Source organism: Lissotriton helveticus, chromosome 1_1, assembly GCF_964261635.1.
Source record: "Lissotriton helveticus chromosome 1_1, aLisHel1.1, whole genome shotgun sequence".
In the NCBI taxonomy this organism is placed as follows: Eukaryota; Metazoa; Chordata; class Amphibia; order Caudata; family Salamandridae; genus Lissotriton; species Lissotriton helveticus.
In genome coordinates this window covers 89,839,887-89,911,975 of record NC_136057.1, presented here as the reverse complement: position 1 = coordinate 89,911,975, position 72,089 = coordinate 89,839,887, and the positions used below count along the sequence as shown (strand labels likewise).

Below are 72,089 nucleotides of genomic sequence, written 5' to 3'. Positions count from 1 at the left end.
TACATGAAAACTTTAATGCCCGCGATGCGTGTGAATTGGGACAAGTTGTCTGCGTGTAAGCAGAAGAAAGATGAAACGGTGTCAGATTTCTTCACCAGGTTTGAAGAAACGTTTGTCGACCACAGTGGTCAAGATATGAGCACAGAAGGTGGCCAACGGTTGTTCGTTGATAAATTTGTGCATAATTTGCTTCCCGAGTTGTGTAAAAAGTTGAAGGATTCAGAGAGTTCTTGGGCCGTTTCCTCTTCAGCACAAATACTAGCTACTGCACAGTACTACGAAAATAGGGACAAAGATGAGAAAGATAGAGCAGAGAAGAAAACTAAAGAGTTGAAAACGAAGGTTCTGTTACAGCAAGCATATCCGCCACGTGGTGGTCAAAATAGTGGTGGTCAGAATAACTATCCGCAACCTCAACAGTTTCAGAGGAACTCGCAAAGAGTCGAGTATACTCAACCACGTGTCCCTGTAGTTCCCAATCAGTGTTCATATTGTAAGGAAGAGGGTCATTTCAAGTATAGTTGCCCTATTTTGTTACAGCGCGCAAATGGTGTTTCTGGTGCAAGAGGTCGAGGTGTTCAGCAGGCTTCCAGAGGTAGAGGACGTGGAAACGTCCCCCAGAACGCACGTTCCTTTCCGCCTCAATATTCAATGAATAGTTTTGACCAGCAGAATAACGCGTCTGGTAGGACAGCTCAGTACTATGCTGATGATTACTATGCAGAAGATGAGCATATGGAAGGTAATGATTGCTAGGACAGCCATAGACAAAGAGAGGGAGTTGTTTCAGTTCCAGTAGATCAGAGTGGACCTTATGTTGAGGTGATTACATCAGGTGTGTCAGAACCTTTTCTGTTGGATACTGGTGCTACAAAGAGTTCTATTATGCACTCCAAACTCCCTGGCGCACCTTTGTCTGGCGAAATGAATGTTTCCGTAGGTTTTTCTGGCGCCCCGGTTAGAAATCCGATTTCTAACCCTTTGTCTCTTTCTGTTGGTCCTTGTGAATTCGAAGCACCCCTTATTCTAACGACAGGTTGTGGTGAAAACTTGTTGGGATTAGATCTGTTAAAAAGATTGTATGCGACTTTGTACTGTTCTCCTTCTGGAGTACAACTTACACTGGGTAAGAAAGTGATTTCTCCAATGTATTTGTCAAGGGACAAACTTCCAACAGAGTTGTCGTTTCTTCCTGATATTCTTTGGGCTACTGGTCCTAATGATGTGGGTCTTTTGGAAATACCACCATATGTTGTGACATTGAAAGCCAATGTTAAAATGCCACGCATTCCCCAATATAAAATTTCTAGTGAAGGTGAAAAAGCTTTACTAGCGATCATTTATGATCTGATTGAAAAAGATGTAATTGAAGAGACAAGAGGCAACGTTTGCAATAGTCCTGTTCTGCCTGTTTTGAAACGAACTAACCCTTCCCAGCCACCTGTTTACAGATTTGTGATTGATCTTAGAGAGGTGAATAAAATAGTTGTGCCACAATTTCCAGTTGTTCCTGACATCACTGCCCTATTGACTATGATTCCAGCTTCTGCCACCTGGTTTTCGGTGATTGACTTGAAGAATGCTTTCTTCAGCATCCCGATTGCTGAGGAGAGTAGGGATATTTTTGGCTTCAGTTTAGGAGGTTGAAGCTTCCGCTTTAAACGCGCTCCCCAGGGCTACTGTGAAAGCCCATCGATATATAGTCAAGCTTTAAAAACACAGCTTGATACGATTGTTTTACCTGATGGCGCTACCCTCATTCAGTATGTTGATGATTTGCTTGTTGCTGCAGATACTGAGGAAATCTGTAAAGAAGCCACGTTGTCTTTGTTGCGTCATCTGTGTGATTTGCATCAAAAAGTGTCTCTCTCAAAATTGCAATATTGTCGACAAGAAGTGACCTACTTAGGTCATCTCTTATCGAAGGAGGGAAGGAAACTGACCCCAGAAAGAATTCAGGCAATAGCGAAATTGAGTGTGCCAAGAACACAGAGAGAAGTGCGTGCTTTCTTGGGTATTACATCGTACTGTAGACAGTGGATACCAAATTTTTCCTTGCTGGCCAAACCTTTGGTGGCATTAACCTGTAAAGATACACCGAATCCCCTTCCATGGTCTGAAGAGTGTCAGAAAAGCTTTTCTGAATTGCGCACAGCATTATGTTCGGCTCCTGTGTTGGGTACCCCCGACTACAGTAAGCCCTTTACATTGTATGTCCATGAGAAAGAGGGTTGTGCATTATCAGTATTGACACAGTTGTTTGGAGACACGCAGCGTCCGTGTGCGTATTTTTCGTCGACTTTGGATCCGGTAGCTAAAGCATTGCCGAGTTCTTTAAGAGCAACAGCGGCAGCAGCTGTTTCTATTCGACAGTCTGCTGGTTTAGTGATGAATAACACGTTAATTGTGATGGTTCCACATGCAGTGGACACTTTGTTAAACAGAACCAAGACACAGCACTTAACTAGTGCTCGATTGTCAGGTTACGAGTTAACATTGTTAGCGAGCCATGTGCATATAAAAAGATGCAACACACTGAACCCAGCTACATTGTTGCCAATTGTAATAGAGTTAGATACTTCTGAACAGCATGATTGTTTTCTTAGAACAGAAGAAGAAATGAAAGGGAGAATAGACCTCCAGGACACTCCCCTTGTAAAGTGTGATGGTACCTTATGGGTGGATGGTTCATGCTTCAAGCTTCCGAATGGTGATACGACTGCAGCATATGCTGTCACGACTTTGCATACAATTGTTGAAGCTACACGTATCCCACATAATTCAGCTCAAGCAGCAGAATTGATTGCACTTACGAGAGCATGTGTGTTGTCGAAAGGAATGAAAGTGACCATCTATACCGACAGCCAGTATGCTTTTGGTGTGGCTCACAGTTTTGGACGATTGTGGAAAGAACGTGGGTTCCTGACTTCGCATGGAGCAAAGATACAGCATGGTCAGTTGGTGAATGAGCTTCTCGAGTCACTTACTTTGCCGTTGCAAGTTGCGATTGTGAAATGCAGTGCACACAAGAAGGTGACTGATGATGTTGGTCGTGGAAATGCATTTGCTGACGAAATCGCAAAAGAAACAGCGAGGAATGTGATGAGCCGAATGTATGTTGCAGGCCCTGCAAGATGGATTGGTGACGTTGGAATGTGTGAAGACACGATAGAGAGTGTGAAATCGATCCAAGCTGAAGCTACAGAGAAAGAGTTGAGTGTGTGGAGAGAAAGTATGGGTAAAATGGATGCCAATGGTTGCTGGATTGAATTGTCAGAGCATCAGAGATGGTTGTTACCCGATGCGTACGTGCTTGCAGTGGTTACAATGGCCCATGGAATGGCTCACATCAGTGTGAAAGGGATTTGTAAGTTGTTGGCTCCAGTATGGCAAAATGCTGGAATTCCTAAGTGTGCAGAGAATGTGGTCAAGAATTGCATGGTGTGTCTAAAATACAATCCTGGTAGGGGAACCCCAACTCCAGCTGGTCATTTGGCACCTCCTACGTATCCGTTCGAGGTTTTGCAGCTAGATTTCATCCACATGGAGAGGTGCAACAATTTAAAATACGTACTCGTTGTTGTTTGTGCCTTTTCAAGATGGGTGGAAGCCTACCCCCTAAAAGACAACAATGCCTTATCCACAGCTAAAGCCCTTGTGAAAGAGTTCTTCCCTAGATTTGGAATGCCGAGAATGGTCTGGAGTGACAATGGGAGTGAATTTGTGGGTCGTGTGATGAAGAAAGTATGTGAAGGGCTAGGCATCCAGCAGAAATTCCACGCTGCAAATCACCCCCAATCAGCTGGACTAGTAGAATGCTACAATGGCACGTTAAAACTTAAATTGGCCAAAATTCAAGCGAGCTCTGGTCTTAAATGGCCTGACGCTCTGCCCTTAGCACTCCTATCAACCAGAATGACTGTGCATTCGCGAGTGGGACTTAGTCCCTATGAAATAGTTTTCGGCCAAAATATGGGGAGTGCCAAGGCCTACAAAGTTCAGTGAAATCGAATACCCTGTTTTGCTTGACTATTTGTACGAATTGACGGCTAAATTGCGTGTTTTACACCAACAGGTGCATGATACACTGCCTCAGGTCTCTGAAGCTCCACGAAATCAGATCGTTCCTGGATCCTGGGTGCTGGTCAAGAACTTCCAGCGAGCAAAGAACGACCAGCCCAGGTGGACCCGCCCACACCTCGTCCTTCTTTCAACGAGATCAGCTGTTCGAGTGGAAGGAAAGAAGCACTGGATCCATGGTGTACATTGTAAGAGGGTGCCTTTGCCTCTGCCGTACGACCGGTGGGTCCAGGAGGGTGTCGCCGACTCAGAGACTGAAACCGTGCCTCGTTTTCTGCCTTTCAGTGATGCATGTATAAAAGGAACACTTACTGAAAAAGAGAGTGACAATATTTTGCAACCAGCTGTATCACTGTCAATTCGATTGAACACTACTGAGCCTGTAGGGTCGCGGTTGCCCAAAGTCTTTGGGGTGCAGCTGAAGACGTTAGGTCGACAGTTCTGGTTGGTCTAAGGGAGTTGCCCTGGACTGACAGAAGCATTCCTTAGCATAGAACACCCAACCATCGCGAGCAGCATATTAGAGAGGATGGAGTTTTTCGAGGTGGAGAGACCTGCCAAAGAAATGAACTTTAAAAGCAGAATATGTAAAATGATGACCAAGAAAAGCTTTTTGATATTGTGCATTTTCATGTTATTTAGAGTGATGATATTTTTAATAGGATATGTTTTATTCTCTTTTCGAGTGACATTTGTACCCACTACACCGCCTATACCTCCTCATTCTACTGTTTCCCTACACTCTTTTCAACCCCTTCCTGAACATGAATCCACTAGGAGATTAGAGTTTATTAATAACTCCTTCGTTCAGCTTTTGCACCAACACCAACTAGTAATGAACACAACTAACTGTTGGGTGTGTGGTCTTATGCCTCACACAACGGATAAAGGTATCCCTTATCTGGTCCTGCCATTCAGCCACAATGGTTCTGTGTGGGCATACAGAACAATGTTCATCTATGCACATGAAGTCTACCCCCTACGTTCTGTAACAGACAATCCTAAGAATAGTGCTCTAGTTAAGGGTATAGTAGACATGATTAAGGAAGATATTTCCTACGAGACTATCCCGAGAGATGAGACACTAGTATACATAGGATGGAACGTAACCGGATATGGAGCTACTCTGAGTGAGAAACAGCAAGCTAAAAGATCTTCCCCGATTTGGATTGTACCCCATCAGGGTCACCTATGTCTGCAAGGTACTGGCAAGAATCCCAGAGCTCAGTTAGGGAAGAGTATCTGTACTGAAACGTATGTTTTTGCATCTCAGACTTCCCCTTCGTTTTTAGCAGCTAAGGGTACCTATTTCTTCTGCCATGATAGAGCCTATACATGGTTGCCCCCCTGACTTTTCGGGCACATGTTTTGTTTCGTTCCTGTTGCCTCCCACCTACACAGCAGCGGCAGACTACCACAAGACAAGGATAGTTAGAGGTGTCTTGAGTAAAGAAGACACTACAGGACAAGAATTTGGGGACTTCGTAAAGGGTTTTCTGCCGTTCTGGGGACCCATGGCTAACAGCAGGAACATAAGACAATTGACAAGGGTGGTTGAATCCACTGTAGTTGAAACTGCCGGTGCCCTTAGTAATTTGACTGCTGAGCTCCAGTCGGATCGTCTCATGACCCTTCAGAACAGGGTCGCATTAGATGTCATACTTGCAGACCGAGGTGGGGTATGTAAATTGATCCAATCGAGTTGCTGTGTTTTCATTCCAGATAACGCTCCAACAGTGTACCAGGCCATCTCCAAACTACATAAGATTTCCGAATCTATTCATGTGGATAAAGGAGATTGGTCGTTAATGGGATGGTTCTGGGAACTGATATCCGCCTGGGGATGGAAAATTCTGATGGTCATTGGGATGGTCTTAGCCATTCTTTTCCTGTTCTGTCTGTGCGTGCAGTGTGCTCCTGCAATATGTGGCCTCTGTGCTACATCATGTGTAAGGAAGCCTGTATCAAGAGACGAGCTAAGTACTAGGATGATGTTACAGCAACATCTCAATGACTTTAGGAATATAGACCTGGACTCAGATTAGCATGAGGATAGGTTAAATTGCCTATGTAAGGGCCGAAGGAGGGTTTGTGGTTCTGAAAATTCTGGACTCGTGTAATAAACTTTGTCGTAGTATGACGATTTTGGTATCAAAAGACCGAGAATGGCTAGTACACTATGTACAAGCATTTTCGTCATATTCCAGTAACGATTTCACCTCGAAATCGTCATTTTCGTCCTGAACCCTTGGCTTCCATTTTGCGTACGGCAGCCATTTTGTGAGTTGCCCTCACATAGGCTTATAATACAGCTAAATTCAATTCCAAAGGACACGTACACCTTAATTGACTTCTCTCTGACCTGGGCAAGCTGAAACCATTGCCCAGGCCGAACCTGCCCGGCCAGTTCCTTTCCCAGTGGCCGAGCGAGATAGCATCAAGGCACAACATGCTTTAAACCTTTTCATCGCACACACACCCTGCCTAATCTTGCTCACACCTGTCCCTGTTTCTTTCTCTACAACTTGCTTTACGAGGAGGAGGTGCCCGTTTTTATTGGGGGTACACCGATATCTGATGAAAATGTTGGGCCTTGCCGGGTAATTTTTTGTGGGCTGAACAAATTGAAATGTGGGTTTGTCATCATGACTATGCTTTTTCTTTGTAGTGAAAATATGTGAATGGTCTACTGTAAATCTAAGAATGTTTGCCTGAAGCATAATATTTTGTATAAAAAGAGAAGACTGGCTTTGTAAGATTGAGCAGTCTCCTGAGAATATACACACCGTGTTGTTGTACTTCCAGGGCGCCTGTTACTTGGTTGCAGCCAATAAATTCGATCTTTGACTTCACCTAGAAGACTCTGAGTTTCTGTGTCTGAATCAGGAAAGTACTCGAGGTCTTAGGGTGTACCCTGACACCGCTGGGTTACCGGTTCTGAAAAACCCAGTACCTCAGCTCCTCAGGGCATCTGTAACTTGCTAACAATGTTGTCATGTCTCGGGAGTGGGACCCGACGTTGAGAGCTTTGTGCAGTATACGTGTTACAACCAGAGGGTGAGTCTGGCTAGAATGAGCCTCAAAATGCTGGCCCGCCGCATGTTACAGAACAACGTGTTGTCGAAACGCATGCCTTGAAGGCTTTGTGCAGCTCCTGTAGGTCTGCAGCCTTAGACGCTGCACTGTACCATCTTAGAGCAGTACAAGTCTTCAGGGGGCTGTTCCTCGAGTCTCACGACCAGAGGGGCCGCACTAGTTTATTCTTCGTGGCATCTGATGGTGGCGATATCTTGCCAGACTCCGGGGGTGAGGTTCACACTACAATTCAGCTGTAGTGAGCACGCTGGCTCAAGGACGTGTTCGTTTTTCTGGTAATGCCTCCAGGCGAAACAACGCTGTTCTCGCTAGAGAAAAAACGATTACCACATGCTGGTTTGTAAAACATGGAGCACTTCCCTAGAATGCACAAAGGCACTCCCCTGGTCAGAGCGCTGCACTGTAGTCCCATGGTGCACTGTCCTGTAATGCACAAAGTTTTACCTTGGTGCAGAAAGGAGCACTGGCGACATGCTAGCCCTTGTAAAATGGGCTCACCCAGCAGAAGTCTTGGAGAAAAGAGGCAACAAGGTCTTTGATGGCCCTGGGATCTCGAGAGAACAGGGGGCAAGCAAACAAGCCCTTGGACAGCACTTCGGGCACAAAAGGAGGTGGCAGGCAGCAGACCGCACATACAGTTAGGTTGCAAATTGGTAGTCCGTCCTGCAGCCGAGCTGCAGCAGGTCAACACAACAAGGCAGTTAGTTGAAATGGTTGTTGCTCCTGACAGCACAGCAGTCGTCATGGCAATGATCAGTTTGTAGAGCCAACAGTGTCTGGCTACAAGTCCCAAGCAGCGTCTAAAAACATGGGATCAGAGCTCCAGTACATATACAAAAAAATGTCTTTGATGAACGGGTGACTTCAAATGAACCCTCAGAAGTGTGCAACAGTCCCTTGCAGCCCATTCCTGGCTCCAGACGATCACTAGGGGGTAAATCAGCCCTTTGAGTGAGGGCAGGACACAACCTATTCAAATGTAAGTGTGAATCACCTCTCTCCCAGCCCAAGAAGACTATCAGCATGCAGATGAATGCAGATGTATCCCCGTCACACCCAGCCCCGTCCATTGGGAAAGCTTGGTTGTCATGACTCTTCCAAACATGATAGTTGCAGGGGTTTCCTCTGTGGTTGAGTGAGGGGGTCAAACAGTAACCTCAAAGAATAGTGGTCAAACACCTTCGAGGTCGAACTTCCCCAATGTAGAATGCTGAACAGCTTTCTTTGGAGTACGCATGAGGCGTTCTACCAGATCGTTGGCCTGGGGTCAAAGGGGAGTGCTTTTTTGAAGCTTTATATTGAGGTGATTTAGAACGTTTTTGAATTCTCGACGATTAAAAGGTGGGTCGTTGTCAGATTTTAAGATTGCAGGGACAAGTCATGTCGCAAAGATGCCATCTAGGTTTTGAATAACCCTGCTCATGTGTAGTGGATGAAAGGTCTTCTACCAATGGAAATTGGGAGTATTGATCAACAATAACTAGAAGATAATGTCCATTATCCAGAGGGCCATAAAAGAATCAATAGCAATTCTCTCCCAAGCATGATGGGGCAATTCTGTCATAATCAAAGGTTGCTGACTAACTTGAGATGAAAGACAGTTGCATATGTGACAAGTCTTCAATTCTTTTTTGACCCCTTTGTCAAGATACGGAAACTAGACTCGATCACGGAGAGCTCTCTTAGTGGCAACTATTCCTTGATCTCCTTCCTGGGCAAATTCAACTACTTGTTGTCAGAGACTTTGGTGAATAACAATCCGTGTACCTTGCAGAATGAGGCCTGCCTGCGTTACTGAAAGTTCATCTCACATTTCTGAACTTCATATACTCGCTGTCATTAGTGAGAGGTCTAGAAGACTGGTTCCACAACTTTTAATCTTGACATGCCGCAATTTGCTCTAAAGACATGGCAGTTGGTGTACTCGATTTCACAATAAATTGGATGTAATCCTCCACTGTCCACTGCCAAATACCATCAACAATGCTTGGGGATCAGCCACTAATGTGAAGGGCTTTCCATACACAAACACATGGAAATTATTCACAAGCCCAAACCAGTGCCACACTTTCTTTCCCAGGGTGCGAGTAAACACGTTCAGTTTGTGACTGGCTCTTATTGGCATGTACCACGATATGTCTCTAGGCATTTTGCGGTCCCTTGTGCTGTGCAAGACTTGTGCCTAACCCGACAGGGCTAGCATCAACTACAACCTCTGTATGGCGTTTGGGATCAAAATCGGGCATTTCAATGGCGCTCTCAATGGCTTGTTTGATTTTTTGGACGCTCTTCTCACACTCATGTGACCAATAAAAAGACACATACTTTTTGGTTAGTTCTGGTGCAATGACCGTAGCAAAGTCTTGTATGCATCTAGAACAGTAATTGACAGTTCCAAGAAATGACTGTATCATATAAATGCCTTGTAGGGGATTTGCAGTAGACAATGCTTGCACGCTAGCTGGATCAGGTTTCATACCCCCATCACAAAAGACATGGCTGAAGAATGTCAAGCTTTTCTTGTGGAATTCACATTTGTCAGCATTCAGAGTTAAGGCTGCATCATTCAGCAAACGACATACTTGCATGAGTGTTTTGTAATGCTCTTTCTGTGCAGCCCCACAATACCAATATATCACTACAGTTAAATGCATTTACTACATGCTATATGATAAGTCAAATGACGACTTGGAAAAGTTCTGCAGCAGAGGATATACCAAAACTCAATCGCTTGTAGCAAAACAAACCAATATGCGTAGAAAAGGTTGCAAAGTATCTGGATTTTTCTTCAAGTTCCAATTGGTAAGATCCTTTATTTAGGTTGAGTCGAGTGAAGAACTCTGTGCCATTTAATTGAGTTATTATATCAGCAATGTGCGTACTATGAGGCTTCTCTCGCTCATTTGTCTTGTTGGCCTGACGCATGTCAACACTTATGCGTAAAGCTCCTTCCCGGTCTCTTTTAGGCACTGTTACAATGGGAGAAAGCCATGGTGTCGGACCAATGGAGCATTCAATGATGCCATGTATAAGTAAAAAATGAAGTTCCTTTTCAACAGCTTCTTGCAAGTGAAACGCAACTCGTCTATGTTTTTGATGAAAATTCTCATTTATGTGTAACCTTACTTTCATTGTTTGACTTTTCCCGAACCATGAAATAATGAAGGAAATTGACTTACAATTTCACGATGAGCATTCATAGTGTAGTTCACTGATATCAATCCCATATCAGCAGCACTATGGAAACTCAGCAAACACTTGAAGCTGTTCCTTGAAGTACATGAATCGGCGCATTCACCACAGTTTTCTTAAGTTTCATCGTCGCTAAAAAATTTTTATTTGACTTTTGAAGGGCGTTGAGGCAGCCCATGAGTATACTTTAGTCTTTGAATTCATAAATTGTGGTACCGGAGATAATTCGCGATAAATCTCCAGCGGCATAATATTTATCGACGCACAGCTGTCTTCATGTTGAATTGTCTTCATTTTGGATTTTTTCTCACATTCGACTAGCCCTATATGTGCATGCCTTTTTGAAGTAAACATCAATATTGCACAATTGTCATGGTCCCTTTCATTGTAAACATACACGGAGGAATTCTTTCTCGATGATTTAGACATGATTATCAACTTCATTTTGCGTCGATTAGCCTCAATTGGTGTGACCGCTTAGCCTTGTGGGAGTATGTCGAATGTCACTGATGTAGCGTTTGGTCGGCCATTTTGTCTTCACGCTGCAACACACTTACTTTTATCTTCGCGTTGCAAGTCGTCACGAAATGATTCGCTTTACCACAGTCTATGCATATCTATCCAATGGCGGGACATTTACCTTCGTGTGGAAATGACAGTCCGTATCTGTAACACGTTTTGTTCTTCTGTGGAGACAGGACCTTGTGTCCCTCGGCCTTGTACCTTGGCTTACTTTTCGTGCTCATGACCGACGCACTTTGGGCACCTACGGCCTCCATGTCAGTCACTTGGCGATAAGTACGCTTCTCAGCGCAAGCAGCCTTGAGGACTTGATACAAGCTCAGTTTCCATCAGAATTCGTCGTTGAAATGCTTACGACAGACATCCATTGATCACTCTGAGGAGGGTAGCCTCCTCATTATAAATTAATTGAATTTACAGTGCTTTACCAAACATCCAGTCTTTCAACAAACTCATCAATGGTCTTACCTGGTCTCTGGATGAAGATATATCTTTTATAATTCACATTTGGCACTGGCTTAAACTTGACATTAAAGGCCTTTTCGATTTGATCATATGTCTTTTCACCTTCTTGTAAATTCTTTTTCATGGCTTCTTTCCTCCTTCACCGGATATGTTTCTCAAGATACTTTATACTCTTTTTCATCTATTGCATCTATGAACTCTTCAAAAGTCTCTATCCATCCATCTATCGCCAATATTCCGTTTTTTTGCAATATCAAACACAGTTGGCGGTTTTAAGAATGCAGCAGCCGTATATACATTGGAGAACAGTAGTGGTCTCTCAGGCACTCCCTGTGGAACTTGATCAGACAGAGCTTCTCTAGCGCCTCGTGATGTGCTGGCTTCGGGGTCAGCCTTAATGACTTTTGGAGCTTGGATCTCGCCCTGGCTCTCCATCGGAGCACTGTATGTTATTGCTGTCTAAGGAGTTGTTCGGGGCCTCTTAGGCAGCAGCTTTGGTGGTGGGCCGCTTCGTCTGGGGAAACTAGGCAAACCCAACCCGACCCTCTTTCTGGGACTGCTCTCCAGCCTGTTGTGAGACAATGATTTGTTGATGGTTTAGAGAAGGAGATAAATCTTTGTACACTACAAGTACATAAAAGCAGATAACACTGGTCGATTTTGTGCTGAAATGTTTCTTCACAAACACCTGGTTAATCTCTGCTTCATAGCATATGAATTTCAGTGTAATGTGAACTGAACTATTTCTGTGTGCTTTCCTTGTCCACCTTTAGTTTTCTTACTCCACATAGCATAATCGTATTAATTTGCGTAATGGCGCCATATATTCTATTAGAAGCTGTTTCGTTCAGTCCCTGTCCAGCGACATGTAGACTTTCAGTGTCGCTGTCTTTATCTTTAAGCAATTTATGCAGGCTGGCACTGTGCTGAGACTCCACCAGTGCCAGCATCGATTCTGCACTTCAACTGAGGCACATGTGGAACGCATGAGCAGTGTGCTTGACCACGGCAAACTCTCTGGAAGAGCGCTTTTAGTGTACGGGCTTCGTATCCCCTATGTTGTCACCAGTTATAGCTTCCTTACAGCCCAGGTACTCACCAATAACCAAGCCACACATGGAGAGTAGTTGAACACATCTTGATTACACTGCGTGTACGTCAGAACTCAACATTCTACACCGGCCATTAACTCATCTCTCCAGCGCTTACGTCCTTACCGATGATATACCTTGGAAGTCACTTATGAAGGATCGATGCTACTACTGCAAGAATAAGCTTGTTAGTTGCACTGAAGAAAATAGCTATTGAATTTGGTAGACATGGCCCTCACTACAGGGTCACCCTTTCTATTTTTGCTGAATTTGTTTCTGTTGGCCTTAGGACACCCTCCTGTTCTACGCCACTGTGAACCCATGTGGTACCCTTTGTAAAAGCTCTCAGGAGCAACTAGGCTACCCCACTGGTACTCCCTAGCTGTCCGCAGCCAGGACCAGGCCCTAGGCTACCCAGATGCCACTGGTCCTTGCCTATCCACAGAGTGGGGGTAGTTGCCCCTGGCACATAGTAGCCATTCTCCACTCTTCCCCTCATAAGGGCAGTTCTAGACAGCCACTGATCCTCCAGCCTAGGGTCTGCACCCTCAGGCTGACCAGAAGTCATGGGCGAGGCTTTTCTCCACCTACCTCTCCTCTAAGGGTTCAGCACTCTCCTCCTTTGAGAGGCCCCCCCAGAACACAACTCTCCCACCAGTTCAGGACCTCTCTCCAGCAACTGGTCTCCAAGCCTAGGGTCTAAACCCTCAGGTTGCACCGGGGTCAGAGGCAAGGGCTCCCTCCCTCTGAACCCACTTCCAGAGTTCTGCACCCTCCCAACTTGGAGCGGTACCCCTGAAAGACAAACTGGTCAAGACACTGGTTACAGATGTCCCTCTGTAGTGACCGGATAATTAGTTCTATTTTCTGAGTGGTGGGGACTGTGGTCTACTACCATCTTAGTATAGTGGATAGATCCCTATTCCTAGCCTATTCTTAGAGTTTACCTATCGGTTTTGACATAATTCCGTGCCCTTTTCCTCGTTTCGGGCCTGAAGGCTTATATTAGGAGGTAGATTACCTTATATAACCTATTGGTAGGGCTTGCCTATGTACTTTGACAGAGCTGTGCGTCTCTTTCATCTTTTTCAGGCCTACAAGGCCCAAACGAGAGAGACTCCATTTTCCTTTCTGCCTTGGCTGCCCGAGGCGCTTGCAGGTCAAGAGTAATGTTTTAGTTATGAGCTGTTGTTCGCTGGAGAGGAACCGGTCAGAGCTGGCCCTTATCGGAGGAATGTAAACGGAGCTCGGGTTTAAGACGCAACAACAGGTGGCCACTGTGGGAGCGTCGAGAGCCCGGGGCCTGGTACAAGAGTCTGGTGGGCGGCAGGTTACTGTCTGGAAATTTCCACGAGCGAAGAGCTCTCTATATTATCGAAATGCAGAAAGGTAGAGCACGCAGACGATTCTTGGACAGGCAGATGATCTTTTGGAGAGAAGGGAGACGATCCTTTGGAGAGACCGAAGCTACATCATGAATTGATCTGTTAGAGCAGTTGGAGTTAGTTTGTGACCAGAATTGGAATAGTCAGAGTGAAGAAGTTAGTTGAACGGATGGTTCTCAGAATAGTGGAAACTGTATCATTAGATTGAAGCTTGGAAGTGAAGACGGTTCGTGGGAGAGGAGAAGTCAGTGCAGATTTATCGGTGCAGAGCTGAGAGACAGAGAGACGAAGACCAGAGAAGGGTTCCCGTGCTTTGGAGGGGTGACGGAGGTGAAGGAGCATAGCGGTGCAGACGTGTATCCGTGGGTGCAGAGCAGAGTCTGAGATGAGCCGAGGCACAGATGAGAGAGGGACCCAGACGACAGCCAGAGTCGGACTACGTAATTATAAGGTGAAGTCTGTCCTGCTATTATAGTGCACAAATATATTAACTCTTTCCTTTACTTTTCAGGCTATGCTTAGATTGTTAGGTGCTAATATGACTTTATAATGCAATGTTTATTTTTATTGTTTAATAAAGGGACCCCAGTTCCTAATAAATATATTTGAGTATTATTTCCGTGGTGGAGCTAACCTTTCTTTTTAGCCAGGTACTGTCGTATGGAAGGATGGGCTATTCCCTTCCTACAGGTAACTGATGACGGAGAGTAATGTGGGTTTCATATCGAGGAATAATTCTTGAATGTAATAATCTGGCAGTTCTTGTGTGAGAGGATCGGATCTCCTATCCATTACATGAGGGATAATAATTCATATGAGATAGAGTAACTTTCCAGTAGGTGTTAGGTATTTAGGAAATCCCCAAAGAGAGAGAGAGAGAGCAGGAGGTATTAATAGGATAGTGGGAACACTATAAAGAGAGATCGCTCAGGATAGGGCGTTATACATTGGAGCTGCTCCCCGAGGAGCGAGGGGGTAGAGTAGTCCGGGCCGGATTGTCGTGGGACTACAAGTGGGGACACTATAAAGAGAGATCGTTCAGGATAGGGCGTTATATATTGGAGCTGCTCCCCAAGGAGCAAGGGGGTAGAGTAGTCCAGGCCGGATTGTCGTGGGACTACAGGTGGAAAAATATGCTCTACGACATGAGTGAGAGTAGGTTAGCCCAGGCCAGATCGTCATGGGGCTATTAGGTGAGATCATAGGATATGCCATGGAATTCCGTAGTTATTAGTAGTATTTTGGTTGTATAAGCTTGCATATTGCGAGTTCCCCATTTCCAGGTAAGTACCCAGGTACTGTTGTAAATAGGGTCTGGAAAGGGATGAAGTTACGTGATGACTGGGTTTGTGGTGTTTAGGTGAGCTGATAACTTGGTCAGGAAATCCGGTCATTACACCCTCCCTCCAGGTCAGGCAGATCCTGAATCTGTCCTCCCAACCCAGGGACCAACCCCTGCGGTTGAACACTTGCCTGGTACGCCAGGACTTCTGGGGGAGCACACAGCCTCAACCCCATGAGGGTAACACATGGGTCATGTGCCGTGTGAAAGTCTGCCTGACACAGATCTCCGACCCCTGTTCATCTGACAGCATGCAAAGATCCCCCAGGACAGAAGTGGTGGCACCATTGCCATTCAATGGTGACTCAGTCCTTCTGGCTGGCCCCTGACCCACTGGTTCTTTCACTGGGGAACACATCCCCTTCTCACCCCTCAATCCGGACTTCTGCACCCTCCCAACTGGAGCGGTACTACCAGACACCAGAACCACTGTAGCTCCGTTTACAGATGCTCCAGGGTCTCCTAACACTAGGAGATCCCCCTCAAATGGATTCCTAGTACAGCCTAGGCCCTCAACCTGGTGTTCCCTTAAGGAACCCCCCAGGCCCTGAGACTGGGTTTCGGGCACCTGGGGACACACAGTCCCACACTCACTCCTACTCCAATGAGACAGGACGTGAGCCCCTACACCCCTCCCATTACACTGGGACCTAGCTGGGCTACACTGAACCTCTTCCCCCACACAGGACGGGAAGATACCCAAGCTGCTACTTTTGGAATCACTCTCCAATGCTTTGGCAGAACTTCGGGCCCTTACCCAGAAGTCTGCCTCCTGTGCAAGTTCCCAAGAATTAAAGGACTCACACTCCAACAGGTGTTGGCACAACCCCGGCAAACAACAACTGTGCATGTGCTCTTTGATAATCATATTGATCAGTCCCTCAAAATCATGCTCCGGGTTAAACGTCACCCAATCAACCAGTGCATCATAATATTCATCCGCAAACTCCCCCCAAGACTGGTGAGACAGTTTCTTACTGTCCCTGAACTGCAACCTGTACTCCTCTTCTTGGGAACAAGGTACCATACTTTGGGAACTGGGAATGGAACTTCCTGCACTGGACTCCATATTGCTGCCACCACTGGACCCCACCCTCACTGGTGAATCCAGAAAACCACAACTGCACTCAGGGGATAATCTACCCTCCAGAGCTAATTTCTCCCTGGCGAAGGCCCTCTCAGCCTCTGCCATCTTCTCCTGCACTAAGACCCTTTCGGTCTCTAGCTTTTCCTCCTCCACCCTCAGCTGCGCTATCTCCTTGGCATGCTCTAACCTGAGCTTCTCCACAGCCAGCTGATGCTCCCTTTCTTCCCTCCTATCTACCCACTCCTCTGGGGATAGGGAAAGGGATGGGGCACTGCCCCCGACACTGGACCCAGATAGAGACTCCCTATCTATGGGGTCCTCACTATCTACTAGCGTCCCGGTCCTGTCATTTTATTCCTCCCCTTCAAACTCCACAGGCCCCCCTTAGACCCACCACCCTCTTGGCTTGCGGCCAGGGCCCTCATCTCCTGATTGCACTCACGATCCCATTCATCCTTCTGTCATTGGATCAGGTTTTCCCGAAGTTTTGACGGGTGTCTGACCCACTCACTGCTGTGTCTCTCTCCTCACAGGACCCCACCAACTCCCACATACTGTATCTAAACAGACCATAGAAATTAAAGGCAGACTCTATTTTGGCAGGACGCTCAGAGACACGAGCAACACAGGAGACCTAGGTGCAAGAGCTGCAACAGGGGTACGTAATTCAAAAATGACACTTTTAGGAGAAAAAAATAAAATAAAACTTGGAAACAATAATCCCCAAACACGTGATTATCTAAATGCAGGGTTGTAGAGCAACCAGTTGTCGCTGTTGTACTTGCCAAACGCAAGTCCTATCCTCACCGCTGACCACCAATGTTAGAAATGGGATCTCTGGTTGGCTAAGGCTTGCGCCAAAGCCAGGCAGAGACCACCACTCTAGTCAGTGCAAGGGAGTTACACGCCAAAGATAACCCCTGCTCACCCCCTTGGTAGCTTGGCACGAGCAGTCAGGCTTATCCCAAGGCAATCTGTAAAGCGTTTGCGCAACACACACATACACAGCAGCAACACCCTAGGCACACCACAAAAGGAACTCCAAACAAGGTTATATAAAAAATAGCCTTTGTGTTGTCATAAACACATTCAAAACATAGTCACATAATATACACTGTGCCAACTGGCACTAGGCAATATTCACAGGGGATTATATACAGGACCAGGCCAATCAGGCACCGGTCATAACCATCAGAACAGGTAAGTAAAACACAAGTAATGAAACAACCAGTAACTACTGGTACCATAATGATCTCAGCATTATCACCTGTAATAAACACATTATGTTATGTTATGTTATGTTAAGTGGTATTTGTAAAGCGCGCTGACACCATGGGTTTCCTGGCGCTGTAGGACAGGTGTGGGACAGAGGCTGGAAGATGCGGGATTAGCAGGGTGGGGGAAAGGGGAAGGTTTTGAGCAGCTTCCTGAAGTGAAGGAGGGAGCTACTGGATTTGATGGTCAGGGGAAGAGGATTCCAGAATTTCGGGGCCAGGAGGGCAAACCGGCAGCCACCGAATTTGTTGGTTCTGGTTTTGGGCACAGCGAGCGTGTTGAGATGAGCTGAGCGGAGATTGCGAGTTGGGCGGTATGGGTTGACGAGTGAAGACAGGAAAGCGGGGCTTGTGCAGTGGAGGGACTTGAACGTGAGGCAGCCCAGCTTGAAGGCCGCCCTTTGTTCTATAGGCAGCCAGTGCAACTTGTGCAGCAGGGGTTTGGCCGATTGCCATTTGGGGGTATTGTAGATAAGACGGGCTGCTTGGTTCTGCACGACCTGGAGGTGGTGGAGTAGTGATTTAGGGAGTCCCTGATAGAGGGAATTGGAGAAGTCCAGACGGGATAGTACCAAAGAGATGATTACCTGGATCAGAGCGGCTGGTGGTAGTAAGTGACTGACTTTGCGGATTTTTCGGAGTTGGAACGTGCAAGATGAAATCACGGTGCCAACTTGAGATCTGAGGGATAGTTCGGCATCGATGGTCACACCGAGACTCTTTACTGATTTCGCAGGGGTCGGGGGAGGCCTAGTTTGATGGGCCAGAACTGAGCGCCCCAGTAAGAGGGGCTGGATCCAGGGAGAAGAAGCTCGGTTTTTCCAGGGTTTAATTTCAGTTGATTGCAGTTCATCCACTCCTGGATGTGTAACATGACGGAATGGAAGTTGTCCACAGCGTTCGAGGAGTTAAGTGGAAAGATGATCTGCAGATCGTCAGCGTAGTTATACACTGTGATGTCCCAGTTTTGGAGCGAGTGGATCAGGGGCCGAAGCTAAAGGTTGAATAGTAGGGGTGACAGGGAGGAGCCCTGAGGGACTCCACAGGTCGTGGGGGTTTTGGGCGCTGTGTAGGGGCCCAAGCGGATGGCTTGTGTTCTGCCAGCCAGAAAGGACTGGATCCATCGGAGGGCAGAGCCCTGAATACCAGCCTATTCGACACGGTGAAGAAGGATGTTGTGGTCAACCGTGTCGAACGCGGCCGATAGATCCAGGAGTACGAGGGCCTGGGGGATCCCTGTGTCAGCGTTCCTCCTCAACGTGTCGATGACTGCTAGAATGACGGCCTCGTTGGAGTGGGCTGGCCTGAAGCCGGCTTGGTTAGGCTCCAGGTAGCATGAGGTCTTGAAAAAGTTGGAGAGGCACCGGGTGACGTGGGCCTCCATTAGTTTGGAGAAGTATGGCAGGAGCGAAATGGGGCGGTAGTTGGAGAGTTCTGCCGGGTCCGCGCCAGGTTTCTTCAGGAGAGGCACTAAGATGGCCTCTTTGAAGGTGCTGGGGACGATACCCGTGCTGAGGGAACCATTCAGCAGAGGTAAAATGCAGTCGGGTAGATTGTGACAGACGTTCCGTAGGACCGAGGGGGTGCAACAGTCGTTCGGAGAGCCTGATTTTACCCGGGTCGTGAGCTCCGCTAATGAAGTGGGGTTAAGGGTAGTGAAATTATGTCTGCATCACTTTGGGCATACACACATTACACTATCTACTTAGGCATAAACACATTAGGATAGACCGCATACTCATAAATCACCTTAGGGCCTGGCGCCCTACAAACCTATTAGTCCCCCTGGCCAACTGGCCTTCTCAGGGGCTCTGATGCCCTATGTTCCAAATGTCAGGGCTGCTGCCAATGCAGCGGAATATGCAGTGTGCAATTGCGCTGGGCAGAGGAGTGCATCTCACTCCTACCTCATTCAGAGATGCCCCCAAAGGAATGCTGGCCTAAACGTGGCAGCTGCCCTCTACTTGCTGGACAGTTGTAAAATCCAAAAAGATGGGCACTGGCACGGCCACTCTTGTAGATCCTCTGTGTTCTTGGCGGCAGCCTCATGTTGGGGGCCAGAACCGGTGGCGTGGGCTCCCGCTTAGTTTTTTTAAATAGTACTAATCCGTGGAAAGAGCGGCAGTGCGAGGTGGGCACCCACTCTTTCAATAAAGATGATTGCGGGGTGGGCACCTGCCGGCAGCACACACAAATGCAAGGTGGGCTCCTGCTTCAATAGGGGGCTCAGGGGGGAATCCCACACGCCTGGATTCCCTCATAGCCTCGTACTGCAGCAGGGCCTGCTCCTCTTCCCTTGGGCAACACAAATACAGCGCTCACGAGGCGCTAGGCCACAAAAGTCCTCAAAAAGGCAGAAATAAGAGAGTCCGTGGTGTTGAGGAGACCCCAGCAAAGTGCAGCGAGGCAGGCCAGCACGAGGCGGCGGTTCCTCCTGGCAGAGTGTCCTCCCAGAACAAGCGTAACACTTCATGGGGTTACAGCCCCTACATTTACAGGACAATTTCCTTTGTGTTACAGCATTGGGCTTGGGAAACCAGATGCAATTGGTTTTGGAGCACTCGGTTTACCAGGCTCCTCTTCCCTATTGTTAGGTGGGGGTTCAGTGATCAGACACACCACAGGGGCGGAGCCAGCATTGTGGAGGGAAGGCACAGCCCTATTCAGGTCCCAGGTGCAACTCCTCCCTCCCATCTGCATGCAGATCTCTCTATTCATTACTGGGCTGACTCACCCTGTCTCCTGGAGCCACTCACACCATCCAGTCCCTGTCACTCACAAGCCAGACATGCAATTCACATCAGGCAGGCAGACACACAGCAATGCCAACTTCTAAAAGTGCCATTTCTCAACCACTCACCATAAATCTGTGCACACCATCGTGCAGCATTTATTCTTACGAGTTCATTCATGTGGAGAAGTGTGGCTCAATGCTTAGAGCGGCAGACCCTGATGCAGAGGTCTAGCCCGGGACCAGGGTTCAATTTCCGCCTCGGCGGGTCTTGGGCTCAATTTCCGCGGACCTGATAATTCTCGCCTCGGTGCCGATTCTAATCATGGGTCCCACTCTGCAACTCTGGGCAATAGCTTGCTTTATCTCCACAACGGCCCCAACAACGCTAGGATGCCTGGCTTCACCTTGGGGGTGCCCAGGAGTGGGCACCTCACAGGGAAAAGCCAGGAAGGGTTCCACAGCGGTATGCGTACATGCGCTTGAGATACCCCTTCGGGGGTCGATTCGGTGCGCTATACAAATACTACTACATTTACATTTACATACATACTAAACTCGACCCTGCACTCCTTTCATACCAGGAATTACCATGGACACACATATCCCCCATGCATTCCTGTGGGAGGGCAGGCCAATCTCACCACAGCACTCAGAGAGCGCAGGTACTCTACACTGGGCCACAGAGCTAAAGTGCACAGAGGTCTAAGATCAATACCACCATGTCAGAGCTTAAGGCAAAAAGTTCAGGGGTGAACCTGCCAAAAGGGCCAAGTCCAACACAGATGAAATGTGGGTGGAGTCTAGGGAAGAGCGAGTGATGCACTAAAGTTACGAAATAAACCTTAAACGGCACGGCTGAAGCGGCGAAAGGAGAGGGGGTTGTTTGTAGTGTTGCTTCTGGTGTATGCAGCAGAAGGGGGGTAGGGTTGATGAAGCAATACGAAAAAAAATGTGAGTAGACTGACAGCAACATACTGGTTACCTTGGACTTCTGTGCATTATATACTAGTATCCCCAAATCTGGGGGGATTGCTGCCATACAGCATTTTATTTAAATCGGAGACGCCATTCTACTTGAGCATTCTGGAATGCTAATAGATTTGATTACTGTTGTTTTGGCTAACAATGACTTTATCGGGATGTCGGAGGGATGGGCGGAAATGGAAACAAGGAGGCCGGATTGGGGGTTGAATTGTGAGATTTATTGGGTATACAGTACAGAGAATAAGATGGGTGATGAGTATAGCAGTTGGTCAGATGGCTGTATGGATGTTCCGGTAGATGTCTGGTCCTGTTGCTTCCTTCTTCTGGGGTCTGGGTTCTGGTATAGAGTCCGCCGTCCCAGAAGGCTCAGGCTCAAAGGAAAAAGAAAGAGCAGTCAGTGGACTGTTTTAGGGTTTGAAAAGTGTATCACCTTCACCACACCCGGAGTGTCAAAACATCAAGGGTTTGCGGTCTCAAATGCTTTTAACAAAATCCAGTTTAGAGGGTAGGAGTGTGCTGTGGGCAAGGGCTTTGGGCGGGGTTGCTCAGGAGTACGGACGTGCAAGGAAAGGGATTCGCTAAGTACCACACGATACGGTGCCCCAGGCTAAGGCTACCCGTGCCTCTCTCCCTCCCGTCCCTTTCTCCCAAAGACACTCACCGGAGTTACGGCGGCCTTCCAGCAACCTCCGGTGGCGTCCACCAGTCCTCCGACCAACACTCCACGTCCTCCCCGTCAACGTCTTCCTCCGTCGTCGTCCTTTGGAGCTACTTCTCGGCCCTTAGATCCTTCTCCTCCAACTCCGCGGCGTCTTCCGGGTTCGTGCTCCCCGTCTTCCTTGGTGTCCACTTCTATAAAGGGGTTAGTCCCGCCTCTTTCGATGAGTTGTCGCCCTCGGATTGGATCCTGTTGCCCTCCTTCTCCTCAGCTTCCTGTAGAGAGGAGGGAGAACCTATTGTTAACTCTTCAAGTCCCTTGTTTTCCTGTGGAGGAAGTACAGTCGAACGCTGTGAGTTCTTGTTCTCCGCCGGCTCCTCTTCACACGGGAGTAGTATGATTTTACAGCAAGGTGCAATAACTTAGCATGGCCAGATTATCAGGCACAATCTGTTTTAGGATTTCACCCGATGCACTTGGCTCTTCACAGGGTATCCTTCAGGATCACAACAGTGTTCTTCTTGTTCTATTTGGTGGTGGTGACTTAACATCTGCATTTCTTATCCCTATATCATTGTTACAATTGTGTAAGATACTATCTATATCCTCTTGCAGCCTTGAAAAAGTCTCTATGGTGAAACACGTGACGGCTGCCTGTCTGTAATGGATTTTACGTCTCCAACGCAAGAAAGGTGAATAATTGTGGAAACAATAAATCACAACAAACATCTCTGATCTTGCAGTACTTCTTTATGGGCCACAAGGCCTGGCCATTGGACTACGCTGAGTGCTTCAATATTCCTCTGCTCATTTGGAAGCGAGGTGTTGGCAGGATAGGCCTCTTTGACTTAACAAGGGGAAGCAGCTGTCACTTATGACAGTTGCACATCACAAAGGCTCTGCATGAGCACTCTCACAAAGGAGTTATCACTGGTCTTTTGTGACTCCAGACAAACTGGACCCAGGGCAAGGAGGAAGGGGATGCCTGACATCTCATGGCGGTGGTAGCCTCTAGAATCTCCTACTAGTGGGCACCAGGTATAAATATTGGACTCCAGACCGCAAAAGAATAAATGAGGTCCCAGTGCCACCCACTGTCCCTTCTAATACTTCATGCCAGTAAAAACAACTCTCAACAAAGTCCCTCAAAATTATAGTGTCAGAGACAATTTACATCAATGACACCTAGTGACCCCTCCGAACATATCTCACCATTAAAATGAGCTCCCAACGAAGTTGCACAATGCTGAAGTGCAAGATGTTCTCTTGCGAGTATACTGTGTCTTTATATTGACACTGTTATTCTAAGCCTACATGGAGATTGTTTTGCCCATCTTATTCCAATATTATCTCGTGCATATAGTGTCATCGCAAGTTGATAATGCTTCCTATCCTACCATGTGCCTATAGCAGTGACCCATCCTTTGTGATGTCTACTATTCTATGCTGATATTGATATACTACCTATGATGTGGGTGTATAACTTGTATATATGCCGTCGAATATAAAGGACGTTTCTGCAGACTGACCAGTAAACTCCATCACAACCACCAGCTCCTAGATACTGTGGCCACTAAGAACCCAGTGACATCAACAAGCCCTAGGCGCTTTTCGGCATTCAATGCCCCCTTTTCCTCAAAGGGATCCTACCAGATCGCCTTGGTGACCTTTTTCACACGCCTCTGACACTTGCATCCCACTCTTCCAAAGAAGTTCCCACCTACCGTCCATTGAAAGGGCCCAATGTTACAATCAGGCAGCCATCTTAGCTGTTGGAGGCTGCCTCTTGACCACTATGCACACCTCTGAATGCTTCTCCTGAAGTCTAACTTTGGTTATCCCCAGAAACAACTTCTGAGTATAACTTCAACTGGAAAGATACGCCCCCCCAACCCATTTCTGCAAAACCTCTCCAAACACGCTGCTAAAAAGTACAAACACAAAATCCTTAAAGAACACCCAGAGACACTAATACCAGACATTTCTACAATCCAATACACGGAAGTCTTAAAATGGACTTCACCTTCTACACTACGAAACCCGCCAAAAGGAGAGAAAACGTCATTCAACACCTTCATGTAACTAATGCTACCAATGTCCCTTATGGATCTAAATAAACTATATCCCTATACCAGAATTTTAGTGGAGATCGGTCCATAACTATATACAGAAATGGGAACATACTAATCCAAGCCACTGAACAAAATTATCTATTTTCCACTTTCCGGCTCTCTGCGCCGCCATGCCATTTGCTCCCACCACCACCCCTCCACCCTCTCCCATGCACGCCCTCATCAACTAGCTGAACCTTTTACTCCCAAAACCCCTTGCCCTGCCCCCACCTCTACCTCCCCTACAGCCTCTCTGATCCCCAGATGCACTGAAGCTTCTGTTTCGATACCAAAACTACTTGCCCCCTCTGCATGGCACACCTCCACTGCCCAGCTACACTTATCTATCCCACCGGAATCCTCTCAGTCCTCCAACCACAGCAGGCTGGATACTACATTAGCCCAGGAGCAGCCTGTGCATGTAAGACCAGTGGGGGACCGGGGGAATGCGACAGATGACGACAAGGGAAAATTAAATAAATCATTTCCCCCTCCTTGTCGTCTATTGAATCCCCCCACCCGGCCCCACCACTCTTACCTGCACCGGCCGCTCCTGCATTAGCCTCCGCCCCAAACTCTGCTGAGCTCCTTCACACTCCACTTCCTACCACTGACCCAACCTCCACTCAACTGATCCCTACAACAGCCCAGCTTGAACTCACAATCAACACTATTCTGGATGAAATCTCGTCACTACGTAAGAACGCAAAGATTACCTACTTCCTGCCCCAGCTTCACGCATCTATAGCGAACACAGATCCTGCCACAAATATACACTCTGATCCCCTATCCTTTACCCCTAAACAAACTATCCCCTATATCCATCACCAACTCAATCATAGATGCACCACGACTGAAATCACGCAACAGGAAGCTGAAATGCTGAGTAACACGTATGACAATGCCCTGAGCCAACCTTGGCACCGCAAGACCCCGTTCATCCTCGGCACGAGTAGAACCCTGAACACCACTCACCCTCCCAGGCGGCCTACCCAAAAACAACCATCTCTCGTACGGGACCTACTCGCTACTTGCTGCTCCGGCTGCTTTGGAATTGGAAACTCGGTCCTTATATACGGGACCGGGCCAGGAAAACATACCGACTCTAAGGAGAAAACACTAGCCGTCATTTCGTCGAGGATCTTTCTAAATAAAGACTGGCCTTTTTTATTACTCCACGCCGTCGATACTTTATTGACGAAGGAACTACAATAAGGGAACACAGTTTTCTGCTGTACACCAGTGCACAGTTTGATGCCCAACTGTACAACAAAGCTAAGACCACGGCTGACTGACGTTATTCTCATCCCAGGCCTAGGACATACTGAACACTATACTTCAATATACTCTACTTATCATCATCTCTAAAGAAATCTATAAATGTATATGCCCTGAGGAAGCTCCCCTTGAGGGAGAGAAACACGTTGGCTGATTTATTTGATAAATGAGAAGCTGTTTTATGATAAGAAAATTTAAATAAAGAAGAAACTTTTTTTACACAAATATCATTCTCCTTGGACTCTCTTTACTACGTGCACCCCCAACCAAATCCACAAACATTTTAGAGATCTGAAGCTTTGTGGCGCCATTCAGCAGCTGACGCAGGGGTTGTTTGCACAAAACTATATAATTATTGATGAACTGGGACTAAGGTGCGGCGTCTGAGGGCCCGCTGCTGCTTTCTGTTCTTGGTGGATAACAACCATCCAACCCTGTCAGCCTGGTCCAACATCATTACCTACGCGTTGCTGCATGTTACTAAACTGTCAGTCAGCAGTTAAGCATGCCACTCAAATAGTCAAAACCATCCTAGGACACAAAATCGACTTCTGCTTTCCAACTGAAACCCGGCTGAATCACCACTCATCCTCTTTTATCAATTTCCTCAACCCACAGGGCTTCTCAATCATCCGTACGACCGCTAAGATCGTATTGGCGGTGGACTAACCATTATACACAAACTATCTGTGCTTAACTCCATTCCTCAACACGAAATACCCTACCTTTGAATATGTAGGAGTTCAACTCTCGTCCAAAGGCCCCAACTCTATCAAAATTCATGTCATCTATCACCCTCCTGGTGAAAAATGACAAATCTTTGAGGACTAAACAAACCTATTAAGGCAAAACTACCTTAAAGGCAGCGCAGACGTTCTACTAGGAGACCTGAACCTGCACTTGAACAATGCCGATGATCCATCAGTACAAGCCCTATCCACCCTCCTGGAAGCGAACGATCTCACCCAAAACTGCAATAAACAAACTCATACCAAGGGCTCTATCCTTGTGTTGTATATGACTCTAGGACCCTAGTGTAATTTTCCCGATTCATGCCCATATATAGGTATAAATTACCCTATCCTTATATAGGCATAGAAATCATAACCATATTTAGACTTAGCCTATGCAGCCCAAATACGGCATGGCTACTTCCACTAGTTCTGAGAATCCACAACGATTTCTTGGAAAAACCCGCCTTCAGCAGCTAGGGACTTCCCCTTGCTTGAATACTAATTTATCTAAGAAATCATGGAGTTTTCAAAGAACTGAGTCTTTGATGACGTTATTATGTCCAACCGTACGTCAAACTCGGCACCTTCAAGGTATAAATATGCACACATTTGCCCAGACAAACACACAGTGGTTTGGAGCAGTTCGACTATCTACTTGCCCGAAGCATCACACCGCAGCAAGTGCCGAAGGAAGCCGACCCTCCAGCAGACGCACTGAGAGACGCTGTCTTTTCTCTGGCTGAGAAATCCAGTTCCAGTGTTTCCAGGCCACCCTTGCGGGTTGCTGGGAAATCGAGTCCTGAGAGAGAGATACAAGACCTCCTTCATTCTAAACCAAGGTACAGAGCTGATTAGACCCTTAGAGAATTCTTGGAATAGATTCTTGGCAAAAAGAATACTGAAACTAAGCTACACCTCACTTACTTCTTCCCTTGTACTAGACCTAGGTTAGGTACACCGGGGTAGGCGTATTTTAGAAGCACCAGTTGAGTACTTTTAGTCATTATTTATTAATGCATGTATTTTATGTTATTTTATATGGCTTAGAAACCATACCCATGCTTTTACAGTACTACTTTATAATACTCTTCGTATTATATGCAGTGTACTTTATAACCAGTATTACAATTGTAGCAGTTAATTTCTTGTGCATGAGAAAGAAGACTGTTCAATAAATACTTTTATTGAAAACGCCCGTCTCTCTATTTTCTCTGCACCTCTGGTGAAACGAAGCATGCATGATTGACTGAGTGAAATAACTATCTATTGTTTCCGCAACTCTAGAGATTGATTTCTTATTCTTGCGAAACAAAGTTGTCATGTTTATGCGGTTGTCAGAAACTAATCCCTTCTTGTCTATTCGAGAAAGTTTCTAGTGACCTCTGAGCTAGCTGGCACTCACAATTAAGTCTAATATATTCGATAGAGACCTAGCCGACATCAGTCCTACGTCTAAACTATAGTATATGTTATTCCAATGTGCAGAGCCTATTGGGAATATAGGAACTACACTACACTTGATGCAATCATCTCTAAGCAGAACACCTTATCCCTCCGCTCTATCCTACCCACTGACTGGACACACCACCACCTAATTCTTTTCAATCTCAATGCCATCGAACCAAAGGCCCACCCCCAAAATAGCCGGCACAAGTACTGAGCGAGGAACATACACTGAATCTCCCAGGCAGAGTTAGAAGCGTTAGTCAGTTCCCAAATTCCAAGGTGATGATCTCACAGCCCGCTACAACAGAAAAATGGGAGAACTACTTGACATAGACGCCCCTTTGAACCTAAAGAAATCAAGAAGTATCCCTTCCAGATCTTGGTTTAACAAAGACCTTAACAAAGAGGCAACAACTCCGGTTGGCTGAAAGAAACTGGAGACAACAACCCTTGTTAACACATCTTGCGATATCGGGAGCTAAACGCATAAAATACAAAACACACATCTTCAGAGAAAAATCCCCCTTCTTCTGAGCCCAACTTGACGGTTCTAGGAACAGACCTAAAGACCTTCTCAACATAATCAAACAACAAACCTCCTCTTTCCCTCAACACTCAATAAATGACTCCACCATGAGACACGAAGAGTTTGCAACATTCTTCTCTGAAAAAATATCTAACATTGAAATCTCTCTTGACCCCCTCATCTCTCCGTCCTACACCAAAGATGCCCCCCTAACAAAGAGGGTCTACCCAAGGCCCTACCTCTAACTAATGGTCGTCTCACCAAACTCACCCTCTGCCAGCTGGACTGTAAGTAAGTAAGTAATATTTTATTTGTATATGATTAATTAAAATCTTTACAAAATTTGTAAAACGTCCATAGTTGTTGTTACTTAAACATAACAAAAATAGGATGCATAAAATTACAGTGTTATTAACAGTTTTATGGTTACCCTCGAGGGATTTAAAAAGTTCATCTAGCATGGTTAAGTCTCTTTCTTATTAGGTCAAAGAACTTCACAACTTAACAGTTCAGTTTGAAGTCGCTAGTAGAGAAGCACAGTTTGGCTGCCTGTCTACAGGTCCGGACGGCATGTAGGTTAAAAAAAGGATGTAAGAGATTAAACCTCAAGTCCTTTACGCTAGGGCAGAACATGAACTATGTCCTCCTTGCCGGTTTTGCACATGCAACACTGTTGTGAGGGATTGTTTCTCTCCCAAGGTGGAAGATGTGGAAGTATGGGAATTACCCCGAGGCATAATTTTAGGAATTTTTCTTTAACATTTATTTTCATGCCGATGCTGAAGTACGCTTGTGGCCGCAGTTTTTCATAGTCACCCACCGTTAGCCATCCGTGTGCTCTGTTTGCTAGGTCTTTCTTGTCTTCTATTGCTGAGATGATGTTAGCTGATTTTTTGGCTACTTTTTTAAAAGACAAGAGATCTATTGATGTTTCCCAGGTGTCAGTCAGGCCTAGAAGTTTGAGTGATTCATATAAGTAGGCTCTCGGCGCGAGGTTGCGGTGCCGAAGTAGTTCTTCCCATAGGTTTGCACATAAAGATCCAGCATTTGCATTGCGAATTTTATGCCAATTTGTTAAATACACGCTCCGCCTCTCTAGAGTTTGTTTCAAGATACCGAATTCTAGTCGAATCTGACCCGGGGAGACGTATTTGGGAAGATTAAAAATAGCCCTGTATGAGTTGGCAATGAGTGTGTCCAGCAACGCCGCATCCTTACCGTGGTGTGATTCACTCCCGTAAGTGAGAGTCGGTTTTAATTTGGCACTCAATATTTCAAGTCTGAATTAGACAATGTCCCTTAAGAAGAAGTGCTCAAATTACTCGCTTGCATGAAACAAACATCGCACATTTCCGATCCCCTCCCTCCTGAGCGTGTCAAGAATCTCAGTCACATCATATCTCGCCTGCATGGACCAAAATCATCAACTCCTTTTCGAGAAGCTCCATGCCAACCTCCCTCAAACTCGGCCAAGTCAACCCCCTCATCAAACAACACAGACGCCGACTAGAAAAACCTTAACAATTACAGACCTATATTTATTCTCATTTACTTTCAGAAGCATGTCTCATCAAAGCACAAGAGTGCCTGACGAACTTAGAAGTCCATACGCTGGTACTTTTCAATACAAACTCTTATAACCACAAACTACGTGGGACGGAAGGAAGGAAAAGCGGGAGAGAGAGAGAGAGAGTGAGAGAGAGAGAAAGAGAAAGAGAAATAGAGAAAGATAGAAAGAGAAAAAGAGAGAGAAAGAAAGAAAGAGTGAAAGATAGAAAGAAAGAGAAACAGAGAGGGAGAGAGAGAGAAAGAAAGAGAAAGGGAGAGTGAGAGAGAGAGAGAGAGAGAGAGAGAGAGAGACTATGATTTAAGTGAGTTTCAAATAATTTTTAAAAATAAATTAAGATGTTAAAAGCAATCCCAATATTAACTTCATTGTGACCTTTGTGTTTTAGATCCAAAACTGCCAGACAGCGCTAAGGACATCTTAAAGATATTCAGGAAGCATCAGTGGGAATACATTCCACCCATTCTTTACAATTGGATTCGTGGTTTGCAACTCACCTCCGTCCCTCCTGCTGCCCAAACTTTGTTTACTGTATTCTTCCACAAACACGCTTTCTGTAAAAAGCCCTTTAAATCTTGTTTTTATCTGGTCACATTTGCAGTGCATTCAAAGACAGAGGTCAAATGTCAAGCTCTCTCTTTGAGCAAGCTTGGTGTTTACTTTTCTTCCTATGACTTCAAAATGAGAGAATTTATGTGACAATTCTGCTGAGCATCCATACAAGAGGAGAAGGTGTTAGATTTCTTTCCTAGCACACAGAAAAAACAAGCACTGGCAAAGCCAATTGATCTTGCCTTGCAAACCTACTGACTTTGCAAATGACTTAGCAGTGTCCCACACCATCAGTCGAAAAAGAAATACTGCATTTTGCCGGGTTACAAAGATTGCCAAGTAGTTACAGAGGCCTACCCTTTGAATTTCAATCAAATGTGGTGGATATGATTAAGGAAAATAGAATGCCGGGTACGGAGAGTTATTACTGTGCCATCAATAAGCTCCTTAGGGTGCTGCACCTAAAAATGCTGATATTACATTTTTTTTCTGAACCCCGGGAAAGTGGACTATTAGTCTGAGAAGAAGCTAGATACGGTTGCTCTCTGTTGCAGGGAATACCAGCCCACAATCAGAGTCTGAGAAGTCTCTCCCCAGTGTGAGTATATTATTTTTTTAAGTAGTTTGGCCACGCCGCCGTATTTTATTCGACTATTTTCCTCAAGATACCACTAGCAAAGCGCCCAATAATTTCCAAATCAGCCTACGGGCTTGCCATCTTTCACGGTATTGGGTGTAAATGCCTGTGATTTTCAGGTGGTTTTCTGCTTCAATATGGCCACCAAGCAGGCAGCATCGAGGGCGCTGGCCTTGCAGGGTGTGAAGGTAATTTTTCAGCCCTCACACACCTTCTTCACAGCAGGGACCAGGTGTGGGGGGTCTCCCCGCACTCAGGTGTGTTATTCATTTATTAATTCAGTGTTTTATATAGTGCAAACATGACCTAACTGGGTATCAGAGCGCTTCACAATTCTATAGCATCGTACTTCTGACATTTGGTTTGATTAGTCCTTTAACCCCTTGCGTGCTCAAACCATTCCGTCACGAGCCACGGTGGGGCTGTGCTGGTGATGGAATGGTTCCGTCATGGCCCGGCCGCCGCGCCTGCGCGGGCTGATTTCGTGCCTGCGCGGCGCGTTCTATTGAGCGGGCGGGGCCGTGACGGAACCAATCCGTCACGAGCATGGCATTGCCGCGCGGCCCCTCCTGCCCCCTAGCGCCGTGGCGGTAATTCAAGGCCAAGGGGTTAAACAAACGACCAAGTATATATGTTCAATTTCAAGTGGAAAGCATTTCTACTTTACAAATAATACATGTCCTAAACATTACTAGAGATCAACTTGCCTTACAATAGTGTGTCCTAAATATTACAACAATTGCCATTTTAGAAATATATGTACTAAGAATACCTCATATCATTTAGTACAAACAAACTGGTTACAGAATATATAGCTATTATCCTATACTGCTTTCGACCCGGAACCTTTGTACAGATGTGGCAGGGTTGCGTCATGATGCAGCTGGTGCGAGCAGCCAGAAGATGCTTCAATGGCACGGCCCTCTGTACATAACAATGTCCCCTCCACCCCAAGCTGTCCTTCCATTACATTAGGTGCCAACTTTACAGTCGACAGTGAAGTTTCTGGTTGGCAGCAATAGACATGAGCACTTTCGTTGAAACGGCTGCTACCACTATGCCAAGGGGAGGTGGTGAAGGCAAGAAAATGAAGTAATTTGCTTTTTATAAATAACAAGCAAGGAGAGGCAAGCAGCAATGAGTGAGACGGTGAGGAACTGGCTCTCTTACTTTGAAGTCAGAGAAAGAACAGGCTGTTTAGGGGATACATGATCTGACATTTGATATCGGTCTGTGAATGAACAGCAAATGTGACGAGATATGAACAAAAATTATAGCCATTTACAAAAAAGCTTGGAGTGAGTGAAAAAAGTGCGTATATGAAGTGCTCTTAGACAAAGAAAAAAGAAAAAGTGCCTAAAGCAGTTGATAATATGGGACCATTGCAAGGATACAAGTAATGGGACGGTGCTCCGTGGGAGGGAACAAGCTACGAAAAGGAAGGACAAGTAGGAAAGATTAGCCATTTGGAAGCAAGGCTGTTTAAAAGAGATTCAAAGAAACAAATAAAAAGCAATGGGTGGGCAGTAAGCCCACAAAGTTAAGCGCTGTTGCGGCAAGACCTAAAAAAAAGAACTGGGCTGATGTTAAAGAATATATCAGAATTAGTACAAATGAAGCACATTTGTTTTGTATTACTGAAGTGTGGAGAACAATATTTCAATATGATTGAAACACATTAATACACTAGGGGATGACATTTGCAAACATTATCATTTATTTGCAGTAAAACCATATTTCGGTGTAAATGTAATGATCATTTCAATTGAAAATGTTTTGTCTGTAATGGCAGTGCGCTACCACACCAAGTATACTCCACACTACGCCACTCAACTCCACACCACTCCACTCCAATCTATGCCACTCACTCCATGAAACAACACTCCACTCCACGCTCCTCTACTCCACACCACTTACCCCACTCCAATCCACCCCACTCCAATCCAAAATACCCCAATCCATCCCAATCCAACTCACCCCATTCCAATCTATCCATTCCCAATTTACCCACCGCAATCTACTCCACTCTAACTCAATCTACCCCATTCCACTCCAATCTACCCTAATACACTCAATCTAACCCAATCTACCCGACTCCACCCCAATCTACCGCACTCCACTCAGATTTAACCCACTCTGCTCCAACATACCCCAGTCTACCCCACTCCACTTCAATCTACCCCAAATCTAATCTACTCCAATCTAACTGACTTCACTCCAATCTACCTCACTCTACTTCAGTCCAATTTCAAATTATCCAACTGCAATCTATCCAACTCATCTACACTCCTACCACAATCTACCCACTCCAAACTACCACAATCTACCCACCTCAAATCTACCATAATCTACTGTACTACACTGTAATCTACCCCACTCCACCCAATCTATCCCTCTCCACTTCATCCAATCTACTCCACTACACCCTAATCTACCCCACAACACTCCACTCCAATCTATCCAATTCCACTCCACCCCACTCTACCCAAACCTACCTCATTCCAGTTGAATCTAATCCACTTCACCCTACTCCAATCTACCCTACCGACTCCATCTCAAACGTACCTATCCTAATCTACCCCACTCAAACCTACTCCAATCAATTCCACCACACTCTACCCCACCCCAACCCAATCTACCCTACACCACTCTCTATAACTCCACTCCATTCTACTCCAGTCCAATCTATCCACCTTCTATCTACCCCACCGACCTCGTGCCACTATCTTTTAGCCATGCTGAACAGCAGTCACACTGGTGTACATAATGGCTAAAACTCGTTGCCAAAGCCAATAGCTTTCGCATAGGAAACACCTATTTGTTTTGCCAATGCTTGTTTTCAGTGGGTTTTTTTTTCATCATGTACACACGCAACAGTTCCCTGCAACCAACACCAAGCAGGCACAGGTGTTCAACGATGCCTGGGCACATCAGGGGATTCCCTAAAGGGCCTGGTTTATGTTTTTTATTTTTAGATTTAAGGGTTCCCGGACACTTTCTTGGAGTTCTCGGACCCTTACAAACTTGTATATACTTAGTGGGCATCGATAGGGTTTCAGACCAATTACTGTGCCTGCGCAGACACCTGCCTAAGGTTTGCGGACCTCAAGGGTCATGATGTGGAATCCAACCTCTGTTCAAAACCAGCAATTTCTTTCTACATTTTAACATTAGGCAGGCCCTGTGCCAGGGAGAGACAGGGTGGCACCACGGCTCTTTATGGCTTCTTTAGTATTTTTACAGGATGTGGGAAACAAGTCTCTTCATCATGTAATGGTTCAAGATGTAGCCAGCCAATCAGGGAGCTTCAGGTCTGCAGACCCAACTTTGGGTTTACGTATCCGAAATGGATGACGGGAGAAAAAGCTCTCTCATCCAATCGGATTCAATAGATTTTTACATTTGTGTCCGCGAGTCCAGATGCACGGACCATTCATGGGCTGGAAGTCCAGCTAGCTCTATCTTAAATGACTAGTGGCTTAATTTGAGGACCACAAAAAAACACTGCATGAAACTAGCCATGCCAATCCCAAATAGTGTTGTGCAGATTCATTGAACTGTGCCAAAGTTAAATATATGTGTATATATATAATTATATTACATGGGATTCTGTAATCCCTGTATTAATGGCAGTCTCTAATTTCTTTATAATCAGGAATTTGTGATGCACAAAGTCAGTGATTATGAAGAAAAGACATCAGAACTCGGCTTTTATAAGTTATTACAGTCGAGTCCTGAGGGCACAATGCCTGCTGCCAGTGCCAGCAGCTGATGTGAAAAGAAGGTCAAGTCACGAAGCATAAATGAAGCAGCTGTTTAAAGCAACAAACAGAACTTTGCTTTTATTACTTCTGCTGTATGTTACTAGTTTACTATGAGAAGCAGAGGGAATATGTTTATTAGTTTCCTTAGATAAAGGAAGGGTGGAATCTTTCTGCATGTTTCTACACGTTTCGAGATACTGCAGCTTTTTCTTTTTAATGGACTTTTATTGAACTGTTTCTAACATCTTTTTGCAACAAATATCTAACAGTTTTTATTTTTACTTTTGCACAAGAGGTTTAAAGTTCATTCTTCATGTTTGCAAACATGTTAGCTGCTGCATATGTAGGAGCTACGCACCAAAGTTTGTGGGAAAGGTGATAGTGTGACCATGTATTATACGGGATAAAGTACCACCTGGTGCATATAATAAGATTATTGCAAGTCACCTCAGAGTTCCAAAACCTTTGTGTATCTGTCTATCATGAGGTGGTGTGCACTCCTGGAGAACCCTGCAGTGACAACAACATCCCTGGTCGGCCCTGCTGTTGAGGCTGAATTCAGACTAGGATTTTTAAATCAGGAACTGGAGACGACTGCGTCTTACCCAATGTAACTGTGCAACTAGAAACACAGTTCCCTCTCTAGACTGCACATGCCTGCTATTCTCAATGAACACCACATCACTTGCATCCGACTATTACGTGCGATTCTGGCCAGTAATTCCTCCCATGAATAGCGCTATTTCCAGTTCCTCAGCCTGGAATGGGGACGATCATGGAACGAGAAGAGCTACTGGCCTATTCGTCTCATGCAGAGTCCCATAACCAGGCCTGTTTCTGCACAGGAAGGATGCAGTCCTGTGTGGAACCAGAGGAGGGAAATGCAGGGAAACATCTGCACCCTGTGTACTCGTACGCTGGGGGTCAGTATTGCTCAGTGGGTTCCATCCAAACCATAATCCTCCCCTCAGAGACTTACTAAAATCTGCCCATACGCATTTTGAAGAGGTTACATGTGTTAGTATGCACCCCAAGAGTCCATTTATAGTGAAACACATACCTGGGGTAGCTTCGAACAGAAATAAATGTGATTTTGTATTTCCTCTCTCCATTGAGTCTTCATCTGCAGTATTTGTATCCAGTCCTAGGAATGATGGAGGCACACACTGACCCCGCTCATCAGGACAGGGCAGTTCTGCCTCGCAGTTCTGGTGTTGATGCTGTGATTCAGGGTGCAGTGGTTCGAGTATGTAGTTCTGATCTGAACCCTCTGCATCAGTACAGGGAGGTTTTAGCTTGTACTTTTGATCTGAACCATGTGCATCTGCACAGGTCTGTTCGAGCTCGTCGTTCTGATCTGGTTTCTGTGCTTCAGGAAGCACTGACTCTAGCTCTCGGTCCTGTGCCGCAGTGTGCAGTGGTTCTAGCTTGTAAGTCTGATCTGAACCATGTGCATCAGTATAGGCTGGTTCTAGATTGTCATTTGTAGCTGGTTCCTGTGCTTCAGGGCGCATAGATTCTAGCTCATAGTTCACAATTGGATCCTGCGCATAAGGAAGTTCCTGCTCCAAGCATAGGTGTTGCTGTAGGCACTGGGTTTGTTGTGACCCCAACTCATCAAAGGACAATAGCCCAGACTCTAAGTGTTCGTCTGATGACTTCCCATCAGGTGACACGGGTTGTAGGCACTGGTTCTCCTGGGGTTCTTGGAAATCAAAACAAATCAGTTCTTCCTCCAAGGGATCATCCGGTCCGTTCCTATCTGGTAGCGCGGGTTGTATACAGTGGTTTTGCTGTGGTTCGTGTCCTTCAGGAAATAGTGGGTGTGGGCAGAGGTTCTGTTGTTGGTCCCAGCTATTAGTAGACAATGGGGATGGTTCTTGCTTCAGGGGCTCATCTGGCTCCCACTCTTCTGGGAACGCTGACTGGACGCTCCGCTCTTGCTGTGGTGTCTGCCCATCAACAAATTCTGAGTGAAGACACAGCTTTGCCTCCAGTGATCTGCCTGGAGGATCTGTCTGAGGGCACCGGGGTAGAGGACAATCCTGCTGTACTCCATTTCTATCTGGAAACACAGGTTGCAAGCACTGGCCCTGCTGTGGGTGATGTCGATCAGGAAACATTGGCTGTAGACAAAGGTTTGGCTCCTCTGGACGCCCTTGAACGTCAGTTGGCGAGGAGAGCGTACAGTCCTGCTTTGGTGCATGCCCATCAGAGAACACCGGCAGACGACACAAGCTCGGTTCCTCTGACCTGTCCAGTTGAGGTGTTGCAGAAGAACGGCTAACAGCACAATCTCTAATGCTCACCGGACAGACCATCTCCAAAGACACTGCACCATTATCTAGGGAACCTTGATCCTTTTCTATCCAGATTTTCTTAATCAGCCCAGCGACTCTAGAAGGTATGTCCTCCACAGTATTCATCAAGTTATCCAGTTTGACTTCCAACTCTTCCAGCATGGATAGAAGAATAATGTGGGGCAGGTTCTCCGAAAGCGGTTCCAGGTCCTGGTCGATCTGAGCATCATTTCGGGATCTTGAAGTTGAGACGTTATGGAGAGGTAAAGACGGGACTGTGGCTCTAACGGATTCACGTGAACACTGCGCTGTCACTTTCTTTTCTGGAGCCCGTCTTCTGCCCATTCTAGTAAATTGATGTGCAAGTCTCAAGTGTCTGCAGAGGAGAGGAAAAGAGAAAAGGCAACACGTTATTACAGGACAGTTAGGTCAAAATACTCCTAATCAGAGAAAATTGTGAATTTCTAAAACCTGAAAAAAAATGGAATCATTAAAATTTCACAATACCCGCAACATAGTTCATATATTATGAAAGGCACGGATTTGAAATGTGTTTCCAACATTGCGTCTGTTCCTTGGTCTGCTCAAATTGTACACTGTGCAACCACAAAAAGAGAATACAGTAACTGCCTTGCAGCAATGAAAGGTTTATAATACCCTGGCAGACAAGACTGCGCTATCATCCTCACTTGCACTGTACACCTCTCTTTTGCAGTATTCAGGTCAGTGACTGAAGCACACGCCAACATACCAAAACTCTACAGGATCTACAAAACGGGTGTTATGTCATTGTATATATAGAGAGCATGTTCAACCTGGGGTTTCTTGGAACTGAATCAGAAATACATAAAATAGGAGAAAACGAACCATAACGGGGAAGAATCTAGTCTGAATAGGCTTGTGGGCTGTCAGATTTCTGGATGAAAGGAACTTGTACCAAAGCTGCGTCCACCTGATTTGATGCTCTATAATTTTGCAATAGCAAGTAAATTCAAGTGAGGAGATCTCTGCTTTTGTACGGGTGTATGCATTTCCACCTGGTTTGCAATTAAGTGAGGGGCTAGACATCACAACCCTTTAGGGCTGAGGCAGAGGGTCTCGGAGTGGATTTGTTATTTCAATATAGGTGTGGCGTGTGCCCACCTCTGAAGATGATGTAGTACACAAGCTGGTTCGCTGTGAATTACTTGTAGGCTATGAATGGTGTTATTGGGCATTCTTACAAATACTCGGTTGGCATAATGCGATCTAGACAGGACTGCGGCCACCGCTATTGATTTTCTTGTCTAAAGTGGAAGGAGTGGGGATAGTTTCTGAAGCAGTTTCAGCCCAAATCTGCATTTAGATCCTACTGCTCCAGCAGCTGGATCTTGATAAGATTGCTATCGATTATCACTTAGAGGCTTTTAGCTGTGGGTTTAGGCACCGGTAACAATCTCATTTTTGTTGGAGGGTAAAGTTGTCTCCAAACGTTGGTCTTATTCTTTCAAATTACAATCACAGTTTGGTCAATATTCAGTTTTAGCTGATTGAACCTCACGAAGTAATCATCAAATTGCATCATATTTTGAGACTGGAGAGGTGAGGCGGACATTCCATTGATAAGAATTATCTGAGAGCTGGTGTATTTATAAAGCCTGGAACCTCTTGAAGATAGTTCTCTGACCAATTGTTTTTACAGGTTAAGGGACCAGAGGTATTGCCCTATAATTCTTTGTTATATCCTGGACTTCTCCCTGGTTTTTCAGTATCATGAGCTCTACAACATTATGAAACGCGCTTGGAGCGACAGCTTGAGCTGCTGAATTGATGAAAACGCTCTGCAGGGGACTGCTCAAGGCCTCGCTTTTCGACGGAGACGCAGCACCCTCAGCGCCCAAATACCCTTGGGGTACGCTTTATAAATGCTGATTGATTGATTGATGTCAGAGATTCTATGACCTCTAGAGGGCAAGGGTCAGTTGGTGACCTGAATTTGACCTTGATCATAAATTCATGAAGCCTGTTTATTTCTTCAAACAAGGATGAGGAGAGTAGAGTTATTTTCAGACTCAACTTCAGAATTATTGCTTCTCTATTTGTTTATACTCTCTTTAAAGAATGTTTTTGTTAAGTATTTAGATTGTCACAGAATGCCTCAATAGGAGTCAGGGAAGTTCTCATTTCATCTAGGAGCGACTAATCATTCAGGATTTTAAAAAACAATTTTCATTTGCTTCTAAGATTTGTTTTGCCTATTAAGAGGACTTTGCATGGAACGGGGTTGCCTTTATATTCCTCAAGCTCAATTTAAAATGTGATTTTGCTCTCTTCATCATCCCTTTCCCGCCAGTGTCGACGCAATGCAGGTTTCGCCTCCTTTAACTCTGGCTTGTACCATGGCACTGGTCTGGTGCGGTTTATAACACGCTGTTGGATTTGAGGGGTGTGGGTCACTAGCATGTCTGAGCCACAGAGTGGATTATTGACTTTGGAGAGAATGTCTTCAATTGATGGGAAGAGGGGGGAGGGGTTTGAAAGTGTTGATAACACTGGCTCTGTATTAATGTATCGCCATGAGTGTATGGTTTCACTTCCTGCTTGTGGATAAAGTTTAAAAAATCTACCGGAATCCAACGCTGATCAAATACTGATTGGACCGTATGCAAGGAAGGATGATTATATTCAGTCAATTCGAATTACACGCCCAGATCAGATCTAAGGGATTTCATTTTTTGTGATGTGTTGGTGTAAATTCAACATCATTAATTCAGCATATTCATTAACTTTAGGGACCGAGTTGTCGTCATCAATTCGAAACTTGAAAAAGGAAAGCAGATCTACCCCCTCAGTTTGAGTAATTTGTAAAAGAGAAGTGTGAATCCACTGGTGGATAATTGCTCCTATCTCACTCCTTTCTCTGAGCTCGTGCTCTTTTGGTCATCTCGGGTATGGCTTCTGAAGATCTGGAGTAGATTCCTCTGACAACCAGGTTTCAGTTAAGAACAGGATATCCGGCTTAGGAGATTCTAATAATTTGAGTATTTCCACTTTATCTTTGTGTAGGGAGGGTGGGTTTAGTAAAGCCGCTTTTAACGACTCCTCAATCTGAGGATGTAGAAGAGTTTTATTGTTTTTGGCCCGCAGTGAGTGATGTTGAGTGCCAGATTACCCTATATGTGTGGCTGGCATACATGCCATTTGCTTCTAAAGTTGAGACAAGCATGGGGGGGATACTAAAATCTGTGTACCTGAAAGACTTTAGATCTTATGAAGAATATGAGAAATATTGAGTATATTACCTGACTTCTGGTCCCAGCGGTGGCGGCCAGGTGTGCCTGGCAGCAGACAGGCTTGTCTTTGGCAAAATGCTTGCAGCATACACGCAAAATGTTCTGTAACAAACATGCACACAAAATAAATTGCTCTTTAAAAAGTCCATTCAATTGTCTACTCACAGATGTGACACAAACTCCAACTCTCCCTCGTACAGCCTCACACCTCATTTATAAATGGATTAATGTAACAAACCAGATATCTCTTAACCACATCTTCAATGCTGCACAATTACACTGGCATTGTGCTCTGCTGTGCACACACACACTTTGAAACACAATTGATCTCCAGGCACAAAGACCTACACACTGGAAAGAAGTAATCAGATGGATCAGGCGCTTACACGCTCATATATAATGTATCCACCCAAGATGACCAATCACAAACAAACACATACACACTCTCTCGTACACACAAATCACTTCCATACATTTTGTAGTGAAAGGTTAGACTTCGTCCAAGCCATTCACGGGCATCACCTACTCCCAGAGACCTACACACAAGGTGGGAACAGATCTGCACAATCACATGTAACACATCAAATAATCAAGGCTCACTCTCGACCACAAAGTCCTTGCAGTCTCTTCAACAGTGCAGTGACATCCCAGAGTCTCTGAGGCAACACCCAATGTGGAATGCTGCTGAGGGAGTTGGAAGGTGTCAGTATCTGAGGAGGAAGCAGATCTGTGGGTGGAGCATTCTGTAAGAAATAAACTCCTCCTTTCTATCACCACCATGGACAAGCGATACTTCATATATTAGCGACGCGTGTAAATATGGAAACATTTACAAGGCTTCAATATCGCATTGTGAGAGCACTGAGGGTCTGTGAATTTTATGTTAAAAAAAACCTTGAATAAGGTGATAACACGGAGAAACTGTGTCCCTTCTTCAAACACTCCACACATTGCATGTGCGCTGCACTTTACAGCACAAACACAACCTGCCCTGCACTTCAAAGCACAAACACAACCTGCCCTGCACTTTACAGCACAAACACAACCTGCCATGCACTTCACAGCACAAACACAACCTGCCCTGCACTTTACAGCACAAACCCAACCTGCCCTGCACTTTACAGCACAAACCCAATTTGCCCTGCACTTTATAGCACAAACACAACCTGTGCAGCACTTTACAGCACAAACACAACCTGCCCTGCACTTTACAACACAAACACAACCTGTGCTGCACTTTACAGCACAAGCACAACCTGTGCAGCACTTTACAGCACAAACACAAACTCTGGAGTGTTTAAGGATTACTCTATGTATAGGAATTTATACTGTAATGGTGTGTTTCCAGTACGAATCCAATGCTAGACAGCACACACACCTTTGGTGTAAAGGTTTTGTGTGGCCCTAGGTAGATTGTGTACTAGTGCCGGGGTAGTGTGCAGCAGCGTGCTGTATTTCATAAATTTGGCTCAGCACGTTTCTTCCCCCTCGCACATCACAGCGTTGCACCTAACTGCTGAACTATGTTGCACTAAAAAATAATAAATCTACTCCGTAGCGTCCATACGTGGTCTGCCCAGCCTCAACCCTCACATTCTCTTGTGCATGCGTGGTCTGCCCAGCCTCAACCCTCACATTCTCTTGTGCACGCGCTGGTGTGCCCAGATTTAACCCTCACATTCTCTTGTGCATGTGTGGTCTGCCCAACCTCAACCCTCACATTCTCTTGTACATGCTTGGTATGCCCAGCCTCAACCCTCACATTCTCGTGTGCATGCTTGGTCTGCCCATCCTTAACCCTCATATTCTACGGTGCATGCTTGCTCTGCTCAGCCTCAACCCTCACATTCAACTGCGTATGCTTGGTCTACCCAGCCTCAACTCAGAGTTGAGTTCTGTGTGATTATAAGATAAACCACGTCATCTGTAATTCTACGCGCTTGGTCACCAGCACTAATGATTGAATGTGTTTTACACCAAGCGCGTAGAATTACAGATCACGTGGTTTATCTTATAATCACAGTGAACATTCGCCAGCACTTATTTAGTTGGAAATGACAAGGTGCCGCACATGACGATGCAGAATTAATGCTTTTTGCAATAGCACGTAAAAAAATCAAGAAAAAGTTTAGGTTAACAACAATGACCTAATGTTTAATTTACATATTGCATGATGATTTTAATGCAATGTCTCACGATGTATCTGCCAACATTGACTAAACAAGTCTGTTTTCCCAGCTCCGAGGACGTTCAAACACCTTGAATCTGTTGTCACTGTCTATTACCTAGAGGTGTGTCACATGATATTGTATAAACACTGTGATTTGCATTGCACTCGTACTCGTGAACAAGGAGGTTGCCTCCCAAATGCACTGAGTGACTTGGATTAAAATAAAAACACGCTTGTTGGACTGGGCCCTTCTGGCAGGTCCACCCCTGAAGTTTTTGCTTGTTATATGTGACCTGGGGATGGTGATTCCCACTCTGAGTGCGTGTAGAGGGGAGAGGCCTGCCCTCCCATAGGAATGCATGGGGAATGTGTGTGTCCCTGATAGTTCCTGATGCATGGGGGGTACAGGCTCGAGTCTGGTATGTGTAGACTCGTGTGATTGAATGCTGCAAGATGATGTGTGCGGCGTGTGTGTGTCTAGAAGGGAAGTGCCACTTCTGGACAGGGGTGTGTGTGTGCAGTAGGTGTGCTGGCGTGTGATTGGCTGAAGTCGGCTGGGGAGCCTGGCTCCAGGAGTCTGTGTGGGTCTGCCCCGGTGGTGAATGGAGAGATTAACATGCTGATGTGAGGGAGGGGCTGTGCCTGTATCCTGTATGGGGCTGGGCTTTCCCCCACAATGCTGGCTCCTCCCCCCTGGGGTGCGTCTGATGACCTGGCCTACCTGATGAATGGAAGGGGTGGCTGGGGAAAACAAGATACTCCCAAAACCAGCTGTGACTGGTTTCTCCCCCACCCAGCACCTTTAGACAAAGGAATTTCATGTATGAAAAGAGGCTGGGACCTCTTCTAAGATGTTATTGTTCTGACTTGAATCCTGCCAGGGGCGTGCTGCTGCTTGGGCTCAGGGGAAGGCTTGCCTCCCTGAGCCCTGCCCAGCCCCTGGATTCCTGATGACTGCCTGGAGGACTTCTGGGGGACTTTGCTTAGGACTTTGCTGCAACCACCCGAAAGGACTTGGCTGCTCGCTATTACCCTAGCGCCTGAGCGCGCTTTTCATGGACCCTTGGCGCTTGAGAGCGCAATCTAGGTGCCTAGCGCTTGTGAGCGCTGTCCTGACCGAGCCGGTGCCCACCCGGCATTTGCCCCGTGCTTAGGAAGGTCCCTGAGCCTCAGCGGGTGCCTACCTCGCTTTATTTCCTTCCTTTATTGCATTACGAGGGAGTCTACTCCTCGTCGATTTACCCTACCGTCGCTGGCCCGGACCCCTCGTGATGCCTGCCTGGGCCGCGCTGGGATTGGCTGCCGGCCCGGGATTCCCCTCATGATGTTGCCCCAGGCCGTGCCGTGATTGGCTGCCGGCCTGGGATTCCCCTCATGATGTTGCCCCAGGCCGCGCCGTGATTGGCTGCCGGCCCGAGGACTCTGAAGTCCGGCCCCGTCAAACAGAAAGAAGCAGGTAGCGGCGGGAGCCCACTCCGCGCTCCAGCGTTGCCCGAGATGCCGCCGACCCCCCACCCCCCGGGGCCCCCGAGAGTGAGGGAGAGCCCCAGAGAGCGAGAGGAGGCCGACGAAGCAGAAGAGACAGGCGCATCGACCCGGAGAGTGCCGAGAATGGAAGGGGGCGTCGGGGCACATTGCCGGTGCCCGCCCCTCCCCTACAATACTCCGTCGTGGTGCTGCAGAGGCCCGTGGGCCCCCTGTAATCTCGAGTCCCCCGAGAGGGACTCCGCCTACCTTTGCCCTGACGAGCCTGCGAGGCTCGGTCACCGCCTCTTCGTGGTTGGGCCCTGAGGGAGCCACCTGTGCCCATTGTTCGGAGCCGGCGAGGCTCAGTCCTGTACCGTAATCTCTCGAGCCCTGAGAGGCTCCTCCTTAGCCCATTATTCTCGTGAGCCTGCGAGGCTCAACCCCTGCACCGTGTTCTCGAGCCAGAGAGGCTCCATCATTGCATATTTGTTCCGAGCCTGCGAGGCTCCACCCAGCATCCTTGTTCTCGAGCCCTAGAGGCTCCATCATGGCGCCTCTATTCCCCCGAGCCTGCGAGACTCCCACAATGCCCCTCAGCTGCCCAGCACTTCGTGGGCAGCTGCCACGTGTAGGTTTATGACGGGCTACCTGCAGCCTGTCCTGACATTGAGACATTGGGGGGTCCTAGCCCCAGAAAGGAGACTGCTGGCCTGTGGAATGTTATTGGCTAATGTTTATGTGATCCCTGAGAGTATTCTGTGTTGCACCTCTAGAAGTGCTCCTGTTACGTGATGTGCTGTGTCATGCCTTCCCTCCTGAATATCCGATGTCCCATGTATGTTGTTTCTGGTTAGAGTGAGTTCTACTGCTAGTTCCCTGAAGCTCCTGGTTGTTATGGGTTCTAGTGCTAGTTCTAGGAAGCTCCCAGTTGTTATGTGTTCTCATGCCAGTTCCATCATGTGCGTCTTCCTGGCAGTGGTCCCCTGGCCCTGTCCTGTATATAGTCCCTTGTAAACCCTGCCCATGCCCCTGGCACCTTGTAAATTGTGTATTTATCCCTAAGTATGTTTTTCAATACAAAGTCTATTTTTCATATATATCTTGTGTGGAGTTCCTTTTGTGGGGGGCCCGGGAGGTTGTTGCTGGGGGTGCGTGCGCAAATGCTTTACACATGACCTCCGAGATAGGCCTGACTGCTCGTGCCAAGCTACCAAGGGGGTGAGCAGGGGTTGTCTTGGCGGGTGACTTCCCTACCCTAACTAGAAATGGTGATTTCTGCCTGGCCTTGGCACAAGCCTTGGCCAACCAGGGATCCCATTTCTAACATTGTTGGCTAGCGGTGGGATTTGGACTTGTGTTTGCGCAGTACCACAGCGATAACTGGCCTCACTACAAAACTCTGCAGTTTACATGGTCGCAAAGAAAAGAAACTATTGTTTGAGTTGCTAAAAATATCTGTTTTTGTGGAAAATGTGGTTCTGGTGCATTGTGAGTTGGGTGTCCCTAGTTCGGGAGGGTAGATCATCCCCCTAAGTGCAATGTGGTTTCTGGATTCACCAGAAGGGTGGGATCCAGTGGTGGCAGCGAAATTGTGTCCAATGTGTGTGGTCCTTGTCCCTTCCCTAGAGTAATGGTACCTGTGCCACATGGGTCAGGTTGAGGAATCAGGGGCGGTGGAAACTGTCTTACCAGTCCGGGGGAGGGTGTGTGGATGAATGTTGAGGTGTGCTGATTAATGGAGTGTAAGTTCTCTGAGAGAGGGAGCTTGCTGAATGCTTGGGTGTAAGTTCTCTGAAAGGGGGAGCTTGCTGAATAATGGAGTGTAAGTTCTCTGAGAGGGGGAGCTTGCTGAATGAGTGTTAAGTTGTATCCCGGACAAGGAAGACCTGCTGGCTCGGCCGCAGCTTGCCTTGGGGAGAGCTGAACACTGAGACCTGCTGGCGCTGCCGCGGTTCATCTTGCTGAATGTATGTTAAGTTGTATCCCGGACAAGGAAGACCTGCTGGCTCGGCCGCGGCTTGCCTTGGGGAGAGCTGAACACTGAGACCTGCTGGCGCTGCCGCGGCTCATCCTAGTACAAGAAGGAACTCCTGCTGAGGGGGGAGAGAAAGTCTTAGATTTGATTTTCATCTTGTAGAAGTCCTGGTGCGCCAGGCATCTGGCCGTAGGGTACTGCCCGCGGTTGGGGAGCCAGTAGTCGGTGTTTCCGGATCTGGACGTCAGGGCGACTGTAGCCAGTGTCCTGGCCGGTGTGTCTTCTAGGCGTATTCCTGTGGACGCAGGTGGGGCTCATCCCCAAGGGAAGAGACTCTGTGTTTCCCAGAAGGGGTGGTACGGGCCTAGCAGGGATCCTTAGGGTTCTTGGCTGAGTGTCGCAGTACTGCCCTGAGAGCAGGTGGGGCCCACCTTAAGTGGAAGGACCCTGTTCTACATGGGAGGGTGCGGAACTGGAAGGGGGTCAGAGGGAGTCTGACCCCTGGGCATCCGGTGAACTTAGTTCCCATGTGGTAGACCAGTGGAGGGAGGAAGTTCCGAAACTGGTAGGAGAGCGTGTTCTGAGGGTGCTTCTCCTGGGAGAGCGCGGAACCTCAGAAGTAGAGGTAGGGTGGGGCATTCTTGCCCGTGACCTCTGGCAAGCCGGAGGGTGCGGACCCTAGGTGGAAGAGAAAGTGGTAAAGTGGAACTACACGAAGAAAGGGAGTGGAGAATGGTTGTCGTGGGCCAGGGGTTACCACCCCCCACTCCGGGTTGGCATGGACCAGTGGTATCTGGGTGGCCTAGGGCCTGGTCCTAGCCGTGGTCAACTAAGGAGTACCAGTGGGGTAGCCTGGTTGGGCCTATGTTTTTTTTTTAAGTCTGTGTGTGTCTATAAGATCAACGTGGCGTAGAACTGGAGGGTGTCCCTGCAGTGCGGGCCCGCGTCCATGTTTTATCGCCCAAAGCAGGGAAGTCCATCACGGTGGTGATTGACCTACCTGGCGTTTTGGCTGGAAGGGGGCTGTGTTGGACTGGGCCCTTCTGGCAGGTCCACCCCTGAAGTTTTTGCTTGTTATATGTGACCTGGGGATGGTGATTCCCACTCTGAGTGCGTGTAGAGGGGAGAGGCCTGCCCTCCCATAGGAATGCATGGGGAATGTGTGTGTCCCTGATAGTTCCTGATGCGTGGGGGGTACAGGCTTGAGTCTGGTATGTGTGGGCTCGTGTGATTGAATGCTGCAAGATGATGTATGCGGCGTGTGTGTGTCTAGAAGGGAAGTGCCACTTCTAGACAGGGGTGTGTGTGTGCAGTAGGTGTGCTGGCGCGTGATTGGCTGAAGTCGGCTGGGGAGCCTGGCTCCAGGAGTCTGTGTGGGTCTGCCCCGGTGGTGAATGGAGAGATTAACATGCTGATGTGAGGGAGGGGCTGTGCCTGTATCCTGTATGGGGCTGGGCTTTCCCCCACAATGCTAGCTCCTCCCCCCTGGGGTGCGTCTGATGACCTGGCCTGCCTGATGAATGGAAGGGGTGGCTGGGGAAAACAAGATACTCCCAAAACCAGCTGCGACTGGTTTCTCCCCCACCCAGCACCTTTAGACAAAGGAATTTCATGTATAAAAAGAGGCTGGGACCTCTTATAAGATGTTCTTGTTCTGACTTGAATCCTGCCAGGGGCGTGCTGCTGCTTGGGCTCAGGGGAAGGCTTGCCTCCCTGAGCCCTGCCCCGCCCCTGGATTCCTGATGACTGCCTGGAGGACTTCTGGGGGACTTTGCTTGGGACTTTGCTGCAACCCCCGAAGGACTTGGCTGCTCGCTATTACCCTAGCGCCTGAGAGCGCTTTTCATGGACCCTTGGCGCTTGAGAGCGCGATCTAGGTGCCTAGCGCTTGTGAGCGCTGTCCTGACCGAGCCGGTGCCCACCCGGCATTTGCCCCGTGCTTAGGAAGGCCCCTGAGCCTCAGCAAGTGCCTACCGCGCTTTATTTCCTTCCTTTATTGCATTACGAGGGAGCCTACTCCTCGTCGATTTCCCCTACCGCCGCTGGCCCGGACCCCTCGTGATGCCTGCCCGGGCCGCGCTGGGATTGGCTGCCGGCCCGGGATTCCCCTCATGACGTTGCCCCAGGCCGCGCCGTGATTGGCTGCCGGCCCGGGATTCCCCTCATGACGTTGCCCCAGGCCGCGCCGTGATTGGCTGCCGGCCCGAGGACTCTGAAGTCCGGCCCCGTCAAACAGAAAGAAGCAGGTAGCAGCGGGAGCCCACTCTGCGCTCCTGCGTTGCCCGAGATGCCGCCGACCCCCCCCCATGGCCCCCGAGAGTGAGGGAGAGGTCCAGAGAGCGAGAGGAGGCCGGCGAAGCAGAAGAGACAGGCGCATCGACCCGGTAAGTGCCGAGAATGGAAGGGGGTGTCGGGGCACATTGCCGGTGCCCGCCCCTCCCCTCCAATACTCTCGGGGACCCCCTGTAATCTCGAGCCCCCCGAGAGGGACTCCGCCTACCTTTGCTCTGACGAGCCACGCCTCTTCGTGGTTGGGCCCTGAGAGGCTCCTCCTTAGTCCATTGTTCTCGTGAGCCTGCGAGGCTCAACCCCTGCACCGTGTTCTCGAGCCAGAGAGGCTCCATCATTGCATATTTGTTCCGAGCCTGCGAGGCTCCACCCAGCATCCTTGTTCTCGAGCCCTAGAGGCTCCATCATGGCGCCTCTATTCCCCCGAGCCTGTGAGGCTCCCACAATGCCCCTTAGCTGCCCAGCACTTCGTGGGCAGCTGCCACGTGTAGGTTTATGACGGGCTACCTGCAGCCTGTCCTGACATTGAGACATTGGGGGGTCCTAGCCCCAGAAAGGCCAGCTGGCCTGTGGAATGTTATTGGCTAATGTTTATGTGATCCCTAAGAGTATTCTGTGTTGCACCTCTAGAAGTGCTCCTGTTACGTGATGTGCTGTGTCATTCCTTCCCTCGTGAATATCCGATGTCCCATGTATGTTGTTGCTGGTTAGAGTGAGTTCTACTGCTAGTTCCCTGAAGCTCCTGGTTGTTATGGGTTCTAGTGCTAGTTCTAGGAAGCTCCCAGTTGTTATGTGTTCTCATGTCAGTTCCATCATGTGCATCTTCCTGGCAGTGGTCCCCTGGCCCTGTCCTGTATATAGTCCCTTGTAAACCCTGCCCGTGCCCCTGGCACCTTGTAAATTGCGTATTTATCCCTAAGTATGTTTTTCAATACAAAGTCTATTTTTCATATATATCTTGTGTGGAGTTCCTTTTGTGGGGGGCCCGGGAGGTTGTTGCTGGGGTGCGTGCGCAAATGCTTTACACATGACCTCCGAGATAGGCCTGACTGCTCGTGCCAAGCTACCAAGGGGGTGAGCAGGGGTTGTCTTGGCGGGTGACTTCCCTACCCTAACTAGAAATGGTGATTTCTGCCTGGCCTTGGCGCAAGCCTTGGCCAACCAGGGATCCCATTTCTAACAACGCTGAAAAGGAATACTTGTGGCCCTGGCGTCGTTTGTGAGAAACCGCCGAAAAGATTGTTGTTGAGATTTGGGGTTCGCGACACCGCCAAGGCCCGCCACACGGTTTCTGCATGGACATTTAGCTGTAGGTTTACACATATACAGAAGTTGAGATGTACAAGGCAGGGGAAGAGAAATAAGGAGAAAGTTATTCGATTTTCACAAATGCGATAGCGAAAATCCTGAGATCCACTCGATCCTGCACCGCGCTAGCCAGAACAACCTCCAGCAACAACCACCTCAAATGCATTCTGCTCAACACCTGCTCCGTCCAAAAACACGCCGTCGAACTCTTCGACCTCCTGGACAAAACAGCACCGGACGTCGCCTTCCTTACGGAAACCTGGATGAACGCCACCATCCGCATCACGACCAACACCAACGACACCCTCACCGCCGCAGAGCACCTTCACTTCCAGATACACACCGACCCCAAGACCACCCTCTGAGGGACCCTGATCTACAGACCCCCGGGACCATGCCCACATTTCAGCGAAGCCATCGCAGACTTCATCAGCCCGCTCGCCCTCGCCTCCCCCGACTACATCCTCCTAGGAGACCTCAACTTCCACCTGGAGAACGACAAGGACAACAACACCACCACCCTACTAGACAACCTCGCCAACCTCGGACTCAAGCAACTGGTGAACACTCCCACCCACTACGCCGGGCACACACTCGACCCCGTCTTCTCCTCCAGCAACCACATCTCCTTCAGCCACACCACCGAGCTCCACTGGACCGATCACAGCTGTGTACATTCCAACTTCAGAAAAACAACGACCCACCACCGCCCGCAACAAACCCCCCGAAGATACTGGAGCAAGATCACCACCGACCAACTCCTTGAACCAAAACCCGCCCTCCAACACCACGGACCCCAACGAAGCAGCCCACAACCTCACACAATGGATCACCGACTGCGCGGATGCCCTTGCTCCACTGAAGAACCCTCCAAGCAATCCCGACAGCAAGAAAGTTGCATGGTTCACCAACGATCTCAAAGACTCCAAGAAATCCTGCCGTGCCCTCGAGAAAGCCTGGCGCCACAACCAGTCATCGGAAAACATGAAAGCCCTCAAGATCGCCACCCGCAAACACCACCAGCTGATCCGCACCACCAAAAGGACAGCATTCAGAGAGACTGGACAACAACACCCACAACAGCAAGGAACTCTTCAACATCGTGAACGAGCTCTCCAACCCCAATGCCAGCAACGACATCACGCCATCGCAAGACCTCTGCAACTCTCTCGCCACGTTTTTCCACAATAAGATCATCGACATACACGACAGCTTTGGCGCCCAGAACCCTCACCCTGCCACTGAACCTACGCCCCCCACCACTACCCTTTGCGCCTGGACCCAGGTCAGCACGGAAGACACCACCCACACGATGAACTCCATCCACTCGGGCTCCCCTACCGACCCCTGCCCACACCGCATCTTCAACAAGGCCAACTCCATCATCGCACCCAAACTCCGGGACATCATCAACAACTCCTTCGCATCCGCCACCTTCCTGGAGAGCTGGAAGCATGCAGTGATCAGCTCCCTCCTGAAGAAACCCACCTCAGACCCCACAGACCTCAAGAACTTCCGCCACATCTCGCTTCTCCCCTTCCCCGCTAAAGTCATTGAGAAAACCGTCAACACACAGCTGACAGCCTTCCTCGAGACGACCGGCTCCCTCGACCCTTCGGAACCCGGATTCCGAGCGAACCACAGCACCGAGACCGCCCTCATCGCAGCCACCGACGACATCAGGACCCTGCAACGGAGAAACTGCCGCCCTCATCCTCCTCGACCTCTCGGTTGCTTTCGACACGGTCTGCCACCGCACCCTAGCAACCCACCTCCACCACGCCGGGATCCAAGGAAAGGCCCTGGAATGGATCACCTCCTTCCTCGCCGACAGAACCCAAAGAGTCCGTCTCCCACCCTACCTCACAGAAGCCACCAAGATCATCTGCGGCGTACCGCAAGGCTCCTCGCTCAGCCCCACCCTCTTCAATGTCTACATGAGCCCCCTTGCAGCCATCGCACGCTAGCACAACCTCAACATCATCTCCTACGCCGATGATACCCAGCTGATCCTCTCCCTCACCAATGACCCTGCCTCCGCCAAAGCCAGCTTTCAGGACGGCATGAAAGACATCGTGGACTGGATGAAGCTCAACCGTCTGAAACTGTACTCAGACAAGACGGAAGTCCTCATCCTCGGCCCGTCCACCTCTGCCTGGGACGACTCCTGGGGGCCCCCTGGGCTGGGCTCCCCACCCAAGCCCACGAACCACGCACGCAACCTCGGCTTCATCCTTGACTCCTCCCTCACGATGGCCAGACAAGTCAACGCTGTTACCTCCTCCTGCTTGAACACCCTCCGCATGCTCCGTAAGATCTTCCGCTGGATCCCCACTGGAACCAGGAAAACTGTCACCCAGGCCCTCGTCACCAGCCATCTGGACTACGGGAACGCCCTCTACGCGGGAACCACGGCCAAACTTCAGAAAAGACTCCAGAGCATCCAGAATGCTTCAGCTCGACTCGTCCTGGACATCCAACGACACAGCCACATCTCCGCCCACCTGAGGGACCGGCACTGGCTCCGAGACTGCAAGAGGATCACGTTCAGACTCCACACCCACGCACACAAGGCTCTCCGCGACTTAGGCGCCAAGTACCTCAACAAACGCCTCACGTTCAACACGCCAACACGCCAACACGCCAGCTCCGCTCCGCCAGCCTCGCACTCGCCACCGTCCCACGGATCCGCAGAGCCACCACCGGAGGAAGATCCTTCTCCTACCTGCCGGCAAAGACTTGGAATACCCTCCCCACCCACCTGCGACTCACCCAGGACCATCTCTCCTTCACGAAGCTCCTCAAGACCTGGCTTTTCGAGCAGTAGCCCCCCCACCCCACCTCCCCTTCTCAGCGCCTTGAGACCCTAGCGGGTGAGTAGCGCGCTGTATAAATGTAATTGATTGTTTGATTGATTGATTGATTGACATCAGTGCTTGGAATTTCGCTTCTGCAGCAGGAATACCCATGGTGAAAGGGGATTTATTTGTAATAACAAATATTCAGCAACTAAAGTTACACTTTAAAGTGGTTTATGTATAAGTCTATTTATTGTAATATTATGCACTAGTCCACTAAACTTAGAACACATAACCCATAACAGGATTTCCTGCAATGGGAGTAACAAGCTGACTGGACAGCCACATAAAACCTTTTGCAAGAAAAAATATAGACTCAAACGCAAAAAGAAATATCTTTATCAATGTCTGTTCAAGCTTCTTTTGATAGTACTTGGCTGGTGGACTATAGCCAGCTTGGGCTTTTAGATGCTTTTGACGGCCCCGGGTTCTGAAGGCTTAATACGACTAAATATTTTTGGGGTATCACACGGACTTGAATGACCCTAAAAGCTGTAATAAATTCAAATGTATTCCAAATAGGGAGCCCCAAATATGTGTTGCCCGGGCCCCACAAATTATTAGTATATCAATGAACTAGAAGGCAGCTTCATATGCTAGTTATGAATAAAACAACCACCTTACTTTATGGAACAAAGTCCGGATATCAAAGGGTTCAATGTACAGAACTGTGGACAAAGGTGCTTAATAAAGACATGTATTCTGAGAGGAGAAAGTAATACTGTTCTGTAAAAATATGCTTTTGTTTCCTCCTAGCATACCTCTTAATCCATTGCAGAGACAACCTCCCACTGAATACAAACATTAAAAAACAAGGTCTGAGCAGGTATTCATGAAAATGAGTAACAACTCCACACGGACCCATTCTGGACGAATGTATGACGTTACAATGAATACATTTACAACGCATGCACTTACAACGCAGTTTTTACATCACAACATCCACTACAACGCATTCCATTATATTGCATGAAACTACATCGCATTTTAAAAAACTACCTTTACAATGCATTCCATTACATCGCATACTACCTTTACAATGCAAACCATTACAACGCATACCATTACATTGCATTTAAGGTAAGTATTGGATAGTATGGGGATACAAATTACTATTCTAACTCCAGGGGGTGCAACAGGAGAGTAAGTGTTGGATAGTGTAGTGGTAAAAAATATTATTCTAACTCCAATGGCATGCGTTGTAATGGTATGCGTTGTAATGCCTGCGTAGTAGTGAATTGCGATGTAGTATCATGCATTGTAATGCCTGCGTAGTAGTGAATTGCGATGTAATATCATGCGTTGTAATGCCTGCGTTGTACGTGTGGTGCAATGTAATGGTTGCGTTGTAAAGGTTGTTTCCCATTGTGGATATAAAGAAGTTAAGACCACACACTGAGGCCACACTAAATCTTTGATGTATTATAACAAGGTCACAAAGTGACCCCCTTGTACAGTACACCTCAAGTCCTGAATTTCAGCAAGGATACATAGCATTCTGGGACATGTAGCTTGGATCTAAACACTGTTAATATGGGTGTTTAAATATCATAATACAATGTTCTTTAAAGAGCCATGGCTAAATGAAGGGATTCATATATAACAGTGGGTCATGTCGTCTCACAATTAAACATTACACATACACCTGCAGGCTGCATCCCCTGATGATGGTGTGAGGTCAATACACCGACTCCCTGTGCCCCCTTGATGATAGTGTGAGGTCAGTACACCTGCCCCCTGTTCCCCTTGATGATGGTGTGAGGTCAGTACACCTGCCCCCTGCACTCCTGATGATGGTGTGAGGTCAGTACACATGCCCCCCCTCACCCCTGATGATGGTGTGAGGTCAGTACTCCCCAGGCTGCACTCCTGATGATGGTGTGAGGTCAGTACACCTCCCCCCTGATGATGGTGTGAGGTCGGTACACCTGCTCCCTGCACTCCTGAAGATGGTGTGAGGTCAGTACACCTTCCCCCTGCACTCCTGATGATGGTGTGAGGTCAGTACAACTGCCCCCTGCGCCCCCCGATGATGGTGTGAGGTCAGTACACCTTCCCCCTGCACCCCTGATGATGGTGTGAGGTCAGTACACCTTCCCCCTGCACCCCTGATGATGGTGTGAGGTCAGTACACCTTCCCCCTGCACCCCTGATGATGGTGCGAGGTCAGTACACCTGCCCCTGCACCCCATGATGATGGTGTGAGCTCAGTACACCTTCCCCCTGCACCCCCCAATGATGGTGTGAGGTCAGTACACCTGCCCCCTGCACCCCCTGGTGATGTTGTGAGGTCAGTACACCTGCCCCCTGCACTCCTGATGATGGTGTGAGGTCAGTATGATGGAGCAGATTTCATCTGCAGTCATGCATTGTTTTATTTTTTGTGCTTCAGACAGGCTGCATTTAAATTGCCACGCACATTTTGGTGCAGGTTAAAAACATGGCACATGAAAAACATGAAAAGTGAGGCCTATTCACTTCAGACTGAAAATGCTTTTGCTGAATTAAATTAACATGTGTTTTTTTTTGCAATGTAGAGAAAAAGTGGCCTTTTTACCTTTGAAGATTTTTAATAGAATGTGTTTCTCTCTTCCCAGCACATCCATGTAAACTAAATGTATTATTCCTGTCTTAATAGACTTTGACTTGTTGCATATTTTGATAAACATTTTCAGTTAATAACACCTCTTTTTATAATGTGTGTGAATTAATAATGCACTTGGGACACATAATGGACTGATTTACATGAAATTAATATTATCTTTGTGTTTGTTTTATTTTTGGGGCCTACACAAAACATGGCTGCCTGTGAATCCATCAAGGCTTTGACTTTCAATTTAATGAGAAGGGAGCATGCGCAGACTGTGGCAGTTTTCCTCATGACAAGAACAGCGTGAACTGCACATTCTTGTCATTCTGCCAATGTACCAGTTAGTTAAAAGTATCCATCTACTGCGCTGAGAAGGAAGAAGGATGAATTAGATTGAAACATTTTTCCTAGTAAATGTTGCAAATGTTTATAAATGTATTTATTCATGTATGCTTCTTTTGTTAGGACTAGTGAAGTCAGGTTTTTAGAATGAGTCAGGGAAGTGTGACCTCATGCCTTTATGACTGACCAATCACGTAAGGTTCTCCTGAAAAATGTTACATCTTTGTGTACTCTGCCAATAATTATGGTATAAATACTGTCCTCTCTGGATGGGAGCCACTTCCACTTCTTCTTTTTCTCAGCTCAGCTGGCTTCTATGGGTTAGGTACGAGAAACGTCCCGGGAGATTGCTGATGGGCGGGCTTGCGTCCGAGGAGTGTCAGGGGGAGGTTTCTTGCTTCCACGTCATATCTTGGCACTTCATTGCCACATTCCTTTGAGGCCTGTGAAGGGCGGGCTGCTTTCCTCTTGTGACACAGACAGACAGAGAGTGCAGTGGATCAGGATAGGATTAGATGCTAATATGTTTTGACTAATTAATTAGGTCTAAAAGATTTATTTGTCTTATGCATTTATTTCTCTTAATGGGAGATTTTTTGCCAACTATTTAATTATTGATTAGCTTTTCAAGACTATTTTTCTTAGAAACTCTTTAAGAATTGTGACTGAAATTTTGCGCCACATTTTCATAACTACATGTAATGCTTATATGCAGACTGTAATGTGTTCTGTATTATTGATATTTTTCCTGTTTTCCAAAATTCTGTAACCTAATTGATATTTTACTAATGAATAAAGGGTCAGAGAAAAATTAACTTTTTGACTAGAAAATAAAACCCTTTAAAATAATCAACAACTCTCTTTATTGGCTTACAATAATAATTGCATTTTGACTGTTCATCTTTATTTAAATTTCTCCTGATGGTAATACATGGTGTGAAGGGCCCAACACCTTTTGAGCGGTAAAATAGAGGTAGCATGAGGGTTTTGCATTGAGAAACTACCAGAAGAAATTACCGCTCTCCATCAGTTTTTGGTAAGCAGAGGATGGTCATTATTGATTAGTTTGGTGATTAGTAATTATTGATTTCACCATCAACTACTCAACTAATGGATCATTGACCTTAAGAGGGAAATAAAATAATTGCCCAAGTTAGATAAATGTCCAAGTCCTGATTCCTGACTCCAATGCTCAGAACCTGAAGACTGGCAAAGCAGTACTGGCAGGTGATGCAAGAATTGGTGTGAGTATCAATAGGGTTGTGAAATGGTGTTAATATGCTAGCATGTTTTTTGAAGTGTTGAAAATATTAAGTTGTTTTGCTATTGGTGAAATTTTGCTCATTTTGAATTGATGGTGTTATTGATTATATTGGTAATTTCATAGGACATAATTTTTGGTTATTGATTACATGTTTTAACTCTTCATGTTAAGTTAGTGTCTTGTTCTTTGTTGTCTGGAACACGCAGGTATGCACACCTGTGGAATCCCGGGAAGGAATAGCGGGTGGTAAATGGAAGCCACACTGCACTGAGGTTACTCGTCTGTTGGAATAACACTGAGAAGCTAAGGAGGGCTGGCAGTGTTAAAACTATTTTCTGTGTGAGTGATTAATAGCAAAGAGTTCGCTGGTGAAACTTTGGTCTGATATCACCTAGAAAGGGTCACACTAAAGGAGTAGCAGGTTCTTCTGAGCTTGATTGATAGCAAAAGGGTTCGCTGGTGAAACTTTGGCCTAAGATATATCCTGAAGGATAAGTCCAAAGGAGTAGCAGGTTCTTCTGAGCTTGATTGACAGCAAAAGGGTTCGCTGGTGAAACTTTGGACTAAGATATATCCTGAAGGATAAGTCCAAAGGAGTAGCAGGTTCTTCTGAGCTTGATTGAAAGGTAAGCGGAAGGGATTTACCTGTAGTGTTTGAAGAGTAAACGGAAGGTCTTACTTTGTGAAGGGTAAGCGGAATGTGTTACTCGCAGTGAATATAAATCTATCCTTTATTTAGCACAACAGACAGAGTAGCGAATGTATTTATGTTGTTACTAACAGAGTAATTGATTAAGAAAATATTGCAGTAAGATTTTGTGGAGGGTCAGTGGTAGGAGTAAAACTGACTAAAATTGAGACTGACAGCTTTGGAGAAAATAAATTGCATTGAACTATTGCAAAAATGAAACTGTTTGAAGGTTTAAAGAAGCTGTTAGGAGGTAAAGTGAAAAATTCGTTTTTTATTGGTGATGCTCCTGAAGGAACACCTGTGCATTTTATGTCTACCAGTTTGGGACAAAACACATGTATGTGGGTTCAACAATGGTGCAAGATTACTGAAAAAGAGGGTACTTTGAGGTTTCCAAAAGATGGTACTTTTGAATTGCAAATTATTGACAAATTAAGGGAAGTGTTATGTGAAATAAAGACACCATCTAAAGCTGCACAATTTGAGGCCTTAAGCCTGTGGGAAAAAGCAGCAAGAGAGAAAGCAAGTGAGGATGAAAAGGTAAAGCACCATATACAGGAGAAGGGAATTAATGCTGAAAAAGAGCTTCAAATAAATAATAATTCAGGGGATGAACTAATGGATGAATTGTTAACTGAGTGTCCATCACTTTATGTGGTTCCCATGAAAAAGACTGAAAATAATGAACCAGTAAATACTACAGGGGCTACTGCTTCTGTTGAACAGAGAGAAATACAGACTGAGAAAACTGTGCAGACATTGTATATTGACCCATTACCTGTTGATTCAGTACTGACAGTGATACCTCCAGGTGTTACTGCTTTAAATGTGCCTGATTTAGTCCAAGAATTGCAAACTGCAGATGCACAGATAATGCCTAGAAAAATTATGACTGTCCCAATTAATATGGTCCCTACTGAAAAGGTTCAAAGAGCTGCAGAATCAGTGATTTTGCCAGGGTTTATTTCAGAAACTAAGAACACACAGATTATTGAACAGAAAGTACACCAAGCACTGAAAGGTGAGAGAAAAATGGTATTTACAACATCTGCAGCCCAGGATAAAATAAATATATTTGAAAATGGGATTTTTCAAACCTGCTCTGAGGAAGCAGCAGTGATTAAAAATATAGAAAACATGGGGGAACATATTAACACAGGCCCTGAAAAAGAGAAACAGCTTAGTGTTTTAAATTCAACATGTGAACATGAAGAAATTAACTGTCCCTGCTGTTTAAATAATGAAAATGTGAACCAGTGTCAAGAAAAAGAATTAATTTCCCTGAGTAAGGAAACAGCTACATGTTCATTAATTACTCATAATGGACTGACAGATTTGGCTCAAAAATATAAAACTGATGTTTCAGGAAGTTTTCCATTTCAGAAAAGTTTCAGGGTACACATGGATGATGAAGCAAATGAGAAAATGTATTCTTCAGAAATGCAATTGCACCTTGCAGAAATAAAATATATTTTCAAATGCAATGGGTTTGAGAAATTAGGAGACAAATGGGCTAGAAAACATGAGAAAAAAAAGAAACCACCAGATCTAGCAAGGAAAATGGATAAGGAAAAGAAGCCACCAGATTTAGTTGAGAAAAATAATAAACAGAATGAGGGAGAGGCTTTTGCTTACTCATTGAGAGAAAAGGTGGGAGAAATGTATGTGCATATGCCACAGAATAAAAGTGAACTTGCAGCATTTCTGAACACAATCCCACAATTGAGAGACACATTTATGCTGTGGTACCCACAAGTTGATGGATTTGATGAAATATTGAAAGAGTTGTGCATTAATTTGGAAATGTTCTTTTATATTGCCATGCTGACTAAATTGTGGTTTGAATCTAAAGTTGTTGTTCAAGGGCCAGGTGAGGAGACAGTGAAAATGGTTTGCATGAATGCACCATCATTTTCTGTTGTTATGGAGGAAAATATAGCAGTGATTATTTTCCTGAAGGGCAGAGTGCCAGCAAAGGATGTTGATTGGGTACAGATTAAAAGAGCACAGGATGGAAGTAAAGGTATTTTGGTTAGTGCAAATTCAGGTATGGATGTTGTACTGCTGGAAAATGTGTCCTTTTGCCATCTTTATAACAGATTTGAGCATTGGAAGAAGAAAACTAAATTTAAACATGATGCACAAAAACATGGAGAATTGCAGATGCAAAATATGCCAGCTAAGCAAATGCAAATGTCAGTTCAGAAACAGGTACCTATGGCAGAAATATTTCAAGCACAGATGGTCCCACAAAATATGGAAAATGCTAAAATTAATTTAAATGAGTTGCCCAGAGTAAATGTGAATTGTTTCCAGAGACAAAAACAGAACCCAGTCCAACAGGTTGCTCTTTTTGCAAATGAGAGTTTTAACACTCACAATTCTGAATTTACCAATTCCATTGTGAGGGCAGTGGAAAGTCCAGATTTAGTTGCAGGAGTTTTAAAGAAGGAAATTACAAACCAAGTATTAGAAAATTGTGCACCAAAATTAGGCCCATTTGAGGAAGATTGCAAAACTGTTGTCTGTGACTCAGGCCTAGCAGGAAAACAATTATTTTGCAAATTAACCAGCACAGATTACTGTACACCAGATAATGCTATTTTTCAGATTCCTGATGAGGATGTACATTTTAAAATGGCCCATCAAGAGACAGTTGTAGCATTGTTTTCAGAAAAGACAGTTGAAAAATTACCTTCTGCTTTGGAAAAAATATTAAACACAGAAATAAGAGAGTTCACAGAGAAGGATGCCAGGCTAATAAAATGTGCTGAACATGTCTTATTAAAATTTGAACCAGATGACATGTATTCAGGAACACAATCAGTTGCAGGAATTTTACCAATAAAAGGATTTTTGATGGAACTGATTGGAAGTTTGTGTAACTTTCTGATCATAGGTTCACAGAAAATAAATGAAAAGAACAGAATAGTGCAGGAGATTAAAAGCATATTTTTTCCATGTTGTCCTGTGGTACCGAATCCAGCCAATATATTTTTTCACATTCCATGTGGTGAAGAATGGCTTACTTTTATTGATTTTTGCCAAGTTCATGTCACAGTGCCATTGCATGAGAATAGTCAGGAGTACTGTCAAAAAGAAGATGAATATCTGGGACACAAAATTGGAAAGGGAGGTAGAAAGGTGTCACCAGAGAGGGTGGAAATAATTTCCAAGATGAATTCACCTCAAATTCAGAAAGAAGTCAGGAAATTTTTGGGAATGGTTAGCTGCTGTAGAGAGTGGTTACTAAACATTTCCCTAGTGGCTAAGCCTTTACTGAGGCTGACACACTCAGGTGTGTCTGATCCGCTTCCATTGGACAACAACTGCACAAAAGCATTCCTAGAGTTGAAAGAGAAAAAATGGCGCGCCCCAGCACTAGGAATGAAAGTTTATTTGAAAGAAAATACACTAATTTGCAGTGAGAGGGAGGGCTGCGCTCTCTCATTGCTATTTCAAAAAGATGAATGTTTTCAAAGGTCTGTGATGTATTGCCCAATGACCTTTGACCCTAACTTCACAGAAATGTCAGCAAATGAATTGGATTATGATGAAAATGAATATGAGTGTCTAAATATCATGAAAATATGCATAGAGCCAAATTCAGACTTGAAGGATGAACATCTGAGTCAGCCCAACAATGTCCATTTTGTAGATGGCCCATGTTTGAAAGGTGACACATTAAAAGCAGCACATGCTGTGCTCCTTGTACATGATGTTGTCAAAGCTTCATGGCTTTTAGTAATTACCCCAGCCCAAAATTCGAAATTGATTGCCCTTACCATAACATGCAGTATATCTGCTCAATTGGGAGTCACTGTTGTCATGGGAGAGAGAAATGCTAATTCAGTTGCACAAAATTGTGTTCTGTTAGCATATACATTCTATGGAATCTTCACAGTTAAGTTTAAAGAGGCTCAAGAAAATGTTTTTGAAGCAGCACAACAGGGTTGTATCAGAACTGTTTTTGAGAAAAATGACAACTGCAAAGTGACAAATGTGTTATTGCAAAGACTGATGCCCAGGTATAAATTGCCAGTTTCTCTGAAATCAGATCATAATGTGGTCTCAAAGATAATGAGTGCAGAACAACAGATTGGACAAAGAGTGGATTGTAGCTATCTGCCTGAAGTGTCACGCATAATATAGCAAAACAATGGCAGCACAGAGTTACCTTTTGCAAAAGACTGTTTTTCAGCATTACCAAAGTGGCTTGAAAATGCATATGCAAATGCACTTGTGGAAAACACTGAGGAGAACACTAGCCATTGCTGTGTAGGTCTGGTTGATGTACAGTGTGCAGTTTCTCACCAGATTGCAGCTGCTACACAAGATCTGCATAATGGATGGTGCAACGGTTTTGATCTGAGAGATGTTGTGGTGAAACATCTGAATCTGATCAAAGTGAAAATAAGAGTGAAAGGCCTTGGTTGAAAAAGTGCAAAGGATTGATGGTGCTCTGTCAGAGTTTCTCAGCACCTAAGTAGTCCAATTTGCATGGAAAGTATGAGCCATACTGATGACAAGCTGATGACAATGAGTAAAGAAATGCTGAAACTGTCCTGTTGAATTCCTTTTTTATTATTTTAGTTACTTATTTTAAAGAAGACTAACTGTTCCAAGAAGCTACTTACAGATCTCTGCACTAAAACATTTGAGCTTGGCTATATATGATCTGATTACAGACCAAACTTATGTTTTGCCTTAGAAATAGAAGTAACATTCTTTATGCTCAGCTTTGCAATTAAAAAAAAAAAAAAAAAAAAAAAAAAAGAAAATACTGTCACTTGTGAAATGAAATATGTGTGATTAATTATAAATCATTTTATTATGATTTGAATTATCAAGAGGGTGGATTGATGGAGCAGATTTCATCTGCAGTCATGCATTGTTTTATTTTTTGTGCTTCAGACAGGCTGCATTTAAATTGCCACGCACATTTTGGTGCAGGTTAAAAACATGGCACATGAAAAACATGAAAAGTGAGGCCTATTCACTTCAGACTGAAAATGCTTTTGCTGAATTAAATTAACATGTGGTTTTTTTTGCAATGTAGAGAAAAAGTGGCCTTTTTACCTTTGAAGATTTTTAATAGAATGTGTTTCTCTCTTCCCAGCACATCCATGTAAACTAAATGTATTATTCCTGTCTTAATAGACTTTGACTTGTTGCATATTTTGATAAACATTTTCAGTTAATAACACCTCTTTTTATAATGTGTGTGAATTAATAATGCACTTGGGACACATAATGGACTGATTTACATGAAATTAATATTATCTTTGTGTTTGTTTTATTTTTGGGGCCTACACAAAACATGGCTGCCTGTGAATCCATCAAGGCTTTGACTTTCAATTTAATGAGAAGGGAGCATGCGCAGACTGTGGCAGTTTTCCTCATGACAAGAACAGCGTGAACTGCACATTCTTGTCATTCTGCCAATGTACCAGTTAGTTAAAAGTATCCATCTACTGCGCTGAGAAGGAAGAAGGATGAATTAGATTGAAACATTTTTCCTAGTAAATGTTGCAAATGTTTATAAATGTATTTATTCATGTATGCTTCTTTTGTTAGGACTAGTGAAGTCAGGTTTTTAGAATGAGTCAGGGAAGTGTGACCTCATGCCTTTATGACTGACCAATCACGTAAGGTTCTCCTGAAAAATGTTACATCTTTGTGTACTCTGCCAATAATTATGGTATAAATACTGTCCTCTCTGGATGGGAGCCACTTCCACTTCTTCTTTTTCTCAGCTCAGCTGGCTTCTATGGGTTAGGTACGAGAAACGTCCCGGGAGATTGCTGATGGGCGGGCTTGCGTCCGAGGAGTGTCAGGGGGAGGTTTCTTGCTTCCACGTCATATCTTGGCACTTCATTGCCACATTCCTTTGAGGCCTGTGAAGGGCGGGCTGCTTTCCTCTTGTGACACAGACAGACAGAGAGTGCAGTGGATCAGGATAGGATTAGATGCTAATATGTTTTGACTAATTAATTAGGTCTAAAAGATTTATTTGTCTTATGCATTTATTTCTCTTAATGGGAGATTTTTTGCCAACTATTTAATTATTGATTAGCTTTTCAAGACTATTTTTCTTAGAAACTCTTTAAGAATTGTGACTGAAATTTTGCGCCACATTTTCATAACTACATGTAATGCTTATATGCAGACTGTAATGTGTTCTGTATTATTGATATTTTTCCTGTTTTCCAAAATTCTGTAACCTAATTGATATTTTACTAATGAATAAAGGGTCAGAGAAAAATTAACTTTTTGACTAGAAAATAAAACCCTTTAAAATAATCAACAACTCTCTTTATTGGCTTACAATAATAATTGCATTTTGACTGTTCATCTTTATTTAAATTTCTCCTGATGGTAATACATGGTGTGAAGGGCCCAACACCTTTTGAGCGGTAAAATAGAGGTAGCATGAGGGTTTTGCATTGAGAAACTACCAGAAGAAATTACCGCTCTCCATCAAGTACACCTGCCCCCTGCACTCCCTGATGATGGTGTGAGGTCAGTACACCTGCCCCCCCTCCTCTGATGATGGTGTGAGGTCAGTACACCTCCCCCCTGCACCCCCAATGATGGTGTGAGGTCAGTACACCTTCCCCCTGCACCCCCTGATGATGGTGTGAGGTCAGTACACCTGCCCCCTGCACCCACTGATGATGGTGTGAGGTCAGTACACCCCCAGGCCGTATTCACACCTCTTAGGTTGCCGATGGTTGTGAGAGGCTCACTTACCCCTGCTGTGTCTATGATTGAAACTGAAGGTAACTGCAGCCAGGCTCCTCCTCTCCACTGGACAGACAGACAGACCCTCAGGGCTCCTCCTTCCCCTGGATAGACAGACCCTCAGGGCTCCTCCTTCCCCTGGATAGACAGACAGACCCTCAGGGCTCCTCTCCTCTGCAGGAGGCTGGGGCTCACTGCTGATGCTGACTCTGCCCCCAGTGACCCGGACACTATCACACTCAGGCCTGAGGAGAGCTCGGCAACATCCGGTACTGACGCTGACTCTGACGACTCTCACCCGGAAGCAGACATTACTGAGAGGGAGGGGGCGGGGCTCCTGAGAGGAGGCTTCATTCCGCCACCGCTGCTGGTGCTGACGCTGCCCCGGTGACCCGGACACTGTTCACCTCTAATGCCTGAGGAAAACTATATCGGCTCCGCTGCTTCTGCCCTGGGTGACCCGGAAGAGAAACTGATCATGAGTTTCCCACAATGGAGAAGATGAAAAGCAAGGTAAATTCAACTGACAATACGGCAAAACATATTTAGAATTATCGTTGTTTTTACCTATTTGTTTAAAAAATGCATTATTTTCGAAAAAAATAAATATTTACAAGCATTTACTTCAAGGTAATATCTTTTAGTCCTAATGCTTTGGGTATGCAATTTTACTTTGGCTCCTTACAACTGCACTCTGTTTCCACTGTAGTGGTACCTCTGCAGATGTATAAGAAAGGTCAGGCTCTCTTTTCTGTCATAACAAATACATACTACCCAAACCCTCCTAATGAGGTGACATTTGTGTCAGAAGATGGCTTTCTTTGAGTTTCACTTGGTACAGGAGGTGAATACTGTTTGAGTTGTTTCGTGCTGGGGCTTCTCAGCACAGTTTGATCAGTTCATACAAAGGTGTAACTTCCGGTATATATATGTTTCCCTTGTCTTCATTGCTTGATTTTGCTTGTGAGAAAGTGTCACTCATAGCCATTGAAATGTCACTCGTAATTACACTGAAATTATCAAAATGTCACACATAGCAATCTGAAACCTTGACAGCTATGGGTTTGTGGGAAAGGTGATGGGGTGACCATGTATTATACGGGATAAAGTACCACCTGGTGCATATAATAAGATTATATATATATTGCAAGTCACCTCAGAGTTCCCTAACCTTATAAAGGAACTCTGCCTTCCTCGTTCCTCTACATGGTTTGGAACACCTTGTTGACTTGCAATATCCTTAGAAGGTGCAGCTGGGGGTACTTTATCCCCAATATATTTCCACTGAATATGGTTAAAGTGAAGTTATAGTTGGCTCTGTTAAAACACCTGAATGGGTCTTTAAGAAAAATCAGAAATTCACTTAAAAACAAAGGTAAAATGTATATATGGTTAAGACTTAAAGCCGAGCAAAGTCCTGAAATTTGCAAGTTATGGTTAGAACCACAAAAGTCACACTACGGGTGTGCAAACCCCAACTCAGTATGTTACGTGTGATGATGCGATGACATTTTACACAGTTAGTTTATATTTTATTTATTTATTTTATTTAATGCATTTTTATAAAGCGTGGACTTTAGCCGAAGGTGCTGCTGTAGGGAGATCATGGCTACTTTTGTCTTCCCATAATACAATTAACTCTCTTTACTGAGCTAGAGGTTGGGAGGGTGAACTCACAAGTGACACATAACAAATCAATCACTTTGTGTATCTGTCTACCATGAGGTGGTGTGCACTCCTGGAGAACCCTGCAGTGGCAACAACATCCCTGGTCGGCCCTACTATTGAGGCTGAATTCAGACTAGGATTTTTCTATCAGGAACTGGAGATGACTGCATCTTACCCAATGTAACTGTGCAACTGGAAACACTGTTCCCTCTCTGGACTGCGCATGTCTTCTATTCTCAATGAACACCACATCACTTGCATCTGACTATTAAGTGAGATTCCAGCCAGTAATTCCTCCCATAAATAGCGCTATTTCCAGTTCCTGAGCCTGGAATGGCGACGAACAAGGAAGGACGGGAGCTACTGGCCTACTTGTCTCATGTAGAGTCCCATAACCAGGCCTGTTCCTGCACAGGAAGGATGCAATCCTGTGTGGAAACAGAGAAGAGTGCAGGGATACATCTAAAAAATATTTTTATGGGGGGCGTGGCTAGCAGCCGATGATGGCGGCCGCTGCTTAGGGAGGCTCCCGGGAAGAAGCGGCTTCCCGCATCAATCCGTATCTCATATCCTTCCCTCACCAGCTGGGTGGGGCGGACCGGACCCAGAGACCGTGCGGCTACCGTTGCTGAAATTTTGGGAGCGTCAGAGGCTTCGTCGGGAGCGGAATCGCCGACTGCTCGTAGAGGAGGAGCCGGGCCTGCCTGCAGCGCTGCAGCCGCGGAGCCACAGAACGCAGGCTGCCGACCGGAAGTGGCCTGGAGCCGGAGGAGGGGAGGCCGGAAGTGCCGGTGCGCCGGGTGAGTCGATCTACACACCCACGGAGCCCTATCCAGTACCGTCGGGCCCTGGGGACGCTCGAATGTAGCCCCCGTCTCACACGCTTCAACCGGAGGAGCAGACAGCGCCTCGGAGCACTCGCTCTCCCGCTGCCCCCATCAAGTTGCGACAGGGCCGGGGGCCGGCCAGTTAATCTTCACGGAGCCGGCAGTGAGGGGCCCAAGTGTGTCAGATACAGCCACTTCACCGAGGGCGCCGGTGGGGCCCCTGCTGCCGGTTCTATTGACGAGGCGGGAGATTGGACACTACTGCACAGCAGTGACACTGAGAAGGGGCGATCCACGAGGCCTACCATGAGGCCATGATCCGGAGTTCAGCTGGGGGGCAGATTCAGGGCGCAACCGGCAAATAGCCGAGGAGTGGCGTTGGCAGGGGCGACATCCCCCCCCCCCCTGGTGTGTACTTGCGAGGGGCCATCCTCGACTTCCTTGTGGGTCCACCTGCGCGGACCGGTGCGACCGAAGGCACCCCTCCCCCACCCCTTCTTTGGCGGGACCAATCTAAGTCATGTCGCACAGGGGCCCAAAAAATGCCTCCGCCCAAGCCAAACTGGACAAGTTTGCGTACAACAGACAATCACCACCCCAGGAGCAACGAATATCGGCTGGTAAGGTGGCGGAGGCGGAGGGGGCGAAGAAAGCCACGCTTGATGACGTCCTGGCGGCGCTGGCCCAGGTACAAGCGACGGTGGGTGCCACGGCGACTGAAGTCACCCTGATACGGGCAGATCTCCAAAAGATGAACGAAAGGGTCAAACAGGTTGAAGTGGTCACCAAGTCGCTGGTCGAGGATGTGTCCGAATTACAGACGGCGGTGGAACGACTGCAGACGGACAACAAGCTGCTTAAAGACAAGTTGGATGACCAGGAAGGCCGTTCCAGACGTAACAATGTCCGTATTTTAGGTGTGCCGGAATCGGAAGACACGGGGACACTAGACCTCTATGTGGAGGACTTAATCAAGACCCGGCTGCAACCTAAGGGGCTCTCGAACTTCTTTTCGGTTGAAAGGGCCCATCGTGTTCCGGGAGGAAAACCCAAGACGGGAGGCACGCCGCGTCCAATACTGGCCAGGTTGTTCAATTTCCGCGACCGGGACGCCATTCTGCAGGTCGCAAGGATTGCGCCAGCCATACAAGTACAAAACTCAAAGATTGCTTTCTTTCCGGATTACACGGCAGAAGTGGCCAGGCGGAGGAGAACGTTCCTAGAAGTGAAAAAGACCCTGAGAGAAAAGGAACTGCCGTACTCCATGTTATTCCCGGCTAAACTTCGAGTGGTAGCGGACAAAAAGGTGTGGTTTTTTGATAACCCTGAAACGGCCCGGGACTGGCTGGAGGGCTGGCACACTGTTGGGAGACAACGCAAGACGCATAGGCCGGATCACGATCGTAGGGGTGGCAGTAGAACAGGCTCCCAGACATCTGGTCGAGGAGAGAGACTGGAGCGGTCTCCGTCCCATGGATTTGAAGGAGGAGGTGGGACCGAATGACTCCTACCCCGAACTCTGCATCGCTAGAGATTACTGGCTCCCGTTGTGTATTGCTGTTTGGACTGCTGCACGTAGACTCTGGCATGGCCGCCCCGACGGCATACAGGGAGGCCGCCAGCCCGGGGAGACACTCTCCCCCCTACACGCAAGTACTCTAGTTATGGGAAGGGTAAAGCACTCTGCTTGGTTGGGGTGGCGGGCAGTTCGAAGTCCGTTTGGCAGGGGGGCAGGGAGGGGGGATTGTTCAGAACTGTTCTTGTTTCTGTTAGGAATGTGTGTGAGCGGTCGGGGTCACTCATTTAACCCTTGTGTGCGCCAGTGTATGTTGCTGGGAAAAGACAGCGATACTATGCCCCCGTAATGTTCCCTTCCTCTTTGCTGTGCAGGGGCACGGCCATGTTTGCGACTCAGCCGTTCAAACGGTACACCCCGACCACTCTAAGCACTGATGGCTGATGGTACTGGCCCGGTAATGGACGTGGGGTCCACTGACTCACACTGCCCTCCCTTATGTTTATTGTCCTGGAATGTGAGAGGCTTGGGTGACAAGGTTAAACGGGGGTTGGTTCTGACTGCAATTAAGCGCCAGCGACCAACCTTGGCCCTGCTGCAAGAAACACATTTGGTAGGGGGGGCAGCGAAAGCCCTGGATAGGCGTGGCTATAAAATGTGGGTTCACTCTGAATTTACGTCGGGATCCAGGGGTTCTGGTATATTGGTACGAAAGAACTCCCGATTCCTTCCCTTGTCGATTAAGACCGATGACCAGGGGTGCTTCGCAGCCTTGCATGGGCAATGGGAGGGGAGGCTCTTCAATGTGGTGTCTGTATATATTCCACCAGCTTTGCAGTCGGTCCACCTCCCGAAACTGGGGGAATTCCTGTTGACCCTCCCTGAAGGTGAGATCATTCTAGGGGGAGATTTTAATGCTGTCATGGACGCACAATTGGACAAACACCCCGCGCCTGCATCACAGGGGGGGGAATCCTACTTCCGACGCTTCGCGGCGTCCATGGGCTTGACTGACATCTGGAGGCACTTACACCCCAGCGCGCAACAATACACTTTCCACTCTACGGTGCATGGCAGTCTGTCGCGCATTGACTACTTCCTATCACTGGGGGAGGGCCTCCGCTATGTTGATGCAATGGGGATTCACCCGAGGGGGATTTCCGACCACTCACCACTCACGTTGTCACTCTCCTCACAGGCTAGTGCACGAAAACGCATTTACCCCATTAGTGCTACATACCTCAAGGTCCCACAGGTCCGTAAGGCTCTTACAAATACGACGAAGCAGTATTTCCTTGAAAACATACATTCGGTGCGCTCCCCGGCAGTACTCTGGGAAGCCTACAAAACGGTTCTAAGGGGGCAAGCAATCAACTCCATCACGGGGCATAGAAGGCAGCTGTCGCGGGAACTGGATGAGCTGGAGGTGGCGCTGCTGGCCCAAACCGAAGCCCATGAGACTAACCCCTCTCCCGCCGGCCTTCACGCCCTCACCCTCCAGCAACAATTATATGCTGATCACTTGCGTCAGCTGGTGAAGGGTCACTTAGCCGACACTCGTAATAGAATTTATGAGGTAGGAGACAAAGCTGGAAAAATGCTGGCGTGGCTTGATAGGCGAGAGGGCAGCTTTAGGGGAATCCAAAGTCTGAAAGATGTGAGAGGGGTGATACACACAGATCCGCGACAAATTACAGAGTTGCTGGCGACCCATTTTGAGCGAGTATACACCCCGGAATGTATGGTTACCGCTGAAAGGGCCAGGGCCCTCTTGGCTCCGATAGAGGTCCAGACGTTGTCACAGGAGGCCTCAGTTGAGCTGGAGGCAGACATTACTGTCGATGAAGTCCAGATGGCAATTAAGGCTCTACATCCGGGAAAGGCAATGGGCCCAAATGGCATACCCATTGAATGGTACCAAGCAATGCCTGAGGCCCTCAGTGTGCATCTGTTGGGGATGTATGCGGATTGTCTGGAAGGGGGTCTCCTCCCGCCGGACCAACGGGCGGCGACCATCGTGGCCATCCCCAAACCCGGCAAACCGCCGGATGAATGTTCCTCCTATCGGCCTATTTCCTTACTTAACGCCGAAGCGAAGATTTTGGCTAAACTCCTGGCACAAAGGCTCCTGCCCCATCTGTCGTCAATTATACATCCGGACCAGTCCGGGTTTATGCCACATAGAAACACCTCTTTAAATCTACGGCGGTTACACGGGATCTTGGCTAGGGCGGACGATATCGACACTCCAGCAGTGATTTTGGCCCTGGACGCCAAAATGGCTTTTGATCTGGTGGAGTGGGAATACCTGTTTGAAACATTGAGCCGTCTGGGGTTCGGCCCTCGCTTCATTGCATGGGTCAAACTACTGTACACCGACCCAGTGGCGCAGGTGGTTGCTAACGGCCATATCTCACGTACATTTCCGTTGGGAAGGGGCACACGACAGGGGTGCCCTCTTTCGCCCCTGCTGTTTGCAATCTCTTTGGAACCTCTTGCGACCCTTCTGAGAACCACACCGCTTCTCAAGGGCATAAGGTGGAGGGGGGGATGGGAAGACCGTCTGTCACTGTACGCAGATGATATGCTGCTTTACCTGACAGACCCTGTGGATGGGGTGCCGGCGTTGCTAAATATCTGCGATGCGTATGGCAGCGTTTCTGGCTATGCGCTGAATTGGACCAAATCGGAGCTGTACGTTTTGCGAGGCCCGGCCCCGATTCTGTCCGACACGTGCCCGCTGAAGCGGGCGGGTTCTTCCTTTAAATACCTAGGGATCCACGTCACCAGGGATCCGGTTGAATTTGTCGATAAAAACTTGAAACCCCACCTAGACAGGCTGAAACGAGATGTCAGATTCTGGTCTGACCTGCCACTGACACTCTTGGGCAGGGCAGCGCTCTATAAGATGATGGCACTGCCGCGTTTCTTGTACGTCCTCGAAAATACACCCTATCCCGTGGCACCGCGATTCTTCCAGAAAGTCGCTGCTCTAGTATCGACCCTTCTGTGGGGTAACCTCCCTGCACGCGTGGCACAATCAAAGCTACATAGGGATTGGTATGATGGAGGTATTGCGCTGCCAAATCTCAAGTTGTACTATTGGGCTGTACACCTGAAACCAATAAACCAATGGATTCACGCCCCGCATACCGAACCTGCCTTCCAGTTGGATAGGGATCAGTTGGGCATAGATACCATGCTGGGTCCGTTATACGACCGTCGTAAGGTACGGGCTTTAGTGGGCCCCACTAAATTAACCGTTCAATTGTGGCACACGGCGACGGCGGCATTGGGTTGGAAGGGGAGGCTCACCAGGTTGACTCCGCTATGGGAATCGCGGGCACTAGGTAATATGAGGAACACTAAGGGCTTTGAACACTGGGACGCGATAGGCATCTCCACGGTGGGTGACTTATGGGAGAGGAATGCTGTGATACCCTTCACCCGCTTAAAAGAATTGTATGGCTTGGGTGAAAGGGAGCTTTATAGATACATTCAAATACGACATGCGTTGCTCGCGGCCCTACCCCCCGACGCATCTCTGCCCGACTCCTCGCCTCTGGAGGATCGCCTCCTCACTGAATACATGTTGGAGAGGGCGACGTCGCTCACGTACCGTAAATTGCTTAATAACTCCCCGGATCCAACACTCCAACTCAAAGGTAAATGGGAAGAGGACGTAGGGGACATGGATGAACATGAGTGGAATGCAGCACTGGGCTCCCCCAAAGAGGTGGGCATCTCAGCGCGTATGCGCCTGGTACAATTCAAGGTGCTGCACAGAGTATACTACACGAGGTACATGCTACACCGCATACATAGGGCGCCACATCAATACTGCCTCCGTGGGTGTGGGGAGGAGGGCACCTTTTTCCACACTATATGGGAATGTCCCAGGATACAGGAATACTGGAAACAAATACTACGTACGATCTCCCAAACTTTGAATCGGTCCCTGCTGCCCGACCCGCGGAGGTGCTTACTTAACATTTGGGAACCCACGGACCTGTCTAGGTATGAACAAATCTGGGTCACGGTGGGATTGATGATGGCAAAGCGAGACATAGCACAGCGATGGGGGGTGGCGGACCTCCCGTCCAAATCCCAATGGTGTCTACACATGGATGCGGTGATGGTGACTGAGAGGGCGGTGTACTCCAGTCGAGCCTGCCCGAGGAAATGGAACAAAGTGTGGCTGAAATGGAATGGTTACAGGGGGGACATTTGTGATCCTTTAGATGAGGACGAACCAGAGGACTCTGGAGATGAGGAAGAGGGGG

General features: G+C 46.9%; 1 protein-coding gene across 1 annotated transcript; it reads right to left on the bottom strand.

The window, feature by feature from the left end:
• Positions 1-35,298: 35,298 nt before the first annotated feature.
• LOC144758860 (uncharacterized) lies at positions 35,299-63,888 on the bottom strand. Its single transcript, XM_078646453.1, has 2 exons — positions 63,805-63,888; positions 35,299-37,201 (listed from the first exon to the last, which is right to left on the bottom strand). Exon 2 carries the CDS (start codon positions 37,168-37,170, stop codon positions 35,299-35,301), a length of 1,872 nt encoding a protein of 623 aa, XP_078502579.1. The 5' UTR covers positions 37,171-37,201; positions 63,805-63,888.
• Positions 63,889-72,089: the final 8,201 nt, after the last annotated feature.

What these genes read in the sequence shown, in the direction of transcription:
- LOC144758860 (XM_078646453.1), bottom strand. Translation starts at nt 37,170, where the DNA reads ATGGGCAGAAGACGGGCTCCAGAAAAGAAAGTGACAGCGCAGTGTTCA.